Consider the following 60,948-nt stretch of genomic DNA (forward strand, 5'->3'; position numbering starts at 1 on the left):
TCAATATCCTTCATTGCCTTCTTGTAAGACAATTGATCCTACTATGTTGAGGCTCCCTCAATGCTTGAGGTGGATGTGACCTACTAGATGAATCAACTTCAACAATTCTTGTTGAAGGTTCAGTAGTTTTACTGGAAAACTCATTCAACACGATCTTACTGCGAGACTTATGCTCTCTTATGTGGTCCTCTTTTAAAAAAGTAGCATTTTTTAACACAAACACCATATTATCCTTAGATGCTGAAAGTTGGGATTCAATTCCATGCTGTATCAAATAGTTTTAGAATTTTAGATCCAAATACTCTCAAACTCGATCAGATTGAAATGTTTTAATGATTTTATTTAATGTCATTTTAACTTCAGCTTTGTACTCCTTGAACCTTTTAAGGGCTTCAGACTTATGTTGTATTAAATAAACATACCCATATCTAGAATAATCATAAGTAAAAGTGATGAAATATTCAAACCCTCCTCTTGCCTTAACATTCCTTGGACCACAAAGGTCTGAATGTATAATTTCCAAAAGTTCTTTGGCTCTATGACCTTTTTCAGTAAACGATCTTTTCGTTATTTTTCCTTCAAGGCATGACTCATATACAGGTAAAGAATTTTCTTCTAACTCACTTGACCAATATGTCAATCTTATTGAGATTTATATGTCATAACCTTAGATGCCAAAGATGGGCATTTTCCTTAAGAGAAATTTCCTGCTTTTATTTTGACTTATCGCAGTTGCAAACAGTTCAGTATTAAGGAGAGCTTTAGTCGTTAATGGTCTTAGCACATAAAGATTATTTTTGAGATTTTCCAAACAAATATATAATCTATTTTAGTAAAAAAAACACTTTATTTACATTAAATGATAAAGAGTAGTTCTGTTTAAGCAAGCACTTTATAGAAATAAGGTTCCTTTTCAAACTTGGAACCACATATACATTATCTGATATAATATACGGTTTCTGTAAACAAAGTCGAAATCTTCCCACTAAGATAGCTGAGATGACGTGCCCAGTTCCTACATGCATCGTCATCTCCCAGCATCTAGTTGCCACCAGAAACTAATTCCCTTTGCAGCCTTGGTCTTCTGGCCCTTCTAGGCAACAACTGATAAGTTAGCTTTTCCCTTTTCACCTTTCTTCTTCTTCCATTTTTTGTGTCAAAAGAGGAAAGCACAAACTTAGTTCCCGAGGTCGAACCTCTAAAGAACTTTTTAGAGGAGGAGGCAACATTTGTCTTTCCCTTATGTACCTTGAATTTCATCAAGGACTGAAAAGTCTGTAGCTTGTTGAGCAAGGTGGTTAGGTTGTAGTCAATTTTGTTCATAATAGCATTGCTATGAAACTGCAGAAAAATTTCAGGTAAAGTTTCCAGGATGAAGCTAACCTGATTGGCCTGATTGATGACAAACCCATTAATCTTCACCATGTTAAAGTGGACCATTATGTTGAGAATGTAATCTCGAACAGATGCCCCTTCTTGCATACGAGCATTGAAGATGAATTTAAGAGCCTCGTGCCTGAGCTGAGTGAATGATTGTTCGAACATTCCCCACAGGGACTCCATGAACTCAGTGCATTGAGCATGGGCTCATGCTTAATGGCCAAAACTTCAGAAAGGCTTGCCAAGATATACCCTTGGGCTTTTTCATTTGCCCGTATCCAACACTCGTATGCCTTCTGAATGTTTCAAGCAGCATTTGGTGCTAGGACTGGAAGACATTCCTCCACCAAGACAAATCTCAAGTAATCGATGATTAGAACTGTGTTAATCGTGTTTTTTCAAGTGATGTAATTATCACCTGCTAACTTATCAGCGGTGAGCATGTTTAATGTAGCGGAAGTCATTTTGAAATTTTCTAAAACATACAATTTATTTATATTAGTATTCAAGCATTACCCAATTGAAAAACCAATCAAGTTTAGCAAAATAATTTAATTCACTCTATGTGACATCTATTTTATAATGATTTTTCAGTGAGGCGGCGTAAAAGCACCGTAGGGTGATTAGGTATCTTTTCACTAAAATGAGATCGTCTCAACCAATATACAAAACAACTCCTTGTTACCGTAATTATCAATCACCATTGTTCGGTCCAAAAACTATTAACTAGCTTAACATTTTCTTGTAAGTGTAGCCTTTCATTTTAGATTCAAGAGTCCTGTCTTAATAAGCCAACCATAGGAAAAAATTGATAAGGGAAAAAACTAAAACAATCCTATCCATTTTTGGAGTTTGAATAAAGAGTCATGCAAATATCATCTGTAGGGGGGACACAAGCAAAGGTGCCTCAAGGCCGAGCATGAAAATTTATTATAAATTAATGAAAGAGGCTATGGGATGTGTTGACACATGTTTAACTCCCATTTACTATAAACATTCTCTCCTTTCACCTTGATATGACCTATACAAACATCATCCGTAGAGAGACACAAGTAAAGGTGCCTCAAGGCCAAGTATAGAACTCACGGTGTGAACTTTGAGGAAGAAACGTGAAAAGGAAAAATAAAGTATCATATACTCCATTTTCCTTTCACTGTGTGTTTTACCTAGGGTTAATTTAACATAGGAAAAATACGACTACTTATTTTTACTAAGTGATTGTTTAAATTTGTCTTACTTTGGATAGTTAAACAACATTGATTAATGTTCATTAAACATTCTAATAAACTTTAATCAATAATGGCATGCTTGTAGCAAATCTATCTAATTCATCTTTCCAGGTCAGTTTCCAGGTAGGGGTGTTTCGTTTTCGTCAACTTAAATACCAACCTAGACAGAACTAGCCTTAGACAAAAGGTCCTTTACAAATACGTTTGCTACAAATTTAATCTTGACAGGACAGTTCTCAAGTAGGGGTATTATGTTTTCGTCAACTTAAATACCCTAGCCTAGAATGAACTAGCCTTAGAAAAAAGGTCCTTTACAGATACGTCTGCTACAAATTTAATCTTTTAAATAACACCAGTTTAATCCTATTAAAATGATTAAAAGATTAAACTAATTTCTAATCTCATTAAAAAAATTTGTGATCTTAGGTCTATATGAATCATATTTTAAAACTATTTTAAAAACGATTTGAACCTAAGTTTGCATACAATTCTAAATTATTGATTTTAATTTTCAATTTCATTTAATTATAAAAATTATAAAATAAAAAAAATTAAAATCATATGTTGCATTGGATGACATACTTAATAAAATTATCTAAAGTAATGTCATGCTTCATGCAATTTCTATTTCATTACTTAACATACATAACATTTATATATACTAAGGAGATGAAAGAATTAATAACATACATACATCTATACATCCAAACTATATATTATAACCCTTATAATATAAATGATGCATGACTATGTTATTAATGTATGCATACATATATTATAACACTTATATTATATGATGCGTGGGCATACACTATGACATATATAATTAAAAATAAATCATGCATCAAATGCATAATTTAAACAACAATTTATAGATTGGGATTGGAATCTTGAATCATTAATTAAATTAATATAAAATTTATATTAATTTAATTAATTTAGAAACTAACTATTATAAACAATAGTCAAATCAGTTCAATACAAGTGAATTGAACTTTGAAGTGCACGAACCAGACCGTCTAAAATCCAAACCGCTTGCGAACTACTCGAACTAAACCAAACGGATGCAAACCAGTCGAGCCACTGACCGAACCGTGTGCGAATCAGTCAAATTTTTCCATGTCGGAGTGTTGCAACGTTATGACCTAGCGTTGCAACGCTACAAAAAAAAAATTGATTCGTCTGCCACATCACAATGTTGCAACACCAGGGCACAGTGTTGCAACATCTTCGTCTACTGTACAGAAGTGATCTTCATTGTTTCTGCTCTAATTTGGGCCTCGTTTTCTCCAGAAAATCACTGGAATCAACACGAACGACTTAAGACTTTCATAATATAGACTCCTTTGCTATTAATGCCCAAAAACAAAGGACCCTTACAAACCAAATATGTAAAATTAAAGCATGAAATCTAAAGTCCAATCCCGAAATTATCCACAATTGCAAACCATACATTCCATACACATTCATCAACATGAATCAAGAAATACAAAATGCAACGCACCAAGAAATTAAAATTCAATTTTGGAAAAATAAAATTGGAACCAAAGACGCCGCTCTAATACCAATTAAAGGAATCGTGAGGTCCACTGCGAAAGCAGGATCGTCCTAATTTCATTTTTTTTACAGAGTTAAAATTACTCAGAACATAAGATTATGCATAAATATAAAAATTATAACATGCTCAAACAAAGAGGAAAGGGAGAAGGGTTAGAATTCGACTTACCCTTAAAGAACCAATTCTTCACGTAATTCCTCCTCTCCGATCACGAACAACCACGATCGCGAACCCTTTGAAGATCACAAACAGAGAACAAAAGATCCAACATTTTGCACACTACCAAGAGGTAATCCTCTATATTCTCTGTAGGGGATGAGAATTATAGGAGGAGTGGGCTATGTGAATTTTGTGAAGAGGGAGATCAGTTGATAGAGAGGATTTTTCTTGGATGAATTACGTTTTGTTCAAGAGAGATTTTTTCAGAGAGCTTTTCTTTCTATTTTCTTCTATGAAGAAGATGAACATAAAAAGAAAAAAAAAAAAAAAAAACTGAACCACCATCTAACATGATTGATTGAAAGGAAAAGAAAGGGGGGAGGGAGTTACAACTCCCTTCTATATTAATTTTCAAAAAATTAATTTATTTTAATAAATTATTTAATATATGTATATATAACCACCTTATCATATTATATACATTAAACTATATGTTATATCAAATATAACACATAACCTATAGTTTTTATATTGTATCAAATACAATATAACCTATAGTTTTTATTTCTATCAACAATGCATGGTATTTAATATGAATCATATTTAACTAAATTCAATTATATGAATCTCATCCATATAATTAGTATTTGAATCATATTTAAATACTTAAGTCCTCTCTAAATAAACTTTATACTATAATGTATCAAATACATTATATTAATTATATCACATATAATTAATTTTCTCAATTAATTTGAACAATTCAAATTAATCCAAAATTAATTCTCAATAATCCTTGTTGAGCTACAGAGGGGACCTTATGGTCCTGTAGATTGAAACTTCAATGATACTCGAATAATTTATTCAACATCTACTAATTGTTGGCCACTCCACTAAAGACCGAAAGTTGCACTCTTCACACTATAGATATACTTTTGTGTCCATTGGATATAACAAGTCAAGGTTCGATGACCCTTCACAAATTGCTCGTAAGTACAGTGGGAAAAATTATCATTTTTTCCCAGTAGTTACATCTAACTTCTTAAGTACCACTGATCTCTCTAATGAAAATAAGTCATAGTTCAACTATGACCAAACCCCTTTCGGGCCAAGAAAGAGTGTGGTGCAACATTGTTCAAGACTCGGAATCAGTTTTTAAGGGAGCAATTTATCTACTTACCCTAACATTAGAGAATGAGTGAATTTCGTCTTGTGTAGTCGTGTTTCCAACTCTTCAATCAGACGAATCCTCAGAATGGTAGGTTTGTTGAAGGGGCGACCTGGCGACTCTCACCCATACAAATCAAAGGACCGCCTTAATAGGCAGGAGTTCATAACTCACTCGGGATTCAGATCATGTCACCTATGGTCATCTTGATGAAATGTAAGTCTCTATTATTAACGACGTTATGTAATGAGACTATTCATTTTGTGGTCCGATCTTATACAAACTCTTTTGTATAGAACACACCTGTTCACATGTCTCCACATGAATGATCAGGATCAGAACATTTGTAGCACTTAGCAACAATTGTAACATCTACAAAGAAGGTTGTATTTGTAGTGTCACGAGGATAAGGTATCCTACCTTATCCATCTACTACAAACCATTTAGGTTATCACTTAAACATGATCTACTTTATGTCTCTACATACATGTTTACGCTACAGAAGATAACCTTGGATGTTAATTTATTGGTTTTGTGGGTTAATACTACTAAATGTCAAATAAAATATTGCATATTTTATTAAATAAATAAATCATTTGTACATTACAATTACAAACTACAGGACCCACGAGATTTAGGGCATCAACCCCAACATGTATATGGCATCCACCGTGGACCACGGAATACTGTATTCAATCAACTCGCCTTGAACATACTTCAATACTGTGCTTGTTTTATCCTAGTCATATGCCGTAGTGCATTGTGACTTTTTCCACTTAGAGTGCAGTATATATGAACAACAAAATAAGTTCTGTCAACAAAATTAGGTACAATCAACATAAAAAACTTTGTAAGGAAACTATTATAATTAACTGATAACATGTAGAGTATGAACCGACTGGGTTGTTGGGGTTGATGCCCTAAAGTCTCGTGTCCTGCAGTTTGTATATAGTTTGTGTGAACGCTTGTGATGTATATTATATGATATTTTACTTCACTTCTTGATTTTGCTCATCTTAATGTTTTATTTGCTTTACCACAAATCAATAAACCAAAATCCTTGGTTATCTTTATGTAACTTAAGCATGTATGTGGTGACATACAAGTGGATCATGTCTTAAGTGATAACCAAAATGGTTTGTAGTATATAGATATACGAGAGAAACCTTATCTTGGTAACGCTATGGATGCGGCTTGCTTTGTGGAATAGTTACAAGTGCTTTAATTGTCACAGATGATCTGATCCTGATCATTCATGTAGGGGACAAGCGAGTGGAAGCGTCCTACACAAAGAGTTTGTATAAGACTTGACCACGAAGTGGTAACGTCTCGTTATATAACATCGTTTCTGACAGAGACTTCACTTCACTAGGATGACCATGGGTAGCATGACCTCAATCCTGAGTGAGTTGGGAACTCTTGCCATTGAGGGTGGTCCTTTGATTTGCATGGGTGCAGTGGCCAGGCCGCTGACTCAAACCTACCAGTTTGGGGATTCGTCTGATTTGGGAGCTGAGAACTCAACTACACAAGATGGAATTCACTCCTTCCTCGAAGTAGGGGTAAGTAGATAGATAGCTCCCTTAAAGGCTGATTCCAGGGCTTAAACGATGTGGTGCCACATACCTTCTCTTGGCCCGAGAGGTGTTCACACATAGTTGGACTTTGTTGTATTGTTCATTAGAGGAATCAATGGTACTTAAGGAGTGAGATGTAACTACAAGGACAAAATAGTAATTTGGCTCAATTGTACTTATGAGCATCTGTGAAGGGTCATCATACTCGTGATTGGTTATATCCGATGGACACAGAAATATATCTGTGGTAAGAAGAGTTCAGTTATTGGTCTTTAGCGGAATGTCTGACAGTTAACGGATGGTGGATCTCGTGGCTAAAAAGTTTAGTTAGCTATTCACGGATCGTTGGAGCTTCGAACCATAGGTCCATTAGATCCCTTGGGTAGCTTGGATAAAGTCGAGAATCGGTGTTTAGGTTAATTTGAAATGTTCAAATTGACAATAGGAAGTTCGATTGTATATGATATAATTGGACTAGTTAATTATATATGATATAATTGGCTAAATGCGTGAGATACATTATTTTGGAGGAAATTAGATATAAATATGATTTATATCAAGTAGAGGAGAAATTATTATAGTAGATATGTGATATCAAACTATAGGGTAAAATATAATATGATTATATTTATTAATAATTTAATTGGTTGATTATATGATAATTAACCCAAAATCTCGCTCGGGCGTGCGTTAGTGGGGAACAACATTGGTTGTTGTAATCGATGAATAAAAATGAAATATGTTTCATTTTGAATGGTTCGAAAAAAGATCGGAAGGTTGGTGTTGGTGTGAAAACGTAATTGATCGCTTAAACTCGAAAGCCTCTACGATAGTCGCTCAGTGCCTAAACGATCGCATACCTCGCGCTTAAACGATCACCTACCTAGCGCCTAAACGATCGCACACTAAGTCCTAAATGATCGCTTGGCTTTCCTAAACGATCGTATAGTGTTTCGTATTTGCTAAATGATCGCCTACTATTTTCTAAATGATCGTTCAGTAAATTCTACACGATTGTGTAGTTTCTTCTAAGCGATAAGCATCTTGCTATGTGATAGCTTCTTATTCTCTCCCACTTGCTTATCGCCTACACGATCGGTTCTTCCTCTTAACTCTACCAAACTCACCGAAGACCACACTTTGGGTTCTCAGAGAATACTTGGGGCTCTTTTCTGGTGGTGTCGTCCCCGCTAGGTTTATTTGTTTGTGATTGTTCGTGCTGCTATAGTCGACGCATCTACTGGGTGTTGGTTTTTCAGGTAGAGGTCTTCTTCTGCATTGAGTTCCATAGTTAGAAGAGCGTCTTCAACTGAGATGGGAACTCTCTCCCTTGTATTTTGTTGTTCAAAGCATGTCGTTAATTACTGTTTGTTTGCATAATTGTGTGTTTGAATGTATATGGTGTATTTCGGTCACGGTGAAATTGGAGCAATCCGAACGCGCTCATGGAACTCTTCGTTAAGAGATCCTTCAGAGTCAACATTTAGTTGATATAAGTTGCTTGAGACAGAGCCGGTGTTCTGTTCTTGTGATCCTTAATGATTTGGATCTCAAATACATATTGCGGCTCTCCTAAATCTTTCTTGGGATTGGACTGCCAACCATTCCTTAATATCAGTAAGGCACCATACATTATTCCCAATGAGTAGGATATCGTCCACATAAAGTACTAAGAAAGCTAATTTATTGTTGATAGTTTTCTTGGAGATACAAGATTCATCAATATTTTGGAAAAACCAAAAGATTTAATCGCTGTATCAAATCTAATGTTCTAACATATGGGTGCTTATTTCAACTCATAAATGGATCGATTCAGCTTGCAAACTTTCTACCCCTGACCTTAGGCTGAGACATAAAGATATTCTCTTCAAGATTTCTCTTTAGAAAAGTAGTCTTCACATCCACTTGTCATATCTCATAGTCATAATATCTGGCTTTGGACAAGATAATTCTTATAGACTGAAGCATAGCAACTAGGAAAAGGTTTCCTCATAGTCAATCCCTTCCTTCTAGGTATAACCCTCTGCTAAAAATCTAGCTTTGAAGGTCTATACCTTTCCAACTACATCTTTCTTTCTTTTATAGATCCATTAACATCCTATGGGATTTTTATGTCAGCGATCTGGCCAGTCTCATCCATATAAATCAAAGGACCGCCTTCATAGGCAGGAGTTCAAAACTCACTCAGGATTCAGGTCATGTTGCCTATGGTCATCCTGGTGAAATGTAAGTTTCTATTATGAATGGCGTTATACAATAATATTAGTCATTTCGTTGTCTGGTCTTATACAAACTTCTTTGTATAGAATATCTTCACTCACATGTCTCCACATGAATGATCAGGATCAGAACATTTGCAGCATTTTACAACAATTGTAACATCTACAAAGCAGACCATACTCGTAGTGTCTCTAGGGCATTATCCATCTACTACAGATCATTTAGGTTATAACTTAAACATGATTGACATATATTTCTTTACTTATATGTTTAAACTACAAGCTAACCTTGGATGTTAATTTATTGGTTTGTGATCAATGCAACTAATTTTGAATAGTTAAGTGGTTTGTGATTAATGAAACTAATTTTGAAATAAAATATCACATATTTTATTACATAAATAAAATGTTTGTACAATACAATTACAAACTATAGGACCTTACAAGATTTAGGGCATCAACCCCAATAAAAAAACTTATAAAATATATAAGTAAGGGCTTTATGTTCATCTGGGTTTGATTTCACATTTTTTTGGGTGTATTGATCTTCACGAAACAAATATCTCGTGAAGTTGTTGCGAATATTTGTCTTGTGAAGTATTTGCATCAGTGGGAAATTTTTTAAATAGCTTGAAAGCTCTATACCATTTGTCTCATAATGTTGTAAGTTCGTCTCTTGAAGTAACTTCACGAGACAAAAGACAAAAATCAACTCAACTTCACGAGACAAAAGACAAAACTCAAATCAACTTCACGAGACAAACTGTAGAGTGTACAACTCAAGCTTTTTTTTTTTTGCAAACTTCACGAGATTTGTCTTATGGTGATGGCTCTCTGGCTTCTTTTTAGTGAAGTTTATCCTTTTACGGGTATTTTCTTTCACTAGAGATTTTAACATTGTACCATGTTTTGTTTCACGTATAGGTAATTATTATGGACCCAAGGATCGAACCAGCAGGATACTTTAAGGCTTCATAATCTTTGTGTTCTCATCAGGCTAAGACTTGTATGGTGACCAGATGAAGTTAATGAGGGTCCAGTTAGACATGTTTAGACATACCATATTTGGACCCATCTTAGATAGTACTCTCTCCCCTCAATGGATAACTGATATGTCACCTACTTCTGAAGGAGGCTGTGGATGATAGATCGAACGTAATTTCTTTTAATCTGTTCGAGTCTAGGGTATCATTCGGTAAGGATGAGTTTTACCTCATCATCGGGCTTAGGGTACAGATGCGAGTGGTGTAGAATAATCCTAACCCTACTAGCCTTAAAAACTTATACTTCAACGATAGGCCTAGAATGAAACAGTTTGAAGCTGAAGAACATTTTCTTGCCATGGACTTTAGGAGCGACGGGGATGCAGTGAATGATAGAGTAAACTAACATGCAGTGGAAGAAATCATAATCAATAAGCACTCAAATTACACTTAATTTGAATTTAAAAGCATGTAACAAAATAGTTTTCTTAAGTGGGTTTCAAGAACTCATTACTTTTGCAAAATCCAGTTGATACCCACAAAATTGTCCTTCAATCTTTCAGTAGACCACCAAGAGGAACTTTTCTATAATCTTCAAGCTTGGATTATGTGGTGGAAACACTGAATTGAGAGCAATTGGGTTGAAAAGGAAGAGGGTTTGGAGAGGAAATAATTCTGTAGGGTTTTTAGCTTAAAATCAGATTGCATGAACCTCTAATTGAAGTCAAAACCTCAATTAATAAAGCTAGAACATGCAACTTATGATCAAATGTTGAAGCCACTTCAATTGAAGTGGCATGAGGTGGAATATTTAGTGGGAAAATCCAAAATTGGATTTTTCCCATTTTTTCTTAATTAAACCAATTTTTAAATAAAAATTTGATTAGTTAAAAATTTAATTTTCCAAATTTTAATTTTAAAATAAGTTTTACCATTTTCAATTTTCAAAAACCAAAACTTCAATTAATCAAATTTTCAATTTTGAACAAATTTCAAAATTTGAATAAAAATAGGATAGTTAATTAAGCTAATAAATTTAATTTAATTTAATATTAAATATTAAATATTATTTTTCACCTCATCAAATATTTAAATCATTATTTAAATATTTTTAAACTCTCCAATCCTGTTTAATTTCAATAAAATTAAATATTTTAAGTGTATCAAATACAATTCATTAAATCCCTAATTGAATTTGACACTTCAAATTCAAAACCTTAATTTTGAATTTGAACATTTCAAATTGGCTTAGTCCACTGATCCAAGATATAATTTTCAAGCTAGTAGAGGGACCTTATGGACCAACAGATCATGAGCTCCAACGATTTGAGATTAATTGACTAAACTCGTTAGACCAAATTAATCAATATTCATTAACTATCGAGACAAATATAGCTCGATAGTTGCACTCTCCTTACTGTAGATATATTTTTGTCCACTTTAACTGTAATCAGTAAGTCAATCCTTTATCGGTTGTTCGTGTTTACAGTTAGGTCAAAATTACCGTTTTACCAATGTAAATACATCTTGCTCCTTAAACTTCCACTGATCCTCTGTTGAACAATTTGGTTTATATTCCAACTAATAAACCATAACTCTCTCGACCATGAGAGGGCGGAGCCCCATTGTTCAAGTCCAAGAATCAACTTAGGAGAACAACCTTTTTGCTAACCTTAAGTCGGGTAGGAGTGAATTTCATCTTGCAGAACTATGTCTTCAGCTATCTATTCGGTCTTATCCCCAAAATGAGAGGCTTATTGAGCAGTGTTGTTGGACTACTCTCACCTATGCAGATCAAAGGATAATTCCGTATAAACAGGAGTTCATAGTTAACTCAGGATTAAGATCGAGTTACCCTAGATCATTGAATTTGAAATAGTTAGTTTTAACAGTAAACAATTGTTATAAAGAAAAGTGATTATTTCGAGGTCCGATCTTATGCAAACTCATTGCATAGGTTGCCTCCACTTGCATGTCTCCACATGAATGATTTTGGGATCACATCATTTGTATCAGTATACAAAATAGGCCGCGTCCAATAGTGTCAGTAGGATGAGATACCAAATTTCATCCATATACTTATAGACTATTTTGGCTATACACTAAAACTTGATCCACTCTTATGTCGCCACATAAAGTTAGTATACATATTGTAGCCATGGATTCGCTTATGATATTTTTATAACAGAATGCAATATCAATAAAAATTTATTGAATAAAATACTCAATAATACTTTGATTGGTAAATAGAATATTTTAACAATATTTACAAACTGCGACTTTTAGGACATTCCCAACAGTGAAAGTGGCACTTGCATATTTCATAGATTTAGTCATGATGGGGAGGGAGAAGAAGCAAGTGTTTGACTATAGCATCTTGGCATTGTGGATGATTGGGAGATTTTTTGCAATCACGACTGGAGTAGTGTGATTTTTTTTAAGACTATCAGTAGTCTTAAGAAATCTCTCAGTAGTGCTATTGATCAAGCAAAACCTGGGACTCTAGCTAGATATAGTTGATTCCCAATTGCCTTACAGGTTAGTGCACACACGTATTCTACCCATGTTTCCTACTCCATTTTCGTCAATTGTTTTTTATGCTTTGACTCTATCTTCCTGTTTGTAGGCGTAGACTTATGAGACAATTTCTTCGCTTAAAGATAATGTGGTAACTCAAAACATGATCCATCCGTATGTCTCTACATACATAGTTAAGTTACGAGATAACCATGGAACTTAGTTTATTGGTTTGTGATTAATGCAACAAAAATTGGAATAAAATATAATATATTTTATTAATTAAATAATGATTTTGTACATAACATTCACAAACTATAGAACCCTACAAGATTTGAGGCATCAAACCCAATAATCTCCCACTTGACCTAAAACTAGTGGGCTGTACAATATAGCCAAAATACAAAGTACACAAATAATAAATTAGGGCATAAACACGCGCCCTGTACAAAATCTCCCACTTGCCCTAGTCTAGATGTGGCTTGTCCCATAGACCCATACTCTGTAGGTGACCCTTAAACACCTTAACCATGAGGGCCTTTGTAAATGAATCAACAACGTTGTGCTCCGAAGCTATCTACGCGATGATCACGGCTCTTAGATAAACAATCTCTCGAATGAGATGATATTTTTGCTCTATATACTTCCTGTGCTTGTGACTCATAGGATCTCGAGAATTAGCCACAGCACCACTATTATCACAATAAAGTGCGATGAGCTTCGACATATCTAGAACAACTTCAAGATCGGTCAAGCACTTCCTGAGCCATACAACTTCCTTAGCAGCTTCGCAAGCCACCACTATATACTCAGCCTCCATGGTGGAGTTAGCGATGCACCCTTGTTTGGTGCTTCTTCAGAATACGGCTCCTCCATTAACCATGAACACTGATTCTGATGTGGATTTCCTAAAATTCATATCAATCTGAAAATCAGAGTCTGTGAATCCTGTAAGGATTAAATCTATTGAACCATACACGAGCGTGTAGTCCCTTATTCTCTGTAGATACTTGAGGATGTTCTTAACAGCGGTCCAGTGACTTAATCCTAGATTAGATTGATATCTACTACCTATCCCCACTGCATAGCAAATGTTAGGTCTAGTATATAACATTGCATACACCAAGTTGCCAACAACCGATGCATAGGGGATCCATCTCATCTCCTCAACCACTTGAGGTTCTTAGGACACTGTTCCTTAGACAATAGAACTTCGTGCCTGAAACGTAATAAGCCTCTCTTAGAGTTTTGTATCGAATATTTGATAAACATCTTGTCAATATATGATGTTTGAGACAGAGCTAGCACTTTGTTCTTTCGATCCCTAAAGATCTGAATACCTAGAACAAACTAAGTCTTTCTCAAATATTTAATTTGGAATTGGGTCATTAGCCAGTTCTTAACCTCAATCAGTAAACATATATCATTCCCAATGAGTAGGATATCATCTATATATAATACTAGAAAAACTACTGAACTGTTGATGATTTTCTAGTAAACACAAGGCTCATCAACGTTTTGTTCAAAGCCATAATATATGATCGCAGTATCAAACCTTATGTTCCAAGATCGAGATGTTTGTTTCAGTCCATGAATGGACCGATTAAGCTTGCAAACCTTTTGCTCTTGACCTTGGATTATGTTTCCCTCGGGCTGCTACATGTAAATGGTCTCCTCAAGATTGTCATTCAGAAAGGTAGTATTGACATCCATTTGCCAAATCTCATAGTCATAAAATGAGGCAACGGACAGAAGTATCCGGATAGATTTAAGAATGGAAACACGTTAGAAAGTCTCTTCATAGTCGACTGCCTCAACCTGGATATAACACTTTGCCACTAATCTAGCCTTGAAGGTTTGTACCTCCCCATCAGCATCCCGTTTCCTCTTGTAGATCCATTTACTACTTATAGGTTCAACCCCATCAGGTTGATATATGAGATTCCATACTGAATTGAAGTATATTGACTCCATTTCGAGATCCATCGCTTTGATCCAATCATCTCTATTAGCATCCTCCATTACCTTCTTGTAAGACAATGGATCATTAACTTCACCATCAGCTACCATAGCCAGGATTTTTGTTAAACCATATAGCGAATAGGGGGTGTCGCAATCCTCCCATTACGTCGAGGTTCCCTCAACACTTGAGGTGGATTTGACCTACTAGATGATCCTACTTCAATAACTCTTGTTGAGGTAATTGGTTATTCAACAACTCTTGTTGAAGATTCAGTAATTTCTTGAAAATTTTCATTTAACATGATTTTTCTACGAGGCTTATGCTCCCTTATGTGATTTTCTTAAAAAAAAAGTAGTGTTTGTCGATACAAACACCTTGTTCTCTTTTAGATAATAGAAAATACCACCTCTCGTTCCTTTAGGGTAGCCTTGAACATGGTTCCAATTTCTTAGAATTAGCCTTAAGCACGTATGTTGAGCAACCTCAAATTTTGAAATGATGTAAACTAACTTTACGAACATTCCATAACTCAAAAGGTGTACTCTTGGATGGAACGCAGTTCAAGATATACACTGCAGTCTATACTGCATAACCCCAAAACGAGTCAGGTAAGGAAGCGTAACTCACCATAGACCGAACCATGTCCAACAAGATTCAATTTCTCCTTTTTGATACACCATTTTGCTGAGGTGTACCAGATACTGAGAGTTGGGATACTATTCTACGTTCTATCAAATAGTTCCGGAAAGATAAATCCATAAACTCTCCAACTTGATCAGATCGAAATGTTTTAGTCATTTTATTTAATGCATTTTCAACTTCAGCCTTGAATTCTTTGAACTTTTCAAAAGACTCAGACTTGTGTAGCATTAAATAAACGTACCCATTTATGGAATAATCATCAGAAAAAGTGATGAAATATTCATAACCTCCTCTAGCCTTGATATTCATTGGACCACAAAGGTCTAGATGTACAAGCTTGAGAGGTACTTTGGCCCTATGACTTTTTCCAGTAAAAGGTCTTTTTCTCATTTTGTCTTCAAGGCATGACTCACACTGACAAAGAATTTTCTTCTAACTAATTTTGAAGTCATTTCTTTATGAACCTCTCAATCCTATTGAGATTTATGTGACCTAATCTTAGGCATTAAAGTTGGGCATTTTTTTTCTGAGAAATTTTAAGTCTTTTATTTTGAGTTACTACAGTTTTAAACATTTCAATATTATGGAGGGCCTTAGTAGCTAACGGTCTTAGTACATAAAGGTCATTTTTCAGTTTTGCATAACAAATATCAATGCCATTTTTTAAAATAAACACTTTATTAACAAAAAAAGTTGAATGCATAGGATTTTTCTAATAAATACTTTACAAAAATAAGGTTCCTTTTCAAATCAGGAACCACATAAACATTATCTAAAACAAGATATTTTTTCTGTAAAGTCAACTGGATTCCTCTCATTGCCATAGACGATGTGCCCAGTTCCAACCCGCATTGTCATCTCACTAGCCTCAAGTTGCCGCCAAGAACTAATTCGTTGAAATAAAGAACAAACGTTGTTAGTGGCCTCAAAGTCAATAATTTAGGCAGAATCATCATTCTCCACTAAACAAGTTTCCAGAATAAGTAAATCAAATTTACCTTGCTTGGCTTTCTTCTTTTCTGCCAAGTATTTGGGGCAGTTCCTTTTCCAATGATCATCTTCGTTGCAATAAAAAAAATTCCCTTTGTAGCCTTAATCGGTTTTCTGTCCCTTTGATCAGCAACTACAGGGTTAGCTTTCCCCTTTCCACCCTTCTTTTTCTTCCACTTTTTGGTGTGAGATGAAGAAGATACAGACTTAGTTCCAGAGGTCGAACCTTTGTGGAACTTCTTAAAAGATGAAGTTGTTGGGGTTGATGCCCTAAATCTTGTAGGGTCCTGTAGTTTGTAAACACTTGTATGAACAAACATTTTGTGACTTATAATATATGATATTTTATTTTCTTTAGTCTAGAAATATTTGATATTTTAGTTGTATTAACCACAAACCAATAAACTAAGATCTATGGTTATCGTTGTAACTTAAACATGTATGTAGAGACATACAAGTGGATCGTGTTTTAAGTGATAACCTAAATGGTTTGTAGTATATGGATAAGGAGGGATACCTTATCCTGGTGACACTACGAGTATCACCCGATTTGTAGGTATTACAAATATTGTAAAGTGCTACAAATGAACTAATCCTGATCATTCGTATATTAGACATACGAGTAGGAATATTCTATACAAAGGAGTTTGTATAAGACCAAACCACCAAATGTTTAGTCTCGTTATATAACGCCGTTCATAATTGAAACTTTCATTTCACTAGGATGACCATAGGTAACATGACCTTAATCCTGAGTGAATTGTGAATTCTTGCCTATGAGGGCGGTCATTTGATTTGCATGGGTGAGAGTGGCCAGATCGCCGACTCAACAAGCCTACCATTTTGGCGATTCGTCTAATTGGGGAGCTGGGAACTCAGCTACACAAGATGGAATTCACTCCTTCCTCGAAGCAGGGGTAAGTAGATAAATTGCTCCCTTAAGGGCTGATTTCCAGTCTTGAACAATGTAGCGTCATACTCTCTCTTGGCCCGAGAGGGGTTTAGTCATATTAGGACTATGATCTATTGTTCATTAGAAGAATCAATGGTACTTAAGGAGTTAGATGTAACTATAGGGGCAAAATGATAATTTGGCCTATCTGTACTTACGAGCGATTTGTGATGGGTCATCGTACTGTTGATTGGTTATATCCAATGGACACAAAAATATATATGTAGTGCGAAGAGTGCAGTTGTCGGTCTTTAGTGGAATGCCCGGTAGTTAACAGAAGGTGGATAATGTGATTAAAGAGTGTAGTCAGTTATTCACATACTGTTGGAGCTTCAAGCTACAGGTCCATAAGGTCCCCTTGGTAGCTCAATGGATTCAAGTTGAGAATCAGTTTTTGGGTTAGTTTGAAATGTTCAAATTAACAAAAGGGAATATTATTATATATGATATAATTAAATTAACTCAATTATATATGATATAATTGATATGATGTATTTGATACATTATTATTTGATTGGATGAACTAATATAAATATGATCTATATTAAATGGCATAAAAAGAGAAAAAGAACTATGCTTTATGTATTGTATATGATGCAATATTAAAACTATAGGTTATAAATATAATATGATAAGTTAGTTATTGTATTTATTTATAATTTATTAATTATATGATAATTAAATTTCTTTTTCTCCTTAGGGTGGTTATACGATTTTATGGAAAATAAGTGGAATAAAGATGAAAAATGGCTTTTCTAATCATTCTACAACGAAATGGCTTACATTATTAACTATCGAGTGACTAAACGATAGCATCGAGTTTATTATACGATAGTGCTCTTATTTAAACAATCGGGTATGAGTCTATGCGATAGACTTCCATTTTCTACATGATACGTTCATTCGTTTTCTCGATCATCTCCTTCTTCACTCCAATCCTTCCCTCAATCCAAAATAAGCCAGAGCCCACCACTTCTAGATTCTTACACTGAGAATACCAAGGTAATCTAGTGGTTGTGTCCAGATCTGTTCGAGGATCGAGTTGATATTCATTGTTATTCGAGGGAGTTTCAGTTGCTCGTTGTGTTCGAGTTTGATCAAGGGATATTCTTGAAGAAGTGTTCTTCAAAGGTATTGTCTCTCTAACCTTTGTATTTATTTCGAGAAACATGTTGTAATTTATGATTAATGCATAATCTGTTTAGTATGACTGTGAATGTATGTGTTCTTTCACAATGGAGTTTAGACGATCTGCTTCTACTCATAGGTCCTCTTTATTTAGAGTTCCTTCAATTACAACATTTGCTTCACCTTTCTTTTCCTTGTCTTTATGCGGGGACTGAAAAGTCTGCAACTTATTAAGCAGAGTGGTCAGGTTGTAGTCAATCTTATTCATAACAACATTGCTATGAAAATGAAGGAAACTTTCAGGTAAAAATTCCAATGTGAAGTTAACTTGACTGGCTTCATCGATGGTAGACCCGTTCATCTCCGCCACGTTGAAGTGGACTATCATGTTGAGAACATGTTCTCAAACAGATGCCCCTTCTTGCATACGAGCATTGAAGATTTCTTTAAAAGCGTCATTTCTGAGTTGTGCGGATGGTTGTCCAAACATTCCCCCTCAGGGACTCTATGATCTCACGGGCTATGAGCATAGCCTCATGCTTCTTGGCCAGAACTTCGATAAGACTAGCCAAGATATACACTCGGATCTTTTCGTTTGCCCTTGTCTAGCGATCATATGCCTCTCGAACGTTTCAAGGAGCATTTTGAGTAGGAATGGGAGGACAATCCTCCATTAAGACAAAACGAAGATCATCGATTATTGAAATCATGTTGATCGTGGTTTTCCAAGTAGCATAATTTTCATCAGTTAACTTATCGGCGGCGAGTAAGTTTAGAGTAGCAGTAACCATTATATAATTGCTGAAACTGACAAACTATTTTTAAATTAGCTTAATTTGCATTAATCGTTTAAACAACCAATCAATTTTAGCAAAATTCTAATGTACCCTAAGTGACATCTAATTTTGCAATGATGTTTCAGTGAGGCAGGAGAAAAGTTGTCGTAGGGTGATCAAGTATCCCTTCACTGAAATGAGACATTCTCAACCAATAGACATAACAACTACTTATTATTGTCACTATTAGTCACCATTGTTCGGTCCAGAATACGTTAAACTAGCTTAATGATTCTTGTGAGTGTAACCCCTCATTTTAGGTCCTAGAGTTCTGCCCCAATTAGCCAACTGTAAGGAAAAACCAATTAAGACATGAATCTAAAGTAACCCTATCCATTTCTAGAAATTAAAGCATCATGCAAAGTGCCATCCTTTAGGGGGACACCCACGAGGCCACGAGGCGATGAATGAAACTTTAGTTCGACTTAATGAGAGAGACTGAGGGATGTGCTGTCACACGTCCCGCTCCCACTTACTATAAACACTGAGGGATGTGTGACTTCATTCACCTTGATATTGACCTACCCAAATGCCATCATTTAAGGGAACACTCATGGTGCCTCGAGGCCGAGTGTAGATCTCACCGTGTGAATTTTCAAGGAGAAACGCGTAGAGAAAAATTGAGGTATCATATACCCCATTTTCCTCCCACTGACTGTCTTACTTAGGGTTAATTAACTTAGAAAAAACCTGGCTAAGGATTTTAACTAAGTGGAAGTTTAATTTGCTAAAAAACAACACTTGTATTTGATGATTAAACAATTTTGATTGAGGTATTATTAAACTCTTTAATAATCCTTAATCAAACTTGCATGAATGTAGCAAATCTATCTAATTCATCTTTTCAGGTAGTTCCCAGGTAGGCGTGCGATGTTTCCGTCATCTTAAGTATCTCAGCCTAGACAGAACCTACATTAGACAAAAGGTCCCTTATAGATATATTTACTACACTTTTAATCTTTTATTAAGAAATCAATTTAATCCTATTAAACCAATTAAAAGATTAGACTAAGATTTCTAATCTCATTAGAAATGTGATCTTAGGTCTATTTCAATCATATTTTAAAACATTTTTAAAAAATATTATAACCTAAGGTTCACATGAAACTCTTCATTATTGATTTTAATTCTAATTTCATTTAATTATAACGATTATAAATAAATGAAACAATTAAAAACATTGCATGTTTGATATACATTAGTTAATCATAACATTTATAAATGAACCTAAGGTAATGTCATGCTTCATGCAATCTCAATTTTATTACTAATATATATATATATATATATATATAACAATTACATATTATAAAGTAATGAAGAACATTAATAACATTCTTTAAAGAAAATATACATTTATACTTTATATTATAACACTTATAATATATATATGATGCATGTATATGTTATTAATGCATGCATTTACATAATATAACAATTATACTATATAATACATGAGCATGCTATATAATTTTAAATCATGCATATTCTAATATTATAACCTTTATAATATAAAATGATGCATGGTGATAAATGCATAACCTATGGTGGGATTTTTAAATCTATATGACATACAATATGACATATATTGAAATATAATATACATTACATGTATATTTAAAAAAACTAAAGATTAATAGGCCGGGATAGGACACTAATAAAACAATAAAATGGCTAACTATTATATTAATAAAAGCCATCTGGTTCAATACAAGTGAACCAAGCCTTGCATCGCTCGAACCAGTAATGAACCGATCCAACCGTCAATCGAATAACCCTCGAACCACTCGAACCGGACGAACCACGAGCGAACAGGAGAAGCTTTTCCACATCAGAGTGTCGATACATTGTGCTTAGCGTCACGACGCTATGGAAAAATTTCTCCGTTCACTACTCGAAGCGTTGCAACACTAGGGCACAGCATCACGACGCTGCGATGCATTCTGCTACTGCACAACATCGATTTTCTTCGATTCGACGTCCAAATTCAGCCCCGAAACGCTAGAAAACCTCTGAGAACATCACGAACGACTCGATATACAATAATACAGACACAATGACAATTACTTTCCCCAAAAACATGGGCCCTTACAATTAAAATGTAAAGAAAACAATACTGTAAAACTATGTCGTATCCCCAAAACATCCATCAACCAAAACGCATTCAACAAAAAAGTCATTCATCACATGAATTTAAACATAATGCATCAGATCAAAAATACCCACCAACACTGTAAAATTAATTTTAAAAAAAAATAGGAATTTGGGATAAAGCCAAGGCTTTGATACCAACTAAAAGAACCCCTGTGAAGAGGATTGCAGCGGTGGATCATCCCAAAAACCCAATCGTTTCTTTTTTTTAAAAAAATGTATAGTACATGCATTAGGGAAAAACAAACATGCTTTAAAAAAAACGTTAGGAAACCTTACCCTTGAAGACGTTCTTAAAAAAGAATCTCACAAACACAACCACGAAAGAGACCCCAGTATTCTCTGGTGAGAATCTAGGAGGTATGAGCTCTAGAGAGGTTTTGGGATTGAGGGAGAAGGAAGAAAGAATTAAGAGGAAAAACCTAAGAATGCAAACAAACAATTCAGAGAAAAAACTTACGTTCTGTGCGTCTGACCTTTTTCTCTGTCTTTTTTGCAGGTATATGAAAGAGACCCCTCCACCACTTTTTTACGTGAGTGGGTGGAGAGAAAAAAGTGGAGACAAAGCTATAACTCTCACCCATTTATTATTTTTTAAAAAATAAATAATTATAAAAATTATTTAAATGATAAAATAATAAATAATTTTAATTCGTAATTAAAATTATAACAAAAATATATAATAACCAACTTATTATATATCATGCAATCATATGTTATATCATATACAACATATAACATATAGTTCAAAATGGTATCATATACAATATATAACCTATAGTTTCTTTTCTCTTTCTTATGGTATTTAATATAAATCATATTTACATTAAATTTTAATTATATGAATCTAATTCATATAATTAACATTTGAATCATATTCAAATGTTTAATTTCTCTTATAAATTCTTTATATCATAATGTATTACATTATAGTAGTTTTATCATATATAATTACATAAACTTAATTATATCATATATAGTTAATTCTCTCAATTAATTTGAACAATTTAAATTAATCCAAAATTTGATTCTCTTAATCCGATGAGCTACCAAGGGGACCTCATGGACCTGTAGCTTGAAGCTCCAACGGTTCGTGAATAATTAATTAAACTCTTTAATTAAATTATTCACCATCCCTTAACTGTCGAGCACTCCACTAAAGACCGACAGCTGTACTCTTCGCTCTATAAATATATTTCTATGTCTATTGGATAGAACCAATCCACAGTACGACGACCCTTCATAAAATGCTTGTAAGTACAACTGGGCCAAATTACCATTTTGCCCCTGTAGTTACATCTGACTCCTTAAAGACCCTAATTCTTCTAATGAACAATAAATCATAGTCCCACTATGACTAACCCCTCTTGGGCCAAGAGAGGGTATGACACATCAATGTTCAAGCCCCGAAATCAACCCTTAAGGGAGCAATTTATCTATTTTCCCAACATTGGGGAAGGAGTGAATTCCGTCTTGTGTAACTGTGTTCCCAGCTCTCCAATCAGACGAATTCCCAAAATGGTAGGCATGTTGAGTCGATGATCTGGCCACTCTCACCCATACAAATTAAATGATAGTCTTCATAGGTAGGAGTTCAAAACTCACTTAGGATTGAGGTCCTGTTACTTATGGTCATCCTGATGAAATGGAAGTCTCTATTAAGAATAGTGTTATATAATGAGACTACTCATTTTGTGGTATGGTCTTATACAAACTTCTTCGTATAAAATATTCCCACTCACATGTCTCCACACGAATGATCAGGATCAAATCATTTGTAGCACTTTACTACAATTGTAACATCTACAAAGTGGACCATACTCGTAGTGTCACCAGGATAAGGTATCCAGTCTTATCCATCTACTATAGACCATTTAGGTTATCACTTACAACATGATTCACTCGTTTGTCTCTACATACATGTTTAAGTTACGAGATAACTATGGAACTTAGTTTATTGGTTTGTGATTAGCAACAAAAATTGGAATAAAATATCATATAGTTTATTAAATAAATAATGAGTTTGTACATAATATTCACAAACTATGGGACCCTACGAGATTTAGGGTATCAAACCCATCAAAGGTTGGAACAGGAGACGTCATTTCAACTCGTACAATGGGAGCTACTAAATTGTATTTTGGAAGTAGAATTTTGTTTTTAGAAAACTTATACATTGTTTACAAAATTAGGAGGTACGTTGTTTCTATTTCCTGTTTAATTGAAAAATCGTACTTTGTTTCTTTTTTTCTTCTAATGAAGCATTCATTATAAAAAATGGTCTGACTATCTATACAGTTATATGTGTTAAGACCAACTGAATCAAAAGCACTTTTAAATCATGAGATGTTTAAAACTGCGAATACTCAAATAAAAAGGCAAAGAATTTCTCCAAGTAACAATGATATATATCTTTGGCATTTAAGATTAGGTCACATAAATCTTGATAGGATCGGGAGATTGGTAAAGAATAGACTTCTAAGCAAGTTAGAAGATATTTCATTACCTCCATTGGAATCCTGTCTTGAAGAAAAAATGACTAACATACCTTTTAGTGGAAAAGGTTATAGAGCCAGAAAGCCCTTACAGCTCATACATTCATATCTTTGTGGTCTAATGAATGTAAAGGCTCGAAGAAGGTACGAATATTTCATTTCTTTTATAAATGATTATTCTAGGTATGGTTACTTAGACCTAATGGAATATAAGTCTGAAGCCTTTGAAAAGTTTAAAGAGTATAAGGCTGAAGTTGAAAACCTATAGGTAAAACAATTAAAACACCTTGATTTGATTAGGGTGGAGAATACATGGATTTAGAATTCGAGGACTATATGATAGAACCTAGAATTCGATCCCAACTTTCAGCACCTAGTACACCTCAGCAGAACGGTGTATCAGAGAGGAGAAATTGAACCTTATTAGACATCGTTCGTTCTATGATGAGCTATGCTCAATTGCCTAACTCATTTTGAGGGTATATAGTATAGACTGGAGTTCACATCTTGAACAATGTTCCCTCGAAGAGTGTTTCTAAAACACCTTTCAAGCTATGGAGATGGCATAAATCGAGTTTACATTACTTCAGAATCTAAGATTGTCTTGCACATGTGTTAGTGACAAATCCTAAGAAGTTGGAACCTCGTTCAAGATTATGCCAATTTGTTGGTTACCCTAAGAAAACGAGAGGTAGTCTCTTCTATGACCCTCAAGAAAATAAGATGTATTGACAAATGCTACATATTTAGAGGAAGACCACATGAAAGATCATAAACCACGTCAAAAAATAGTATTAAGTGAAGCTACTGAAGCATCAACAAGGGTTGTTGATGTAGCTTGTCGTTCATCAAGAGTTAATGAAGAAGCCAGCACTTCAAGTCAATCTCGTCCTTCTCAATCATTGAGAGTGCCTCGACGTAGTGGGAGGGTCATGATATATCATAACCCTTACTTGAGTTTAACTGAAACTCAGGTTATCATACCAGATGATAGTGTTGAGGATCCATTTCTCTATAAACAGGCAATGAATGACATAGACAAGGACTAACAAATTAAAGCCATGGACCTTGAAACGGAGTCTATGTACTCTAATTCAGTATGGGAGCTTGTAAATCCACCTGAATGGCTCAAACCTACCATTTTGGGAATTCGTTTGATTAAGGAGTTGGGAACACAACTAACACAACTATACAAGAATGAATTTACTTCTTACCCAACGTCGGGCCAAGTAGATAAATTGCTCCTTTAAGGACTGATTTTGGGGCTTGAATAATGTGGTGTCACACTCTCTCCTGACATGAAAGGGGTTTGGTCATAGTTGGACTATGATTTATTGTTCATTAAAGGGATTAGTGGTACTTAAAGAAGTTAGATGTAACTATAGGGGTAAACTGGTAATTTGGCCCCAACTATACTTACGCGAAATTTGTGAATGGTCATCGTATTGTTAGCTGTTATATCCAACGGACACAGAAATATATTTGTAATTAGTTGTCAGTCTTTAATGGGTGGTGAATTATTTAACTAAAGGAGTTTAATTAATTTTTCACGTACAGTTGGAGCTTCAAGCTAAGGTCCATGAGGCCCCCTCTGTAGCTCAACGAGAATTAATAAGAATCAATTTTTGGATTAATTTGAATTGTTCAAATTAATTGAGGGAATTAATTATATATGATATAATTACTATAATGTATATGTTACATTATAACATAAAGTTTATTTGAGATGAAATAAATATTTGAATATGGTTTAAATATTATTTATATGAATTTGATTCATATAATTAAATTTAATATAAATGGGATTTATATTAAATGCTATTGGGGGAGAATAAAAACTATAGGTTATATTATATTTGATACAATCTAGAAACTATAAGTTATGTGTTATATTTGATATAACATACAGTTTAATATATTTTATATGATAATGTAGTAATCATATAAATATATATTAAATTGATTTATGAAAATAAAATAAAATAATTTATTTTATTTTAAAAATCATTTTGGAGGGAGCTGTAACTCTTTTCTAGCAGGGAAGGGATTTCTTCTTCTTGGTATGGTTTCACAAAAAGAAAGAGATCCACAAAAAAGTTCTAGGATAATCTGAATCCCATCACTTTCTCTCATCTATCTCAAAATCTCTCTCTTCCAAAATAGTCAGAGCCACAGTAACATTTATGGTGTCCTCATTGACAATTGGAGAGTTCAAGATTGTACATGATAAGATTTGAAGAAGGAACCTCTGAAAATGAGTTTTTCAAAGGTAAGATTTCTTAAATCCATTTTCTATTATGTAATCTTTGTTTTAAAGCATGTTGTTATTATCTTTTAAATGCATAATTTGTTTGTTGCTTTGAAATTTATATTCGGTAGATTTTGGATTTGGGTTCGATCTCATGCTTTCGCTCAAGGACCTTAAAAGGTTTCTTCATTTTTAAGTTCGTTAAAGTTCAAAGGATGATAAAAAAAAAAAAAAAAAAAAAAAAAAAAAAAAAAGTTTTAGGTTTTTCACTATACATTCCTACCAGAAATCATATAGACTCCCCCTATAAATAATAGAATCGATACATTTAGAAAGGAAGAAAATAGAAAAGGTACATTTTGTCAAAATACGAATCAAGCGAAGGGGTAAAGAAAGACAAAAGATGGGTTTTGTTTACAGAGGTAGGGGAATCTTTGCGAGAAGAGAGTCCAACAATGGTGAAGAAAACTCAACGAGAAGAAGAATAGAAAACCCTAACTTCCACGAGAAGATGAAGAAATTCCCACGGGAAGATGAGGATGTAACTTTTGAAATGACCATTTATTGAGGGGAAAATTTGTCTTTTCACATGGTGGATCCCTTCAAATGTGAAACATTTGAAAAATTGTTAAAAAAAGTAAATTTTAAAGATGAGTTATTTTGGGAATGTTTTTAGTAAAAAACGACAATTTCCCCTAACACACTACTTTCATCTCCAAATTTTGTTATCCACATTTTACCAATGATTTAAAAAACTAAGTCAAAATATTTGAAAACTAAAATAAGTAGTTTTAAAAAGTAGTTTTTGTTTTTTGGAATTTGACTTAGAATTCAACATTATACTTAAAAAAAAGATGCAAATTAAGAAATAAGATAAAAATAGGTTTATTTTCAAAAATAAAAAACAAAAAATGAAATAACTATCAAATAGACCTTAAATATTACCATTTTGATTTTTCTCCCATTTTTTGTAATCTGTCCCCACCACATGCATATAAAAAGGGAAAAAAAAAAAAAGAAAATTAAAGAGAAAAAAACCATTCGGTTACAAAAGCATAAAATCTTTAATGCTAATTTTCTAAAAAAAAAATTAAAAAAAAAAAAAGCTATACCAATAACGGTGTCAATTTTGGTGCAAAGTACCTAACTCTTCCACACCTGTGTATAAACTCCAAATATCAAAATGGACAATAGTTATCAAAAGAAAATGTTAGGTGTCTAAGATGATTAGACTAAAATTTTATGATAACTTAAGATTTGACTTATAAAATTGGAGTTCTCACTCCAGATTCGTAAATAAATACACATTTTTGAGAGGGAAATATTACCGATGAAACTACACTCCTCAAGAATGAGTTATAATTTGAATTGAGAATGAATTATAATTTAAAAACACCGCATAAACCATGTTGATAGGTAAGAGGTAAGAAGTAGACATTATTATCATATGACATTGGAGTGAAACAAAGGACCCCGATTTGATCTTAGATTGGGTCAAACCAAGAGATAGAACGGGGACGAAATAATTTAAATAAATAAAACTATAATAATACTAACTTCCTTATTTTAGGATTTCAATATAAATATCAAAGTTTAATTGATTTTGAAACTTTTTTTAAAAAAAAAATGAGGTGCATCATTGCCCTTACCCATTGCCGACCCAACGGAAAATTGTTTCGATTTTACTAATATATAATAATTAAATTATTTCTACTCCCAAACTAGATTGTTACAGATATTGGTATTAGTATTTCTCTACGTTTTACAGTATTGATAAAAGATGTTGGATCCATATCGATATTCTCAAACTTGTATGACACAATTGATTAAAATATTAACTGATTGAAGACTTTGATTCCAAACATTCACCTAACTTGAAAGAAAACTGAACCAATCTACAAAAAGCAAGGAAATGAACTTCAATTAAGAAAACGAAACGAAAAACACTTTCAAATAGTATAAAAAATAAGGAACTTCAAAATTTCCATGCCACATTTTAAAAGTGAATGGACTAGTCAAGTGTCATTGAAATTCAAACCTAAAAAAGCTCAAACAACCCATAACGCCATCCATTTTTTTAGTCCTGTTAAATCATCAGAGACTAAGATCCCCAAAATCAGGATCTCACTCTCATTCACAATCTCCACAGAAATCAAAAGAGCATAAACCATAAAATATTCCACCACCCTGCTTTTCTCCTTAGGCATCATCAAATGCAGACAAATATACTTAGCCATGGCTTATTTTCCAAAACAAGCTTCTCTCTCCCACTTTCTCTGCTCTTTCCAAAAGCAAACACAATAATATAAAACAAAGAAATCTTAATAAAGAATCATATTCTCATTGACTAGATTTAGTGCACCCATTTGAATACCAACTACAGCAAAATCTAGTATCAAACTGTCAATAAACAATATAATCCAATAATCATTCCACTTACTCAGATCAACAGACGTACCAAAATCCTCCATCCTTTCCAATTTTGGGAAAATGGGTTAACGAATCAAGTCTCAAACAGTCAGAATTGATGATTATGCAAATGCAAAAAGATGGAAAGAGGGATGAGTTAAAGACACAGCCATATTATTGAAGGTCCTCGGTTTGAACAACCAATTATGTCTAGGAAGAAGCACCGCAAAACCGCCATTTAACAGAAAGGTAAAACGGCAGCTGCACATAAACTCAAGTAGCATAAACCCATGACCCATAGCCCTAAAAAGGAGACTCACACAGACCCATATTCGCAGAGCAAGTTAAAACAACACACGCAAATAGGAAATGATCATAGATACTATTTTCGCCGGAGCAGACGACGGCGGTGGAGCTAGCATAGGCTAATCTAAGAGAGTTGGCCACAATCGGCAATGACAACCGCTTTCGAGGTCCTTCCGGAGCTTGAACCGACTTTTTCAACGGCCTTTACCACATCCATGCCTTCAATGACTTGACCGAACACGACGTGCTTCCCATCGAGCCACTCGGTCTTAGCGGTACAAATGAAGAACTGAGACCCGTTGGTTCCAGGTCCAGCATTCGCCATGGATAGAATACCAGGGCCGGTGTGCTTCTTGATGAAGTTCTCATCGGCGAACTTGGCGCCGTAGATCGATTCACCTCCTGTACCATTTCCGGCGGTGAAATCGCCTCCCTGGCACATGAAACTAGGGATCACACGGTGGAACGACGAACCCTTGTAATGAAGGGGTTTGCCGCTCCTGCCGACTCCCTTCTCACCAGTGCACAGTGCACGGAAGTTCTCGGCGGTGCGGGGAGTGACATCGGCGAACAGCTCCATCACGATCCGGCCGGCCGGTTGGCCGCCGACTGTCATGTCAAAGAAAACTCTAGGGTTTGGCATTGTTGTTTGTTTCTCTTAATTTCGAAATTTCTTATCGTAGAAGAAGACCAATATGATTTTAGGGTTGGGTGGGGCAATCACCTTATATAGCGGTCAAGCTTCGAGTGTATCTATGGAAACTCAATTTCCACCGTTGGATCAAGACACGTGGTGTCATCTCATTGCAATAAAACTAACCTTGGTTAGGTTAAGAAACTCCCTTGTTTACCATGGTTAGTTTCGCTATCAATGATTATTGATTAAGAATCCGTAGACTTTTCCGTTTTTGATCTCCGACGAAGTTTGATCCAATGGCTTAGGATTTTTCCATTCAAAAATCATTTTCAAAAAAGGAAAAGAAAAAGTCTACGATGTGTCGTTTAGCGGAATCGAAACGGATGCGGTATTTCGGTGGATAGATATGTCATATACTTCGGTTTCTAAACGACGTGTCGAAAATGCTAAGGAAGAATTAAGAATTTTGGAGAGAGATCAATTTATATCACAAATCTTTATAGTTGTAATTTGATTAATTAAATCCTTAAACCTTCCTATGCGGATCAATTTAGACAATAATTAGGATTTTTTTTATAGAAATTATTCGTGCATTGATTTGATTTTGTTAGTCTAGTATTTAAAAAAGTCTATACTCATAAATGATTTGATATATTAAATATTTTCAGAGGTAATTTTAATAATGAGTATATATTATTTCACTTAAGATAATTTCAGTGATTAATTGAAACAAGTTAAAAGTCTAACCTAAGAAAGAAAATTGAAGAAGCATTTTTTAAAGTTTAGTTTTTAAATTGATCAAGTGATTAGTTCAAACTTCAAAGTTTTAATTGATACAACATTCCAGATTCGAGGTATAAATTAATAAATGATATTTGGTACATCAAGCCGTGCAGTTGAGATTTTCATTATATCGTACCAAGTGGTTTAGTGCATCTACTGAAAGAACTCAAGTAGGCTCTTCTTCTTAGTACATTTTTCTCGTGTCTTTATACTAGGGTTTTCTTTCTTTCTTTCTTTATTTTTTATTTTTTAATAACTCTTATAGTCATGTTTTTGTTTATGTCTCGATCTCAAGCTCTAAAGTCTTTTTTTTTATTATTATTATTACAATTCAATACATTTACGATATATATAAATATTTTATCAATTCTACTAATTTTGGCAAGGGATGAGAACCATGTGATTAGTAAATAAAGTATGTAAATTTACTAGACTTCTGAAACTCTTCAATATGAGTTTTATAACCAAATCCCTTTCGACCTTATTAGGAGCCATTTGTTTAGTAGACATCTTAGATTTTCAAAAAGTTGACATTTGGATTACCGTATTTGCTTTGCAGTATTGTAAGATGGCTGACATCTAGAGACTCCCGAGCATTCTAGGATTCCTTTACAGATAATATCTCGAGAGTTTGGATGCCCTCCTGAAACATGGATTTTTCAGATTCTCGAATTGAGGGCATCCTCATTTTAATTTTTGTCTTTTTTTAAAAAAAAATTACATACATACATACATACATATATATTTGAAATTAATATTATCGTTCATATATATCATTTTTTTTTTTGTTATATCGTAATTCTTATTATTTTTTAGCAAGATATTCAACTTTAAATTTAAATTTAATATTTATCTTATAAAAATTATTAAATTATGATATATTATTTTATTAAAAAAACAACATATACAAATAATATAAATTATATTTATTTTAAAAAAAATTATGTTATATAAGTTAAAGTTAATTATAAATTAATAAATAGTCGCAATGACATTCTTAAAACATTATGTAAATTTGAGATATTCTCGCGTACAAATTCTACAAAACAAATACATTTATCAAGATATTTTCAAATATCTATAAAATTATTTCTACAAAACAAACATGATAATTTAGAGATGTCAGACATATATAATTACAAATATCTATAATTCCAAGCATTTAAGATTTCATTTATCTACATTTCCGAAAAACAAATGGCAACTTATTGTTATAGTTTACAATACACCTGTTACGATTTTGACTTATTTTATAGAGATGAAAACAATACCAAATTGGAATGTAGGCCAAATGATATAAAGTTTTTTGACCTACTCAATTTTACTATGTCTATTGTTGCAGTTATCTTCTTTTAGAGTTCAACATTGCCAAATTAATCTTGAATTAATTGAAGTTCATATATTTATATTATTTCAAATGTGTTTTCATTGAAATTTTACCTCATATAGCAAATAATTTGGATCAAGATCTTTAATTTTATTATAGTATAATATAATGTAACTATTAGATTTGAAAACTTCAATGTAACTGAATTTAATATTTTCAATATATTGTTAATAAATTCATATCAATTGGTATATTATTTTATTTTTTTAAAAAAAGAAGTTGGTGTATTACTTTGAAAGGAAAATGAAATTGGTATATTGGTAGGCCCAACATTAAAGGGGAAAAAATAATTCCTATTCCAAAACATGGAGGCCAATGTCTCAAAAGAAAAAGGAAAAATAAATAAATAAATAAATCTTGCTCTCTAGACCATAGCTTTTTCTTTTAGAAAGAGCTATCATTTGGGTATCCATAAAAGAAGGGCTCCAAATGAACACAGATTATTTTTATTTTTATTTTTATTATTATAAAAGCAATGAACATCAAAGGAAAAAATAATAATTATTATAGGAAAAAATTTAGGTGCATTATGGACTATATTTATTTTTGTACATCTTACTAAACTATCAATTTTAATTTGTCATATGATAAATTCTTCTTACTTTTGTTTTGAAATATTTTAATATTTTTTTTATGTACGTATGACGAAAGTGAGATAAATAAAAATGAACGAATCTCGGGATGCATCTATTATTGTTCATTGTCGTAGCTTTTTACAAATTTATATGAAAAAAAGAAGAAGAAGAAATATTTATGCCATTTTTTTAAAAAATAGACGGTGGATTAAGATACTTGTAGCATCTAATTTTCAAAGCTTCCATTTTGGATGGGGAAAAAAGTACATCCAATTTTTGAGATTACTATCGGTCGGTTCTAACTTTTAAAATGTCAATTTAATTTATAAACCTTCAAATTTAATAGAATTTTGAAAATAGGTATTTTAACTCTTAAAATTTATTAGAAATAACCATTTTGGTTATCAACATCATTTTGTCGGTTGTTGTTATGTATGGATAACCTAACTTTAAATATTTGAACTATTATGCACTCTGGTGTTCAAAAAATTCAATGACTCGGAAAAAATTGATTAATCAAACTTAATCCTTACAGTTTGAGTTGGGTTATCAATTCATTTGGGTTGAGTTAGGTTAAAATAAATGAAAATCTTATGGGCATTATTGATTTATGAGTTCACTTAAAATAATCCAAACCATCCATACCAACCCAAACCAATCCAAACTTATTATTACCTTTAAAATTTATATATTTTTTTACATATAATATAATTATATATACATATATTTATTTCAATTTTATTTAATTATTTTTTCTCCAAAAACTCTTTAAAATAGTTTTTTAGCACTTTGAAAAGAAATTTTTTATTATATAAATTAAAATTGAGTTGTTAATCTTAATTCAATATGTGAAAATAGTTAAATCAAAATTTCACATATTAACATTTTATTTCTTTTTAGAATAAAATTTTAAATAAATGACTCGATTAACCCAAACCGTTGTTTGGATAGAAGAAATTTACAATCCAAACCCTCGAGTCTAAAAAAATTTTCAACCCAACTCACGAACACCATTGTGTAAGTATGTGTTTAAGTTACATAAATTGGTAGAGACAGATAATCGAGTTCTATTTAAAATAATTAATTTTTATTTGAAAAACTCCCGAGATTAAAATTAATGGTTTGAAGGTTGATAGTGTACATTTTAAGAGTTCAATAACCAATTTTTTTTAAAGATAAAAATACATAATTTAGAGACTAAAATAGAATAAAATTGAAAGAAAATGATATTAAGCTTATATATATATAAAGGTTTAAGGATTTGGGTGAATATTTGCTACCTTTTAAGCTTTAGATTCCTGATAATAACAAAACTTTTTAGAAAGAAAAGAAGGGAAAATAAATGGAAAAATACAAACAAACAAGAGTTTCAAATGCTAAAACCATCCCTTTCAATTTTTTTGGGAACTTTTTTTTCCTTGTAGATAAGTAGAGTTCCTCTCTCACCACTTGTACATTTAATTTATTTTTTATATTAAAAAATTAGATTTAATTTCATCACCCATAGCCATAACACTCGTATATATATATATATATATAAAGAGGGAAAATTTGTTTTAAATGTCGAAATCATTAAAAATATTTTCAAATATAGTAAAAAAAATATTTTTTTAATGGATAGAAAACTTTTGTCATTTGTTATATTTATAAGTTTTTTAGTACAACAGATGTAACAAATTCAAACAACAAACCTCTTGGTCGCTAACACATAAATAGTTGAGTTATTCTCGCTTTGGCATAAAATAGTAGATCATGAATACACACAATTGATGTATCGAATACTCAATTTTTTCTTAAAAAACCTCAAAATGACAATCAAATACCATTGTAGAAATATATGTATATATATATATAAACTCTCGTTGTTATATTAAAGACTTGCATCATTTTTTATTTTGGCAAATATCAATTTATACCCCTGAACTTTGGGTGTTGTATCAATGTATACTTTAGACATTGAACTTTTATAAGTGTATCAATTTAAATTCTGGACTTTCATAATTGTATCAACTTAAACCCTATTATGTTTTATTTGGATATACTTATAAAAGTGCAGGGTTTAAATTGATATATTTATGAAACTTCATAGTCTAAATTGATTTAATTATTAGTTTGAAGTTTAAATTGATATAACTCCCAAAGTTTAGGGTTAAAATTGATAGACTACTAAAGTTTAGGGTTTAATTGATACAATTCTTAGTTTAGGGTTTAAATTGATAAAACTTTTAAAATTTAGGAGTATAAATTGATATTTATTCTTTTTATTTTCTTTTTGGGTTTAGATTTCAGCCTATGGAAGTGTCTATTTTTTTTTTCTTTTTTTTTTTTTCACAACTTCTTCTATCAAGAAGAAACAAATGGACCTGGAATAATTTTACGTTAAAAGTTGTAAAAAAAAATAATATTTACAATAATTAGTAGATTATTGGATGTATTAACTAATTTTAGTTTTAAAATTCAAAATTGTCGTTGAATAGTAAATTATTATATAATAAAAGAAAATAAGATGAAAAAGTGGCTATAAATTAGTTTCTAAATTAAAATAAATAAATAAATAAATGCATGAAATGCTATTTATTGAGAATAACTAGTGATATAATATGGGGTTGTTTTCGAAGAGAGAAAAATGAATCAAAATATTTATAAAATATAGTAAAATTTCATAATCTATCAATGATGAACTGTTCTATCAGTGTTTATCAGTATCTATCACTGATAGATTCCAAAATTTTACTTTATTTTGTAAATATTTCTAGCACTTTTGCCATTTGGAATAATTTTTCTATAGTATATGTGTCAATATGGCATTTGTTCTAAAGTATGGATTATATATATATATATATATATTAACCTATTGAATTTATTGAGATAATTATTCGTTCACGTCTGGTTTAGGTTAATTTTTCCATTTTTCATTTCGCAAGACTCCATTTGATAACCATTTGATTTTTTGTTTTTTTGTTTTTGAAAATTAAGCCTATAAACACTACTTTCACTTTTAAATTTCTTCCATTGTTATCTACTTTTATCCAAAATTTAAAAAATCAAGCCAAATTTGAAAACTAAAAAAATAACTTTTAAAAACTTTTTTTCTTTTTGCTTTTGAAATTTGGCTAAAAATTCAACCATCATATTTAAGAAAGACACAAATTATTATAAGAAATAAGAAAAAAATGAAATTAATTTTCAAAAGAAAAAAATAAAATGATTACCAAATCAGCCTAAACTTTTTAAAATTTAATTTACTCTTATATCTAGTCTTTACTACTTATTTATGTTAACATGAATAATGAATATTTGCAAACAAAAGAAAAAAATGACCTTTAATATTATGAGGATTTTAAGAATTGTTTGAGGTAGGGGTAGGGTTTAGGTTAATAATCACTATTTATTTTTTTTTTTATTTATTTTTTTTTTTTGTAGTGCAATGATCAATTTAGGTTGGCCTCTTTGGGTGGTACCATGGGCCTAACACTACTTTTGCCAACAAACCACCCCCCTTTTTAGTTTTTCGTTATATAATGATATGTAGAGATAAAAGAATACTTTTTCAAGTTGAGGGGATCTCGAGTCCGTATACTATATCATCATTTAGTCGAAGATGTTAGCTATTCGATGGAGAGTTTGGTGAGTCAAGTCTCGTGGCGTCCTCCTGGTTGAAACTTGTTGGAATTTTGTGAAGTGTTGTGGAGGGGTGGGGGATGGATGGTTTATGAATCTCCTAGATCTCCTATCTGTGTCATGTTTTGTAAAATTTTTCAGGAATGGTTTATTAAGACGTTGGAAGTGCAAATTGTTATCAAAGGCGTCTATAATCTCTTCTCTCTCGATATTCCACTCCCTCCTATTGTGATTGAATCTGATGGCAACAAGGTGGTAAATCTAATAAACAATTGCTCATCATACAAACTTTAATGAGGTGAAAAATGTAGTTGATGAAATCGATATTTTAGTGAGACATTTGAAAAATGTCTCTTTTTCGTCCTACCCTTATGTTAAGAATCGAGTGTTTATTGCGGTAGCTCATTATGTTGTTGGTTTTTATAAAATTTTTGGGTCATTTTGTTCCTTCCAATTCGAAAGACTTAGAGAGAAGCTGGATTGGTGACGTTATTATTGGTGACCTTTTATTTCATTGTTGTTGAGTTTAGTAGTTTATATGAAGTTTTTTTTTTCCATATAGATGCAACACTTTAGTCACTTAATTTATAACAACCAACAAAGCTTCTAAGCATAAAATTAGTACATAGAAGACTTGCAACAAATCAGTCCATTCACAACCAAAACTATATATAATTGATACATTGATTAGAGCTCTAGACCATTGGTTTTAGCTTCATATATTCATGCATGGATAATTGAGCTGCAAATGAAGTCAGAAATCTCAATGAAACAACAAATACTCCACACCCTTCAAATTCAATGTAGCTTTTACAATACAAAACAAATCATACACACATCTACACAGTATACCATTTCTAATCTCTCCCTCTGAATTTCTTTCTTCTTGTGATGATCTCCACTTGAAGTCTTTATTACATCAACAACAAAGTTTGAAGCTAATATACATATATATATATATAATATGACATCAAACAAATTGCCCTATACTTACAAATGACAAAGAAATCAAAAATATATATATATATATATATATATATATATATCAAGTAATATAGCACATATAGCACTCATCTTCAATAAGCACATAAACTAATTGTATTTTTCTCCTAATTAAGGGTGTGGAACAGAAGGAGACAGAGGAGGAAATTTCTTGCCAAACTTTGGGTGAGAGTACTTTGGAGGAACAACAGGGATAACCTTTGGAACTGGTGGACATGGAGGGAGCTTTGAAATTGGAGGGAGAATCTTATACCATGGATGCTTATAATAAACTGGTGATGGAGGAGACTCTGGCTTCTCTGGTGCTGGTGGCTTGGAAACTGGTGGCTTAGGCTTGTAAACCGGTGGCTTCGGCGGTTTCACCTTGTAAACTGGTACTGGTGGAGGAACAGGCTTTACATAAACCGGTGGAGGCTTCTCGTAAACCGGTGGAGGCTTCTCGTAGACCGGAGGAGGCTTCTCGTAGTCCGGAGGAGGCTTTTTGGGGACAGGGGGCGGTAGCGGAACTTCTGGAGTGGGCGGAGGAGTGTAGACTTTAGGAGGGAAGAGCTTGTGATGGTAAGGAGGGAACAAATAAGGATGGCTATACAATGGAGGATGAGGAGGGAAAACAGGTAAAGAGATGGGAGGCAGAGGAGGGTGATGATAGTAATGATGCCAAAAGAAGGCAGAAACACAAGTTTCACTCTTGAATTTGAGGCCACTAGGCAAACCAAATGTTTGTTTTCCCTCACCTTTGGATTTGAATACAATCATGGAATTAGCCATTTCCAAGCCATCATGAGAAGGACAAGGAGTAGAAGAAGCACTGTGAAGCTGTGCAAAGCACTTTCCTTTCAATTTTCCATCTTTTAAAACCTCAGTTGGAAGTAACACTTTGAACTTTCCTTCTTCATCTAGCTTTGCAACCCCTTTTCTTTCAATGTTTCCATCTTTTTGTTTGCAGTCAATGCTTACACTAAGCCCTGTCATTGGATTCAAGTTCATAACTTAGCTTCTAAAAAAAAAAAAAAAAAAAATTCTAGTACTGCTGTTCCGTACTACCTCTTCATTGTTTGCCATAAAAAAAACATAGTTTGCCAACAAAAATGCATTTAAGAATGATGTATGATGAACCCAAAAGCTAGAAACTGTTGTTACACTAGATTTGATTATATCAGTACTTTAACTCTTCGTCTCACTTGTGAGTTTTAAAGGTCGTAAAAGATCCCACGAGTAGAAATCAATATTAATCATAGAGAAAATGACATTAAAAGAGGTTTTGATGCCGGTTAAATCACCAATAAATCCAAGAAGTTAAGCTTATGGATTATGGTAAGTTGAATTATCATCTTGTTTGCAGACAACTTACACCAAGCCCTGGATTCAAGTTTATAACTTTGTTTCTAAGAAAAGCCAAAACTTTGAAAAAAAAAATTATGAGTACTATTGTTCTATAGTGTTTCCATTCATTCTTTGCCATTAAAAAAAAGAAAGAAAAAAAAAACCCATTTAAGAATAATGTAGGATGAATCCAAAAGTTTAAACGAATTGCTTATGCTAAATTTGATTATATCAGTATGTTGACACTTTGCCTCACTCATGGGTTATGAAATCCATAGAAGACCCCACGAGTGGAAATCACTATTAATTGAAGAGAAAACGACATTACAAGAAGTCTACTCTGATACCATGTTAAACTACCAATAAATCCAAAAGCTTAAACTTTATAGATTACCGTAAGTTCGACTATATCAACACTTTAACACATGTAAAATGTCAAACATTGAATGAAGAAACTCTTTCACAAACTTCAATAAATGAAAGAAGCAAAAATCTGACAAAAGGGAACAGAGAGAAGTGTGAGTGAGTTGAATAAATGAGAAAAAACTTAAAACCTGAGAAGGCATGATTGGTTTTAATGTTATTCTTGTGGCAGTCTGCACATTCTCCAACCCCAACAACCTCAACTGTTGTCAAGTCAGTGCCATGGCAGAAAGCTGAAGCAAGAAGCAGGAAGAAGCTCAAGAAACAGAAACAAAAAGGATTATGCATGGGGAGATTATGTGATGAAGAAAGGAAATGATGAGTGAGCAAAACAGTTAATCAAAATGGGGGATTTTATAGGAAAATTTGATTAGAAAGTAGGATGCACCGACAGAAGAGTTATGATTTTAGTTTGGTGATTGTCAATGGCATTCAATAACTTCAGCTACTCTGCTAAATTTCCAAACCTACTTATTCATCCTACCATAAATGTATGATGTTCTTCATTATTCAGGTTAATGTTTCAAGTTCTTAAGAATGATGAATGTTTTTGTTAGATGTTTGTCGAGCAAAATAAGAGTGGAACGGGAGAATTCGAACTTATAATTGGATTTTGTTAGTCGAGTTGTCGCTCATAGACAATGGTTTTTGGGATTGTTGTGACAGTCAAAATAATTATTGTCAACCATGCTTTAGACTCCGGTTTGATAACTATTGGGTTTTTCATTTTTTTTTAATTTTAGAAATTTAAGCTTATAAACGTTGTTTCCACCAATTGGTTTCTTTATTTTATTATTTCTTTTAGGAATGGTTTCAAAATCCAGATCAGGTTTTGAAAATTTTAAAAAGTAATGTTATAATCTTTCTTTTTGTGAAACTTAACAATAAATAAATGTTTGTTTAGGAAGGATGAAAACTAAAGTAAAGAAATTGCGAGAAAACAAACACACTTTTCAAAAACTAAAAATCAAATGATTATCCAATGAAGTCTTATTGGTTGGTAAGTTTTAATTTTAAACATGAGAATCTAGGTTGTAATATACTGAACTTGTGAGATTAAATTTAAAATAATAATTTAAATTATAAATTATATTTTGTTTACTTTAAATTATTTTGATAAAATAGTATGAGAAACAATTATAACAAATTGTATCTTGACAAATCATCATTCGAGTTTGAATTTAACCAACATGAACATAACTCAACTAGTTTATATACACTCTGTCAAGATCACAAATGTTCAAATCCTCTTAACCCCAAATATCATTGAACTAAAATAATAATTAAAAAAACAGTTAAAGATTGTGCCAACAACACTTTAATAGCCTTCAAAATCAATGTCAAACGAAGCCTCAATTAGGCTATCGTCCATTCTAGAGATTTGTAGTTGAGTACGATCGATTTTATGGTTGATCTTTGATTAGATAAAAATTTTGTTTTTGTTAGATTTGAGTATTTTAATTTTTGATTTGATGTTTTCTGTGGCTAGGAGTAGACATCAAAAGGAAGATCAATGGTGAGTATGATACGTACAAATGAGGCCATTTCTATCATTACAAGGTGTAAAGTTGGTAACATGTGAACCAAAGGCATTGGTATAATAAGTGAGTTAGGTTCAAGAATAGACTTGCAATAGTATCAAAAAGGGATGAATCACAAGAAATGATTTAATGAATTCAATGGGCGAAGGCGCGAGAAATGATAATTGAATTGGTTTTCCGTATATTTTTCGTATTTCTAATGGTCGATACCGATATGAACAACAATATCTTCGTGTCTACCTAATGATAAGTTCTATGCATTAATTACTTGCAATGAAACTTCTCAAATAGATTTAGATCAGTGCTCTCTTCTAACAAAAAGAACAGAACCAACAGGATCATTCATCACATTTACTAGGGAAAACCGTAAACTCGAGCAAGTGAAGGGCACAGTCGTGAGCTTCACCTTTGGGGAATAAGACTTAGCTAAAGATGTTCATGCATATGTATGCCAAGTAAGACAAATTTTACAGTAAGATCAACTAGAATTCCACAAACAGATCTTACTAGTCAAGTATGTCACAAATCAAGGAGCAAATGACATCCAAATCCTCCCAATCATTTTCTTCAGTAATCGCAGTCACTTGACATCGAGATGCTCGAGAAAATCTGAATCACAACGTCAAAGATATCTAAACTTCTTACCACCAGACCAATTCAGGATGGCTATCCTTTCCCATCCTTTTACAAGCCAAGCTAATGAAAGCCAAGGTATTAATGGAGTGACTATAACATTACAATAGGTGGTTATGAACTTATCATATAAGGCTAGCATTTGCAGCCGATGATATTTTATGAATAATGAATATAATAAAACCAAAGGATACTAACAAGACTCTCATATAAATAGCCAACAAGACTCCATATAAATAGGCCAGATATTATCTTCTAAGAAATGAAAACAAGAAAATCCAGATATTACAAAGAGGAGACTAGAGACCTAAGCTCATTGATTTCCTTCCTCGCTGGCATATGGTCTCCCAAGCACGTCCAATTTAAGAATCTTTACCCAACTCTTAAGGAATTCAATCAATTCTCCATTTGTCTCCTCATAAAATAATATACATTATTTCATATTCCATGCAAGCATGAAAGCTACCAGCCAAGACCTCACATGGGGCAATTTAATGAGGAAACACCGATATCTAGCGAATTAACAGTTTTATCAAGAGACTGTTCCATGTTTGACACATCTGATGTCGAATAAGCAGAACTTTCCCATCGAGTAGAGGTAAAAGATGTCAAAGGGAAAATCGCTAACCTGCATACCCCGTGACATTGATGATTCAACAAAGCCAGGGTTGTGATAAATACAGAATAAGGGGTTCCAAGGAAAGTATAAAAGTTTCAATTATGATAATCAATGAAAATTCTCTAGATTCAGAAAACTGTATTGTTGCAAACTTAATTTAGATTGGCATTAAGAAACGGAGAATGCGAAGACTTCCCCGACATGCTACACTAGCAAGGAAGGGTTTAACGCACCTAAACTTACAAAACTAGTCAACCTTGGATTCTCTCCTCAAATTTTCAACTGCCTAATGTGAGTTGCAGGAATCTGCACATTGTCAGTGTACTATGCAACTGGGATGGAGATGAGTCTTCATTAGTTCTTTTTCTTTGACTTGCTAGATCCGGACTTAGTGTACGCAGTTCCCTAAGTATCAAAAGAGATGAGATTGCAAAATATATCAGCAGCCGTTTTGAGATTTTCTCTAGACATGTACGAATTCCAGTAACAAAAACAAACCTGAAGCCATTCATCCATTGAGGTATCAACGGTTTTCGTTCCAACTTCAACCTTGGAAGCAGTCCTCTTGGGTTTCTGATACATACAAGGAATGAAATAAAATTTTATGCCAAAAGTATCCATATCTCTAGAAAAATTTAAAATTAGACAAGATGCACATCTTGCAGCTCCACCTTTCTCTTACTCAACACATATTAAAGTGAGAAGATTCGGTTTAAAGGCAAAGAGGTATAAAAGTGAGGCCATGGTTTATAATAAAAGAAAGCCTGCCCAATGCCCATACTTGCAAATCATTTCAGCTATATTTTAAGTAATGGTTAAATACCAAAATTAAGGCCACAAACAAAAGTGTTAACATATTTGACGTTGCACGCCCCTAATGCTGGGACAATAAACATTGATGTAGCAGCATCTAATGAGTAAACGAATATAGATGGGCAACATCCACTATTAGAATACAGGGTCATTATTAAATGAAGACCAGAAAGATTTATACCTTGGAGAGCTTTTGCTGTATTTGACCATGAATCCATAAGACAAGCAACACGAGAAGGGCAATTCCAAGAGTAACTAAAAACACAGACTCAATGCTGATGATACCACTAGCTTCAACGACTTCAATAGTGCCATTATAGAAGATGCTTTGGTATGCATTCTGGTCTATTTCATAAAAGATGGTACCCACTAGATCAAAATTTCCAGGCTGCACGTAAGGAATATATTAGGGTTCATCAATTTTTAGTAACTTCAAAATTGATAAAGATAAGCAGTTTAGTAACTTTATAAACTGAAAATTCATATTGTGAGGCAAGGAACTGCTATAATAACGATGATGAAAATTAATATACCTGCAAAAACTTGCTGACAGCAAACATGTATGGGTAAGTAGCTTGGGTTGATGGGGGCACCGTTGCATTGTGGAACACCTACAAGGAAGATGTATAAGTTAAAAACAACGAGCTGAAGTTACTGCAAAGAGAAGCTGTTTTAAGAAAATCACAAATATAACTGGAACTGAAATTTCATAACTGATCTTTATAACCAAAGAGAAAGAAGCTTGTACTAAAAAATAAAACTAAAAAATGAACTTCAGTTGTAGTTTTACAAGAAACAATCACTGATGTATGAAATTCACAAAAATGATACCCAATCCATGGTAATACAGTAAGCTATTTTGAACTTCAGTTGTAAATTATGTAATATCATCTTGACGAGAAAGGGAATAGTCAATCAACAAACACAAATCAAACCAGTAGCAGAATGATATCAAGCAATGAATCCCATAAAGAGATTTGATGTTCGCACTTTCTATCAAAAATATAAAAATTGACATTGACATACAAACCAAATTACAAAAGGAGTAACAGAAACATCTTTCTCTATAAAGTTTGCACCGAACAATAACAGTCTGAAAGGGAAAGAAACACGTTCCAAGGTTTCAGAAAAAAGAAAAAAAGAAGGGAAAAAAGGAACTTACTAGGAAAATGGAAGAAGACAAATGCACAAACAAATATTACAAGAAAAACAATATCCAATCCGTACAACTAATCTGATTATGTCCAAACTCCACTGGGCCAAACTAAAGGAATTCTAGGTGGTCTAGATGACTTCTTCATTACCAGGTTCTCCAATCTCCACAAATAATGAATGGAACTTATGACTTTAAATTAAAATACACAACAAACATATTTCATAAACACATTGGTGCAACTGAATCTTCCCAACACAACAAATATCCTTTATAAGATCTGGCATTCAACTGAACTGACTGAGATCAAAACGCACACAAATCAAATTGTTGTACTATGATAGTAGTCATTAAATATATTCGAGAAAAATGAAAAAGAAAACAAGTTAAGATCATACAAGAACTCGATCTAATAATCACATTATGCTAGTCAGGATGGGTTACCTGTCCAGTAAGATTTTGAATCAACAAACGATGATCAAAAGTGTAGTGAATGCTGGCCTTAATAGCTATAATATTCAAGCTTGATTCCCCTGGATTAATAGATAACAGTCGAGGAAATTATTGACCAATAAGATTTTGGATCAATGGTAAGCAATAAAGGTTTAATGTATACCGTCCTCAATGAAATGGCTTTGCTATTACATTCAAGCATGACTCCCACGTTTAACAAAGTTCAATTAAAATAGTCAATGTCTTACAGTCAGGAACATAATCTCAGATGAAAACCCACTTAGCCAACAGAGAATGGAGATTAAGAAAATAATAGAGTACTTAAAAACAATGAAAGAAATTACAGGTGAATTGAAAAGACTGCCCTTCAGGATCAACAATACTAATCAGAAGAGGCCACTATTAAGTTTAAAGATGCCTGAGAATCTGCGATTGTTTTTTGGATATGTAAGGGCCAAAAAGTATAGCAGAGTTAAGGTTAGTTACCATCATTTTTCACTCCCGCGAGTAGTTCAGTCTCTTCACCAGCTGGCACTACTGCAATTGAAGACATGAACTTCAATGTCAATTGTCAATTATAGATATCATAAAAGTATGACACGCCTATTAAAAAACAAGGTTACCAAATCCTGAATCTAATTTGAACACTTACTGCGTGCACTGTTTTTGGGAAAAACGCAGACAGTATCAACTCCTGGAGCAGGGCCGAAGTTCACTTCTCCAAAATCCTGAGAATCTTCTTCGCCCACAATTCCAAGATCGCTAACTTCTTCAACAGCCTCAGATGATTCGACATCCGAATCCGATTGACATGTGGCAGCTGTCAAGCAAGTAAACAATGCAAATGTAAAACAACCCGCTAGAACAATGAAATTCAATGCACTCAACGAAACAAATAAATAAATGTTTAAACCCTAATATAGATTCCAAGTGACCAGTTTATTCATAAATTCAATGAAATCAAATTATTCACATAAGAGAGGAGGGGGGGCATATGACATTGGAAAATGGCGATAGACCCCCATTCAGAAGAACTCGATAACGATATCTAAGCATTGCAAACATCAATCCTTCAATGAATGATCAATCAATCAATCAATTAAGCTTCTTTCACCATCGAGAACAGTCCGAGAATAACAAAATATTAATAGGAAAGAGAAGATCCAATATAAAATGAATTATCAGAGAAAATAATCAATCAAACCCCAAAAAAGTCAAAAACCCAGAACGCATTAGAACATAAAATTACGATCGAAAACCGTGCATGCACAAAAAGATGGAAAATTTAATGAAACAGGGTAATTCCAAAAGAACGATCAGCAAGACCCAAATGATGAAAAAGCGGGTAGATCTAAGATTGAGAAAAGAGCGAACCTTGGAGAAATGGAGAGGCGAGAAGAAGAAAGGCGAGGAAGAAAACTCTGAAAGCGTTCATGGCGAGAATGGGGAATCAAAGGGAAAGCAAAGATTGAGAGTTGAATGTGGGATTAAAGAGAGAGGATTAGGAAGACGACCAAGCTTCGGTTTTCGAGGGTCAAAGTTTGGGGATCCATTAGCGAGACCTTTATTTGGGAATCGAGACGAGAACCCGGTTTCCTCAATTGATACACGTTTTTCCTTTTTCTTTTTTTTTTTCCCCTTCATTTTTTTGGGTTAAAAATCACTTTTTGAATCTCTCTTGACAATTTAGTTTTCCAACTTTGAATAACAATTCGTATTTTGAAACCTCAAATGATTTTAGATCTTAAATTTTAATAAGCAGTAATTTAGCCAATATATTTTATCATTTAGTTATAATATATTCGTACTTTCAAATCTAAAATGATTTTAGATCTTAAATTTTAATAAGTAATAATTTAGTCAATGGATTTTATCATTTATAACGATTTAGTTATATTGCAAAACAATATTATTAAAATTTAATGAATTTTTTTTATGTGTGTACATCGTTAAAATAATCGAGAAACAAATTTTTTTTTAAAACTATAAAGATAAGTCATTTGATAGTGTTAAGGATTGCCCAATGTTAGACCTAAAGCCCACTGGCATGACCCAAAAGGGAAAATGTCCATGTCTTAGGGTTTGGGCCGACCTACTGAGTTGGTAAATGTATGTCAATGGGGAAATAACTGAGACAATGTTGGACTAGTACCCTACAATCTCGAGTGCCAGTAACAATCTTGACACCTCTATTGTCACACTCAATCGTGGGCATGTGTTAGATGATTGACTTATAAATAGTCTCATTCAACCAACCTAAAAGGGAAGAGTAAGTAATCTTCAAAAGGGAGATTCAACTTTTTTTTTTCATACTTAGCTAAATTAGTCACTCTTATTACTAACTTAAGCATTAAAGTGCAGTAGGCTCAGCACCACACCGGTATGATGATCTCTTACACAGGTTGACTCGGACCATATCTATGAGACCAAAGGAAAGCAGGCCAAAGGTCAAGGCCACCGAGCAGCTACGGGGCAACCCACAACATACGAGATTTGAGCACCAACACATAATAGAAGTTGGCATTTAATTTTAAAGAGAGTTTTTATGGTAAGAAGTAAATTGTTGCAAATTTCAAAGTGTAGGGACTAAATTGTTACTTATTAAATTTAGAGACTAAATTGTTACAAATTTGAAAGACACTAAATTATTACCAATGATAGTTCAAAATGACTAAATAGTCACTTCAATGAAAGTTTAAGGACCGAATGTGTTTTTTACCTTCTTTGTATTTGTAAAACTACAAATTTCATATAGACAATTTAGAACATGTTTGATAATGAAGTTTTGATTAGGATGTTATTTTGGTCTTTGTACTTTGGAATTTGTTTAATTTTAGTCTTTGTACTTTCAAATATCTAATTTCTGTCCTGGTTAATTTCAATAAATTTTAAATTTGGCACCTAAAGTTAAATTTTATTGAAATTAGCTAAATATAATAATAATAATAACGTTACATGCTTTTGAAGATGATTGATTTTAAAAATAACTGGAAAAAATGAATGATCTATTTCTTGGCTGAAGATGATGGTATGCGTCAGACAGATGATAAATTAGCACACCTTGCCAATTGCATACAAGTTTTCTTAAGCTAAACACAAGTATAAATCTAACTTAAGTGTCATGGTAAGTCCAAGGTCGAACGTAGGGAGTCTAGTGTAGACTAACACAAGATGACCTACTTATCTATTTTTAGTGGTTTGCTAATTAAATGTATGCATTGGTTATGTACACTAAACCAACTTAGCATGTTTGCAAGAGGAAGTAGGAGTTTAGATAAATGGGAAGAGGATACATGGATGAATGGATCAGACGTTAGATGGTATGCATTGATTCCTTAGTTATAACAACAAGTCTATGTAAGCATAGTAAAAACGAAGTGGAGATAGTAAAGATGCCTGCTAGAATCTAAGTGTATGTGCACAATGTATTTAGAGTCTGTTTTCTAGTTTGTGCTTAACACTTCACTTCTCAATGTAAATGCCACATTTAACTTATCTCTAAGATGCATGCATTAGTCAAAATGAACATACAAATGACATGAATAACTTTATCTCTAAAATTACTCAATGTCCTAGCTTGATGAGTTTCACAAATACTTACTCTCTCGAGTAACTAAGTCCTTTTACTTCAATCGACTAATCTGGTGGATTCAAGCAATATACTTTATGCAAATTTCAAGCAAGTAAACTTCACACACACAAACAACTTAGCAATTCGACAGATGGAAATGTGAAAATGGTGGAAATGGAGATTGAATAAAGAAATATGTTTTGTTACATAGAATCCCAATTCAATCAAGTAAGACAATAAATGAAAATGCTACATAAGAGAGAAGAGCTAATCTGCGGGCTTCAATCTCTTGTTCCTTTTGGTTCGTTTTTGTGCTTACTGTTGACAACTACGTAGAAGGGATGAAAGAGATGTCTCTCTCGAGGTTTTCTCGGGCAACACTTCGTTACCAATAGTGAAAAATGGAAATTGTTCCTTCTTTTTCTTTCTTGCAATTTGCAGAGATGAAAAATTTATAGATTTTCTAAGCTCTACAATTTCTAAGTGTTTAACTCTTTACTTTTTTAGGTAGCTTTTCTTTATATAGGCAATCGACTCAACCACTTGGTGATGTGACTGCATTAAATTCCATACCGTGAGTTAGCTGCTTGCAATTCTGCCTCGTTCAGACACCACCTGTCAGTTTTCTATGCTTGCTAGTTGTGATTTGATGTTAATTGCATAAGGAAAATGTATCTACCATGCGTCGGATTAGCTGGACGCATGCTCTTTGCATTGGCTTTATCTGCAACACGTAGTAAATTCTCCTGATTCCTACATTAATGTGTGTTGGTGCTGCAATTTCTACTTATAGGTTACTTCTACTTGAGTTTATCATATATATGTAATTCCATGCATTTTTCCTTTATTATGAATGCGTTAACATCCTTTTAGTTCTGATTATTCCAACTTTGAGAGAACAATAACTTGTATTTTACAAGATATTACACCCCCAAATCTTGAACAATGTTTTTCCTTAAGTATTTCCAAAATAATTCCTTAGCATACTCATATAGCCTCAACGCAACTAGCTCAACCTCTCATCATGTATTTTATCTTAGAGTGTCTGAGATTAACATCTAGAAGTGTAAGTTTTCTCCCTTCCTAAATAAATATATCCTCGATCTCTTATGCGGCAAGCATATTCCTCAAAAGTCCTTTTGCTTTCCAAAAGATTCTCATCTTTCAAGTTCAGGAATGTGTTAGAAGGTTTACTCCTCATAAAAAATCTTTTTCAATGCAAGTTTTTATTACTTTCTTATGATCATCCATGGTTCGATTCAGGTAACTCACCTTCGTTTTGGCTTGCCCTTACGAGTGTCATGTGGATATCCAACTACAAGTAAGTGCCCTTCACGACTAAACTCTTATCTAAGCTTTATGTTTTCTCTTTTCCTTAGGCTTCAACAACAGAGTTAGGGTGCTTTTTATACATTGCATTGGTCTTGGTTACCTACCTTCGTTTTGGCTTGCCCCCACGGGTGTCACGTGGACATCCAATTATGAGTGAGTGTCATTTCCAACTAAACTCACATCATGTTGGATTTTCCCTTGCGCTGACAGTGGAGTTTATTATTATTTTAAAAAATTATCTCTTTTTGGTTGATATGAGTGAAATTGTGAAGATTTTTATAAAAGAGAGAACGCATTAACTCGAAACCTCCCCTCCCCTCCCTTCCCCCTAAATTTTGGAGGTTAGCAAGGTTTTCATTGCTGAAAAAGAACTACAAGAATGTCTTAGAAAATCTCAAAAGGAGGTTTAAGGTGAGGCTTGCACGCATGGAAATAAAAGATATGTTTCATTAAGTGAAGTTTCTAACTTAGATTTCTAACGCCTATCCTAAACACTTTTGAGTTATCGGACATTAGTGTCATAATCGAGGTATCAAAGCACAACGCAGGACAAATGAATAATAATAAGCCAGAATAGAAGGAATATTTAAGACAACCACAAGGAACAAAATGATGTATATCGTATTCATGATGAAGATAAGTACATGAAATTTGAATTGGATAAATGCAAACAAAAGTTAACAAAATAACACAATAAAAAAGCCAACACCACCAAATTTTTTCACGAAGTCGGCACCTCATACCTGCATTCAGGAGCAGGGTCTTCATCCATGAATCTGAGGGGATCGCTTAGGTGTTGTGGTAATGGAGGCAGGGCAAACATTCCCATAAGGACTTGATTAATGTATTGCATTATGAAGTCAAATCGTTCATGATTCCTTTGCATTTGCTGACACAAATAATCCCTTAAGATAACATTTTGGCATTGTAGAGTCATTTGTTGCAAATGAAGAGCTTCCATGGATGCAGTCAGGGGTCGAAACTAGGCTTGGATGAACTATTTGAGCTTATCCATGTTGATGGGTGCGGCAAAAGGTATGGGTATTGATAACTTGTAGAGATACAAGTTATTTAAACTTTTTTATCTAAAACAATTAAGAAAAATCATAGAAAATGTGTTAGCTTGACATGAAAATCATGCAATTTATTACATTATGCAATCATAAGCATGTAAAACTCATCACCCTTAAAAGTTATACAAATTGTGCTCTTTGAATGCAGAGCACTACTTGAAATAAGGCGGCGAAACAAGTGCCGCCACATGAACGCATAGAAATATTCTGACGCTCAACTTGAAATCGCATGGCATATGCAATAAAAGGAGACATGATATTAAATGTAATTGACGCATAGGCGGCGAAGGTCAAATCAAAGAGATCAAGTTGGTAGAGAAAATGAAAGGTTCGCGACAGAGCCAATGAACTTCTGACGCGAGGCAGACTGTGTGACATGAATGAAATTTAATGCATGGTGTTAGTATAATCATTAGTGAAAGATGCAAAAATATTCTTTTTGACACCTATAAATAGCTCACAAGATTTCTATACAAAAAAATAAGAGACTTAACTAAGATATTAGCCAAACTCTGCAAAAATCTCTATTCCTTATCCATAAACACCTCCTTCCAAGCTTTGCCTTAAGAAATCTTGAGTGAGAACTCAAGATTTCTATCTGTAGAAGAGGAAGAATGACACCACTAATCACAACCATTGTGAAGCAGTCATCTAAAGAGCCGAAGAGCGAAAGAGATTGCAACCCACAACTTGACTCTCTATCCTTCTCTTTTTGTTTTACATTCTCATTGTTATTTGTATTATTGTGTAAAGTTGAAAACTTCCATTATCAATATGAATGAAGTTGAAAACTTCCATTCTCAATATGAATGCCATCGTATTTTCTTATCTATCCATCTTCTTATCATCAAGCATGAGCAACTAATTTCATAATGGGCTGAGGAAAAATGAAACTAACATATACTAAGTAAAGCATAAACCTACGTTCAACTTGTTTAATGCGTGCTTCATAAACTATTTTAATCAAGTCTAAAACTTGTTCTAAATAGAACTAATCACTGTTTGAAAAAGCAAAGGTTTAGATCTCATTAAACAAGAGAAAAATATCTTTAGATATAAAGATACATCTTTTGCATGAAACACTCATCGCATGCGTCCTAAAAATAGGATATTGTGGCTAAACACACTGAGATGTATAGCTTGTAATCATGAGTAAATTGCTTGAATGCATAGTTTATGCATTGCTTAGGAAGTGTTAGTGGATATTTTTCTCAACCCTACTTCATTCATTGGAATCTCACATTTTTCATTGTAAATTGTTTCATTCTACTTTGTGATAGTCATCCAGTATTGGTGATAGAATAGATAAATCAATCCATCATATAATTGTTAGCAAACCACATTAAAAGTAGAAATAATCATTTCATCGCATCATTAGAAAGCAATCCCTGAGTTCGACCCTGGACTCACCAAAACTCTAGTTAAACTTACACTTGAGTTTGACTAGATAAAACCATGCATTTATAAGTTCAAAAAACCATACCATATAATGATTTCCATCACATCAACAGAAACACATCAAGTTTTTGGCGTCGTTGGTGGAGATTGCGGTAACTAAGTTGAGCTAAAATTATTGTTTATGATTTTCTACAGATCTCGATTCTTGGAGTATTGTATCCCTATCTGTGAAAGAGGTGCAAACATTTATGAACAAAGGCTCAATGCTTGAGCTATTATACGACCCAGAGATAAGAGAACTTTTCATAGGAGAAGAAGAGCAAACAAGAAAATGAGAGAAAGGAACAAGGCTAAGAAGATGGCAGATCAACAAAATGATCTTTAGCCAAATGCAGTAATCAACACAATAAACAATGAAGATGACAATGATTGCTCTTACCAATCCCATACTTTAAGTCAACGATCGCAATAGGTCAATAATAGATCATGTTTCACCGATTTTGTATGACTTCTCACTGGGAATCATGGCGTTGATAGCTCTAAAAAAGAGCTATTATTCCTAGCTTAATTCGGGCTCATTATTGGATATTTTATGTGTTTATTTTCCTATTTTGTAGGTATCGAGAAATCAAGAGGTAGATTTGGCAATTTTGTGAAAAACAGGGTTAATTTGAAGCAAGTTGGAGTTGATTTGAGCATCAGGGCTCCAAAAGGAGTCAAAAAAACCAAAATGCCCCTACTTTAGCATCGTAATGCTCACCTTATACGAAGCCCTGACACTCGCCTGATGTTGAAAGGCAGTAGCCTGATGTATAGGGGAGTGTTGCAATGCTACTTCCAGTGTTGCAATGCTCCGAATTGGCAGCAACACCAGCGTTGCAATGTTTTCTTAATGCTAGTGGCTTTATTTGTCGAGCATTGCAACACTGTGATGATTTCTATAAATACTCCCTTCATCTTTAGGTCAAAATATGCTGACTTTTGGGGTTGAATTGATGGAGGCCGAAGTTAACCTCCATTCTTCTTCCTTTCCCTTCAGAATTTAGTGTCTTTAAGTTAGTTTTTCTTTTTCTTTTGGGTTGTAAATGATGAATCAGATATGTATCTCAAATTTGTCTATGAATTAAGAGGTAACTTCTATCTACTTTTCTTTGAGTAACAGCCCTATATCTAATTTTTTGAGTTTTCAGTAATTAAGTGTAATGTTCTTCAATCCTATGTTTTTCTTTGAATCTTGATGAATTTATATTTGCATTTGTGTGTTGGACTGATGACTCTATCATGATTGTATATCTCCACTAGTTAATTTTGAGCTCGCATGTTTCTTTATAGTTCGTCTATGCTTGATTTTACCCTGGTAGCAATAGTTGAATGTGTATGCTTGAAATTTATTGGTCGTCCTTGAATTTTGGCAATGCATGTTTAATCCAGATTCGAAGAATAAATCAGTTAATTGAATATGGCTTTTCCTAACTTTTAATCGACACAATTAAATCCTTATTCTTAATGCATATGTTTTTCTAATTCTATTTAATCTCTAAGAACCCAGTAGAATTAAGAGCATATAGTTTAATTAGGGCATGGTCTTTTCGACCTTAATTAATAATTAGGACGCTTGATTGATTTCGATTTAATTGATTGTTGGCCTTTATAGAGATTAGTTAAGTCGAATTGATTTAGTAGTCGTGTATGCATTGTTTAATTACCGATTTCCATGATAGAAATTGCATAGGAAACTCTTTCTCTTGCTCTAGACATTAGATAGACTTCTATTTTAGATTATATTTACCCCTTTTTGTTTTAATTTCACACATTTATCTCTTCCACATCAAAACCCTCCATTCACCGCCCTAGTTAGGAAATTAATTTAACGAACGCTTCCCCGCAGATCGACTCGAACTTACCATTGTTGCCATGTTTCAGTAGTAATAGAAGTAGTTCGGTTTTAAAAATTTTTCTTTTAATCAAGTTTGAGGCTTATTAACGACATTAGTTTTGGGCTTGACAAGAATGGCGTCGTTGTCAGGGAAGCCATTGATGTTTCATTAGTTAAATTTCTAGTTAGAATATTCTTTTTCTTTTGATTTGTTTTCCCTTTTGTTTCAGTATTCTAAGCATAGAAAAATATCATCAACAAGGATGGGGCCAATCGAGTGGTACATCTCGGCTTAGTGACGAGGTTTGTGACTTTCGAGGTCAACTTGCTAAGTTAACTTCTTTGGTTAGCCAATTGGTTGCAGGTAACCCGCAGCAGGTGCAAGCATGTAGGATTGATCACCCTGAGCAAGCATGCCCAAGTTTGCAGTGGAGCCCTATGCCACGAGATTACTTTATGGGAGGGTATCCTAGTTATATGGATGGTGATTTCCATCAGCCTAGATGTGAGGAGCCCTATAGCTATGAAAACCAAAATGTCCCTAAAACTCGCAGTTCGTAAATATTGTTGATATATTCTATTTATCAATAAAAGTATTATTGATTATTTTATTCAATAAATTGTTATTGATATTGCATTATGTTATAAAATCCAATAAATAAATCCATGGCTATAATATGAATACTTTAACTTTATGTGGCGACATAAAAAAGGATCAAGTTTTAATATATAGCCAAAATGATCTATAAGTATATGGATGAGATTGGGTACCTCATGCTAATGACACTATTGGATGCAGCCCAATTTGTATACTGATACAAATGATGTGATCTCATGTGAGTGGGGATATCTTATGCGATGAGTTTGCATAAGACCAGACCTCGAAATAGTAATGATTGTTTACTATTAAAACTGACTATTTCAAATTCAATGACCCAGGATAACTCGATTTTAATCCTGGGCTAACTATGAACTCCTGTTTATTCAAGATTATCCTTTGATTTGCATAAGTGAGAGTAGTCCAACATCACTTCTCAATAAGCCTCCCATTTTGGGGATAAGACCAGATAGATAGTTGAGAACATAGTTCTGCAAGATGAAATTCACTCCTACCCGACTTAGAGTTAGCAGATAGGTTGTTCTCTTAAGCGCTAATTCTTGGTTTTGAATAATAAGGTCCCGCCCTCTCATGATTGAAATGCTCATGGTTTATAAGTTGGACTATAAACCAATTGTTCAATGGAGGATCAGTGGGAGGTTAAAGAACAATATGTATTTATAAGGGTAAAATGGTAATTTTGACCTAGCTGTAAATATAAACGACCTGTGAAGGATCGACTTACTGATTATGGTTAAAATGGACAGAAATATATCTACAGTGAAGAGAATACAACTATCGAGCTATAGTGGTGTGTCTTGGTAGTTAACAAATATTGATTAATATTGTCTAAAGAGTTTAGCCAATTATTAATCTCAAATCGTTGGAGCTCATGATCTGTAAGTTCATAATGTCCCTCTACTAGCTCATAAAATTATTTTGGATTAGTGGATTGTGTGAATTTGAAATGTTGAAATTCAAAATTAGGATTTTGAATTTGAAATGTTCAAATTCAATTAGAGTTTCCATTAATTGTTTTTTATACAATTTGAAACGTTTAATTTTGTTGAAATTAAATAGAATTGGAGAGTTCAAAAATATTTAAATAATGATTTAAATGTTTGATGAGGTGAAATATAATATTTGATATTTGATATTAAATTAAATATTAAATTAGTTTAATTAATTATCCAATTTTATTCAATTTTGAAATTCGTTCAAAATTGGTAATTTGATTAATTAGAATTTTGGTTTTTCTGAAAATTCAAAATTATAAATATTAAATAAAAAAATAAATTTTTGAAAAATCATTTTTTAATTTAAATTAATTAATCAAATAAAATTAATCAAAATTGTTTTAAAATTGGAAAGTGGGAAAATCCAAGATTGGATTTTTCCACTCAAATTATACCTCATGCCACTTCAATTTCAATGGAAATTGAAGTGCCATCAGATGTATTAATCTTTAATGCATGGTCTTTAAGTATAAATTGAAGTCTTGACTTCAATTATCACTTGATGCATGCTGATTAAGTGCCAGAATTCTGCAGAAAACCAAACCCCCCAAATCCTCTTCACCTTCATTCAAATTCAACCTAAATTTAGAGATTCCACCTTTCAATTCAAGTTAGAAAATAGTAGAGAAAGTCTCTGTGATAGTCCTATGTTGATTTAAAGATCTAATTTACAGAGGGAAGCTATAACTGAAGAGATTCATCAAAGGTTGTACTTCATCAAACCTTTCTTCTTGAAAATTTGTTTCAATGCATGTTTTGAACTCAAATTAAGTGAAATTAGAGTGCTTATTGATTCTGATTTCTTCCACTGCATGTTAGTCTATTCTATTAGTTGGAATACCCTGATGAAGCCAACGCATGTCATGAAACCGATCTGGAGGAGGATTTGCCTTATAGGCTTGAGATTGAAATCAATGAAGTGATGGAAGACGTGAAAGACGAGGTGAACACTCGGCAACTTGAATCGTGCTATGCAGTGAAAGAAATTCATAAGAATTTTGAGCCTTTGAGCTTGGAAAACTGAGAAAGCAAGATCAAGCCTTCACTCGAACAATCACTTGTTTTGGAATTAAAAGTGCTCCCTGCACATTTAAAGTATGCATTTCTCGGTGAAAATGACATTTTATTCAACAACACCCTTTAAAGAAAAAAAAGTTGCTCTTTTAAAAATTCTGAAGAAATATGTTAAGGCAATAGGATGGACTTTAGCAGGTAATAGGGGAATCAACCCCTCCTACTGCATGCATAAAAATTGACTTGAAGATGGAAAGGAAGGATCTATTGAACACCAACGCAGGCTCAACCCTGCGATGAAAGAGGTTGTAAAGAAATAAATCATTAAATGGTTGGACATAAGGGTTATTTTTCCCATTTCAGATAGTAAATGAGTAAGCCTCATACAATGTGTTCCTACTTCTAGCTAAACAGATTGAACAATTGAAGTTTAACTATGAGAATCGGTAGAGATGCGACTACTATTAATGCGTAATAAGATGCATGGAGAGGTAGGGATGGGGAGGAGATATCACCAAGTCCTTAAGTTTGGTCGCAAGGGTAATCCCAGCTCGCCACACTAATGCATTGCACAGCTCTCGATGGTCAGCCACATGCTTTATATCTCTATAACGCATAGTTGTATTGAGCATAAGGTCATTCCTATCTCTAAGAACACTTCTTACTTTTCTTAGTGAGTTCTACTACTTACCTTCTCAGGCAGTTGGTTTATAGCTACTCTGCTCATAAACAAGCATTGTGATAACCTCACACTAAGCAAACAGGATTGACTCACTATACTCGCGCAACGCACACCTTTCGGTGGTTTGCTACATGCGTCATATCTCTACACCACATGATTAAGTATGCGATAATTCTTACAATCTGTACTTAACTCATGGCGGTGAAAGTAAAAGATGATGGAATAGAAGAATATGATGAAAATGATATTGAAGGAACTAAAAAGATGCACTGATGACAAAATATATTAATATCTTAAGCCAAAATGTAATACAATACAGAGGTGAGAATAGAGGTGGATGGCTAGATGTAGGAAATCTCTTACTTCCATTAGATGTGTGTTAAGGCTGTCGATGGTGCAATGGATGGGCGGTGGAGTAGTCCCTCTCGAGATCTATCTACGGCAAAGCTCCGGTCGTCAATCGGAATAAGTTGTGGAAGTGAAGAACTCTCAAAGAATTTCTTGCTCATGTTCTCGTCTGTGATCATAGGAATCTGCCTAAGGCAGAAGTCACAGATGCTTGAATTTGGGCTTTAAGGCTCTATTTATAGAGCTCAAATGCCGATAGCTTTGATAATCTCGCTTTGAATCACTACAATTACTGATGCGGTAGGTGAGAATGTCATCATGATCTTATCTATTTGACACTCCCGAGATATGTATTCATAAACGTTTCTTCTGAAGGATCAAAACATTCCACCCACCCGTGCAATCATGCTTCTATCATGGCTATCACTCTGTAGTTGTGGCATTTCATGTGACCAACTTTTCTTCATTGAAATCAACGCATGCAATCAACTTTGTAATGGTTTGGGATCAACTCATGCGATTGACTCCTACGACAACTACAAAATAGACATTTTGACGTAAGATAATGCATGATTTAGTGCTGATCAACGCAAGTTCATTGTTCCACATGAATTCTTAGCAATATTAACGCATGTTCTACTCATCAACCCTCATAATTCTAAGTAAAAGGCTGCAATAGCTTGTATTTCTACAAGCTATCAGGTGTTGTCGTCACCTGGGCTGCTAATGAGCACACTGCATCTGACGTGACTAATGCACCTTCCATTTTCTGTTTATCATAGTTTCTGTTCCCATATCTATCGTCCACTCATTCTTCATTATTTCTAGGTACCTAGTCCAAAATTCCCTTAGCCTTCGTATACGTTCGATCCATAAGTCCACCTATCACTGATGCGTCAGCCACTACTTGCGAAGCTCTTTTAAGCCCATTATAAAAGGTTGCCATCAATACGCAATCAGGCATGTCGATGTGCGGGTAGTTATGGACAAGATGCTTAAACCTGGCCTAGGCGGCACTCAAAGTCTCTAAATCTCCTTGTTCAAAAGTAACAATATTTCGCCCCTTCTTGCATTGATGGATGATGGAAAGAACTTCCTAAATTTCTCGACCAGTTGGTCCCATGACACGATCTCATTAGGTTCTAAGGAATAGGCCTATTGCTTGGTCTCATCTTAGAGAGTGTAAGGAAAAAGTGAAAGTCGGATCCCCTCTAGCGTCACACCAGGAATAGAAAAACTATTGCACAATTCCACAAAACTAGTCAAGTGGCCATGATGATCTTCTCCCGACGCACCTCCAAACTGCTCTGCAGTTTGGATCATCTATAGCATGACTGGCTTTATCTCAAATCTCGCATTCCCATCAATGGTTGGTCGCATGATACCCGACGAAAAATCACATATGTTTGGGGTTGCATAGTTCCGCATTGGAATGTTGCGGTCAGTGGTCAATATGATAGGGTTCTGCTGTTCATGCCCATGCACTCAATTTCCCCCGACCTAGTCGTTGTTTTGGTTGTTTTCCATATTCATTATTTTCATGTTTTTGCTATGTTTTACTCTGTGACATCGCTCAATTTCAGGGTCAATATAGAATTTAGGCTCAATACTCGTACTTATTTTCTATTTGCACTTTGTCGTTCAAGTCAGCAATACACCTAAAATCAAGAGGGTGCCTGCAAAAACGCAAGGCCAAACACTCAATCAATTACCAAACCCCCGGCCACGGTGCCAAAAATTTGTTGCATCTGATGCAGTTAACTTAAACTATGCTAGAATGGTTGTGTGTTGTGTTTACTATGCTCCGAGTTATAGTTAAGCATGCATTGTTCACAAGTTTTCTTATAGTTTTCCAAGTATAAACAAACTACAAGTTTTTCGGTATGAACTGAGGTTGAACTCATGGATTTGTACTACGAATGATTTCAAAGTAACATGTATGCGGCAAGGACTAAAACAATTGAAGTAGAGTAAAAAAAAACATATGATTGAAGAAATTAATGCGATGAAATTATCTAAACAAGCAATGAACACTCCAAGTTTAATTCAGAGAAAACTTAAACAGACAAAAGCTTTAACGTGTGTAAAGAAATGTATGGAGAAGTGGGGTTTGAGGGAAGTATATGCCTAGTTCCTAAGTTTAGCTTCAAGGATAATTCCGATTCACGACATTCGTTCATCACACACCTCTCGGCGGCCAGCCACATTTGTCATATCTCTATGACACATGAATGATGTTGCATTGAACATAAGGTTATTTCTATCCCTAGAAACACTTCTTATTTTGCTTAGTGAGATCTAAAACTACTTACCCTCTCGGGCAGTTGGTTATAGTTACTGACTCAATGAGTGATCATAGGCAAGCATTTAAATATTCATACACTAAGTAAACAAGATTAACCCTTAAAGACTCAACTTAGCTCATAGCATTGAACTTCCTCTTACCTCGTTGAGATTAGTTACTCGTGATGAAGGAAAAGGCGATGGTAAAGGGGGAGGAGATAATGAACATAGACATGATGATATATATATAGAAATATTGTTTACATAAGTGAATAATCTCTTAGTCTCAAATGCAATACAACAGTAAAAGGCAAGAAAAGAGTAAAGGAAATGGCAATTTTCAACAATTTCTTGCTTTCAATAGATTTAATGTCAAGGCCCTCTCAAGCTCTTGCTCCGGTGAAGTTCCAGTGATAAGTCGGGGTGGAGTTTGGAACAGGAAGTTCTCAGAAAATACTCTTTCTTTCACTCTTTGCTTGTGGTGCAAGTATCGTGCCTAAGGATGTTCTCAAGTAAAATCTCGATTCCTCAAACCTCTCTAAAATCACTTTTCATAGGCATCAAGTCTCTATTTATAGAGCCATGTGTTGACAATCGTTGGGAATCCCACTCTGATCAATCGTCATCTCTGATGTGGTAAGTGAGAATGTCAACACTGCAATCATGGTCAACATTCTGAAGTTTACAGCAGAAGATCCACTGGCACTAGGTTAGAGATCCAAAGGCATGCAACCAAATATTTGTTCATTGGGTAGAAGCTCGACGCATGCAAAAAAATCCTGCGATCAACTGCAAAATATACACGTTGGCGCAATTTAACTCATGTTACGCGGTCAGTAGGGATTTTTAGCGCACTTCAGCACAAGTATATTATTTTACATGAATTCTTAGTATAATCAACGCATATTTTGTTTATCTACCTTCATTATTCTAAGTAAAAGGCTACAATAACTTGTATTTCTACAAATTATCACCATCCCAAAACTAATGGGCAAGTTGAAAGGTCCATACTTGAAAAAGTCATCAATGCAATGCATAAGGATTGGGCGTATAAATTGGATGAGACGTTGTGGGCTTATCGTATGGCGTATAAAACGCCTATTGAAATGTCCTCCTATGCACTCGTGTTTGGTAAAGCTTTCCATTTAGCCTTGGAACTTGAGCATAAAACATTTTGGGCCACTAAGAAGCTCAATTTCAATATCAACGTAGAAGCAAGAAAACTATAACTACATGAGTTGGACGATTGGAGATTGCATGCGTATGAGAAGGTCAAAATATACAAAAAGCATATGAAGCGTTGGCATGACCAACACATCAGTAAGAAAAGTTTTAGGATTGGACAATTGGACAAAAAGTTCTTTTATTTAACTATTGTCTTCGTTTGTTCCCAGGTAAGTTGAAATCACATTGGTCGAGACCCTTTGTAATTAAAGAAATCTACCATCATGTTGTAGTGGAACTGATGCATGTGGGCGGATCTAACATATTCAAAATTAACGGCCAAAGAATCAAACCATACTATGGAGGCAATATTGATTGTGAGAAAGCCTCTATAGACTTGGGAAAGCCTGAATGATGTGGTTGGGAAGTCCCTGCGATAATAAAGAAGACATCTTTTCAGGGACATATCATATCCTTTTGTATTTTCTTTTTTAGCTTTTAATTTTACTTTATTTGATTTTTTCTACTTAATTTTTTGTTAAAAATTATTGATTTATGTGGTTGGGATGACTTTTAGGTTTGTTTAAATTTGGGTTTGAGAAGCGTTGAGCATTGCGATGAGTATGAAATTCATTGGGATGCAGCTCGATGCAAACAAAGCACACTCATCGCATGAAAAGGTACCTCAAGCGTCAGGGGGCGAAGTACCTCAAACGTCAA

At 33.7% G+C, this 60,948-nt stretch overlaps 3 protein-coding genes across 3 annotated transcripts; all 3 read right to left on the minus strand.

The window, feature by feature from the left end:
- Positions 1-28,757: 28,757 nt before the first annotated feature.
- LOC120078444 (peptidyl-prolyl cis-trans isomerase 2) lies at positions 28,758-29,604 on the minus strand. The gene has a single exon (XM_039032716.2). The coding sequence runs from the start codon at positions 29,551-29,553 to the stop codon at positions 29,035-29,037; it is 519 nt and encodes a 172-aa protein (XP_038888644.1). The 5' UTR covers positions 29,554-29,604; the 3' UTR covers positions 28,758-29,034.
- Positions 29,605-36,676: 7,072 nt separating this feature from the next.
- LOC120078370 (proline-rich protein 2-like) lies at positions 36,677-38,996 on the minus strand. The gene is made up of 2 exons (XM_039032637.2): positions 38,793-38,996; positions 36,677-37,880 (listed from the first exon to the last, which is right to left on the minus strand). Exons 1-2 carry the CDS (start codon positions 38,947-38,949, stop codon positions 37,027-37,029), a joined length of 1,011 nt encoding a protein of 336 aa, XP_038888565.1. The 5' UTR covers positions 38,950-38,996; the 3' UTR covers positions 36,677-37,026.
- Positions 38,997-41,527: 2,531 nt separating this feature from the next.
- On the minus strand, positions 41,528-45,550 carry LOC120077068 (translocon-associated protein subunit alpha-like). Its single transcript, XM_039030920.2, has 8 exons — positions 45,248-45,550; positions 44,526-44,693; positions 44,360-44,410; positions 43,865-43,953; positions 42,801-42,878; positions 42,449-42,655; positions 41,953-42,027; positions 41,528-41,859 (listed from the first exon to the last, which is right to left on the minus strand). The coding sequence occupies exons 1-8, from the start codon at positions 45,306-45,308 to the stop codon at positions 41,809-41,811; spliced, it is 780 nt and encodes a 259-aa protein (XP_038886848.1). The 5' UTR covers positions 45,309-45,550; the 3' UTR covers positions 41,528-41,808.
- Positions 45,551-60,948: the final 15,398 nt, after the last annotated feature.

Source organism: Benincasa hispida, chromosome 5 (assembly GCF_027475165.1).
Source record: "Benincasa hispida cultivar pf3 chromosome 5, pf3_genome.v1.1, whole genome shotgun sequence".
NCBI lineage: Eukaryota > Viridiplantae > Streptophyta > Magnoliopsida > Cucurbitales > Cucurbitaceae > Benincasa > Benincasa hispida.

Coding starts and splice junctions, on each gene's coding strand:
- LOC120078444 (XM_039032716.2), bottom strand. CDS start 29,553: ATGCCAAACCCTAGAGTTTTCTTTGACATGACAGTCGGCGGCCAACCG.
- LOC120077068 (XM_039030920.2), bottom strand. CDS start 45,308: ATGAACGCTTTCAGAGTTTTCTTCCTCGCCTTTCTTCTTCTCGCCTCT. Junction 44,694..45,247: donor CGCCTCTCCATTTCTCCAAG/GTTCGCTCTTTT, acceptor CTTGCTTGACAG/CTGCCACATGTCAATCGGAT. Junction 41,860..41,952: donor CAATGGATGAATGGCTTCAG/GTTTGTTTTTGT, acceptor TTTGATACTTAG/GGAACTGCGTACACTAAGTC.
- LOC120078370 (XM_039032637.2), bottom strand. CDS start 38,949: ATGCATAATCCTTTTTGTTTCTGTTTCTTGAGCTTCTTCCTGCTTCTT. Junction 37,881..38,792: donor AACCAATCATGCCTTCTCAG/GTTTTAAGTTTT, acceptor ATCCAATGACAG/GGCTTAGTGTAAGCATTGAC.